The 72,089-nt window shown below is 38.8% G+C and overlaps 3 protein-coding genes across 6 annotated transcripts; 2 read left to right on the plus strand and 1 right to left on the minus strand.

Annotated features, from left to right (window-relative positions):
* Positions 1-5,329: 5,329 nt before the first annotated feature.
* RAG1 (recombination activating 1) lies at positions 5,330-8,440 on the plus strand. Its single transcript, XM_057373956.1, has one exon. The coding sequence runs from the start codon at positions 5,330-5,332 to the stop codon at positions 8,438-8,440; it is 3,111 nt and encodes a 1,036-aa protein (XP_057229939.1).
* An 8,067-nt stretch (positions 8,441-16,507) lies between these two features.
* On the minus strand, positions 16,508-18,115 carry RAG2 (recombination activating 2). Its single transcript, XM_057373969.1, has one exon. It carries the CDS (start codon positions 18,113-18,115, stop codon positions 16,508-16,510), a length of 1,608 nt encoding a protein of 535 aa, XP_057229952.1.
* Positions 18,116-18,400: 285 nt separating this feature from the next.
* IFTAP (intraflagellar transport associated protein) lies at positions 18,401-58,656 on the plus strand. Of its 4 annotated transcripts, none has more exons than XM_057373964.1 (8): positions 18,401-18,464; positions 27,417-27,517; positions 29,836-29,950; positions 41,318-41,475; positions 43,028-43,099; positions 44,051-44,105; positions 50,421-50,548; positions 57,054-58,656. In XM_057373964.1, the coding sequence occupies exons 2-8, from the start codon at positions 27,461-27,463 to the stop codon at positions 57,216-57,218; spliced, it is 750 nt and encodes a 249-aa protein (XP_057229947.1). In that variant the 5' UTR covers positions 18,401-18,464; positions 27,417-27,460; the 3' UTR covers positions 57,219-58,656. The 4 variants fall into 4 exon arrangements, with proteins under 4 accessions (XP_057229947.1, XP_057229948.1, XP_057229950.1 ...); XM_057373965.1 differs by lacking the exon at positions 18,401-18,464 and adding an exon at positions 28,427-28,544 and having other exon boundaries at positions 27,451-27,517; positions 29,795-29,950; positions 50,418-50,548; XM_057373967.1 differs by lacking the exon at positions 18,401-18,464 and adding an exon at positions 28,427-28,544 and having other exon boundaries at positions 27,451-27,517; positions 50,418-50,548.
* The last annotated feature ends 13,433 nt before the right edge of the window (positions 58,657-72,089 follow it).

Raw genomic sequence — 72,089 nt, forward strand, 5'->3', positions numbered from 1 at the left:
AGGGAACAGTGCCTGCCATTTCAAGATAAGAGAGGAAATCAGTATGTGACTGCAGAGAGTGATTTTGATTGATATCTGGTATTGCAGCTTGACCTGATTTTTTTTTTAAAAGGTCTCTCCARCTGCTAAGGAGTGAATAGTAAAAATAGGTGGGTTGTTAGGAAGTCCAGGCAAAACAACAGAGTACTTGAGCTCAGGCCCCAGCCATCTAATGGTTTTGGAGGTCTAGAAATGCCTCAGCCATGACATCCTTGTCCCACACTGCCTTGGCCTGGAATGACATCTGTGACTTCTGTTCTACTTTATCATGACACTCCCATTCAGATGTTTCTGATGGGGGATTTATTTCACATGAGGGTTTTGTGTGTGTCAGAATCTGAGCAAGGATATCAAGCTTTGTCTCTGAACCGTTTTGCTTTTGCCATGCCTTGCATGTTGCATAAATACTTTGTTTCCTCTCTCCACACATTTCTTCCTTTGGCATGAATCATTACACTGGTTTCTGGGTGCTGTTAGCCTCTTGTGTGGCACAAAGACTCAGGATTTACCACTTCTCCAAGACATCATCTTGGAAGAATGGCTTGAGTCAAAGTGGCTGAATAAAGACCRGGAGGTGCTGGTTCACAGCCAGCAGTGCCCAGGTGGCCAAGGAGGCCAATGGCACCCTGGCCTGTATCAGAGCTAGTGTGGCCAGCAGGAGCAGGGATGTGATTGTTTCTCTGTACTTGGCACTGATTTGGACCTTTCATTACAAGAAAGACATTGAAGTGCTGGGCAATGACACTCGTGAAGGGTCTAGAGAACAGGTTTTATGAGGGGCAGCTGAGGGAGCTGGGGGTGTTTAGCCTGGAGAAAAGGAGGCTTAAGGGGAGACTTTATCACTCTCTGCAGCTACCTTCCTTTCAAGGATGTTGTACCAAGGTGAAGTCAGTCTATTTCCCAAGTAACAAGAGACAGGACAAGAGGAAATGTCCTCAATTTGCACCAGGGGAGGTTTAGATTGGATATTAGGAAAAATGTCTTCACAAAAAGGGCTGAGGAGTATGGGAACAGGCTGGCCACAGAAGCTGTTGAGTCCCCTTCTCAAGGGGGTATTCAAAAGATGTGTTGATTTGACACTTAAGGAAAAGATTTAGTGATGAACTTGGCCATGTTAGGTTTGTGGTGACATTTGATAATCTCAAGAGCCTTTTCCAACCTAAAGGCTTCTGTGATTCTAATACTTGAAAGCATTGTAAGAACAGAGTAGATAAAAGAGTGKGAGTCTTCCCACCTATTTTAACTATAGCAAATACCAAGTATTAAAATTTTTGCTGATTTTTCCTCTGGCTGACATAGGATGCTGTCAGGTAAAGAGCTGCATTAACTGGAAGATCCTGAGCCACAATGTAAGAACAGTGGCCACCCTCAGCCACCTTCTCAGGGAAGAGCATGCAAGTCAGAAATGGATTTTGAGTTCTGCAGGAACACAAAGTCTCCTGAAAAGGGGAAATATCTTGGTGTTTATATAGTTTGGCTGCTATTKCAAATTCCTACTTCCTAATTCTGTGAACTTACATTTGAAAGGACTTGATGGATCGCTARAATTTTTGCACAATGTTACATGTGGAGGCTGAAAACTTTCAGGGTGCTGTTGTATGACAGCATCTTTCTACTTTGAGTCAGTTTTTGAGAAAGCTGCTCTRTGAAAACWAAACACTGGTTTTCTTCTTGGGCTTCCAGGAAAAAGACTCTACTGGTCACCAGGTCTGTGGCCACCGTACCTGGTGCAGTATCTACCACTTAACTCAATGAGTATATAACTTTYACATTGTTTATTTGTCCTGCCTGCCCAGGGCCTTCAAGACCCCAGAAACACATTACTAAAGAGGTAATATCCTTGCAAATTAAATAGTGGTATCAGAAGAAAGGACATTTTGTGGTCCCTGTTATGATTCACCCAAACCGCAGCAGCTYGGCTGGGGAAGCGAGACACTGGCCTTCAATGAAATAGCTTTGACGTGGAACACCACCGAGACCAAGACTAGGTTCTCCACTCAGAGAGTTAACAGCGAAGAAACCTGTTATGAAACTATAAAGAAGAAAGCTTAAATGCACACTTTATGTTCAAAAACAGTGCAGGTGCTCCGCAGAGAGAGTCTGCATACTTATCTCAGAGCCCAGGAGTCTCACACAAGATGACCTTGTTTATATGAATTTTGTGGTTAAGCCTCATAAATTGCCAGGTGCCACCTGGATTTGAGAGTTCTGTATTGTGTTCAGTTCAAATAAACCGTGGTTAGCACCAGTGTTGTACAGGGAGCTCAGAGGGAGAGGGATAAGTGAGATAAACAGCACTGCAGTGTCTTTAAAAAGCAGAGGGAACACAGACAGAGTGAGAGCATGCATGAGAGAGAGCAAACAAGCCTGACATTTGGAACAAACTGGGCAGACATAGCAGCTGCTCTACAAACTGACAGCGAGCTGAAGGTAGGCTAGCAGTATTAATGACAGCATCCCAGATGCTTGTAGGACATCCCAGTGTTGGTTCCTTGTCCTGGTTTAATGGGCAATGATTTTATTTTATATGTGCTTCCTCACTTCAGAGGTTGTTCTGTTGCTTTTGGTGAGACTTTCTATAAAGCAAGGTCTTCCTTGRCATGAACAAAAGTATTGCAATCTTGCTTGTGTTCAGAAATGTATGAAATACTATGATCTGGGGGGGAAATGGGATTTCTTTTCCCTTTTCAAGAGAAAAAGGGGTGATACTGAACAYAACTGTTTGGATTGATTAAATAACCACAGCTGGAGATTCGTGCCTGGAGTTCTCTCTAAGAATCTGAGCTGGGTAGGCAAGGAGAAAAAAGATTGTTGAGGCATGACCGCCAACTAGAATAACAGAACACAGGCACATTTTGCATGAGTAGCAGGAAATATTCTTAGCATTAAGAATATTTCTTGCTCTCCCAAGAGAGCTGCTGAAATCTCCTCTGCCTAGGGCCKAGGCAATTCCAAAGCATTTGATGAGTAGCCTGTTGGCAACAATTAACTACTGCAGAAGGTGAAKATCTGATAACCTGAGAGGGTTTCTTTGTCATTCATTTCTTCCAGGACATGTTCAATGAAAGAGAAAAGKGGGAAATGCTTGAACTTTTCTTTAGCACGGGTAAACCCTGTGTGATTCATTTGAGTTGGTGATTAACAGCAGGAGTCAGGTCACAGGTTTGGAGATGAGTATGGCAGTGCAGCAGCACTTATTCAAAGGGTTAGAAGAGCAGAGAAAGTATTAAATATTTTGCCCTAAATGTACCCAGTGCTGGCAGTTTCTTTACAATGACTTAGATATCRCCCTGAAGAGGCATTACTCAGGGTTTAAGAGATTCGGAAGGTGCTGCTGGTGATTGTGAAATTACACAAAATTGCATAGGATGTTATGTAGAAGAGAAGGATCTGTGGGCAGTATAGGGCAACTAGGTATCCAATTACTCTGCAGGTGATAGGAACACAGAACTATTCAGGGGAAATGGGTTACTGCTCAGAGCATAAATTTCACCSAGCCTGCCACAAGATGCAGACAGAAAAAAAGAAAAGAGAGACAGTAATAGTGCTCTGAATACATCTGTGCCCAGCTGCACCTCACAGATCTGTGAACAGCAGAATACAAGCACACATATTGCCAGGCTGGATCAGCAATGGACAGTGGGAGACTGCACTGCAGACAGGGATATTGAGGAGTAGAGGCAGCTGGACAGAGCAGTGTGGGCAGATGGGGGCAGTGGTATGGACAGCTTGTTCACAGTGGGATGAAATGAAGAGAAGCTGGGAAAAAAACAAACCTAAATTTTAGTTGCCAAGCCTAATGRATGATTTTCAAGTAAAACTCAGCTCTTCAGGGAAGAGCTAATCAGACTGGTATGTCATTCTGGACGCGGAACTTAATTAATGCATGCAATCCTTTCCCAACAGGCTCTAAAGGGCTGTACTGAAATGATGCTTTATTGAAAGGTTATAGATGAAATAATCTCAGAAACACCCTGAGCRTCATCACTTTGCACCATGATTTGGATGTATTTCCTAATGAATGACATCTGAAAAGACTCTGAACTGAGATTTCTAGCAAGTTATCTAGATTGCTAAGTGATGACATAATCAGTTAAAGAAACCACAGCCATGTCATTTCTAGTTCTAGTACATTGTCTTAAGGTCTAGTTTTCCTCATTTTYATTACTCCCACCAACCAGATTAGTAAAACCAAAAAAAGTCAGAAAACATCACTGAGTTTTCTCTATATTGTTAGTTTACCTTGTGCATTTCTCACAGCCAGGTAATAAAAAATAGGTTAGTCACTCTTGTTGTTTCTATACAATTTTATTTTCTGAGTCTGATGCAGTAACATAAAGTTCCAGTGTTTGAGGTGAAGTCTTGCATTTATTTTCATACACACCACATTTCCATGGAAACCACATGGATATTACTTCTGGCTGCACCTTTATGACAGCTAAAACTGAGGTCAAATTTAAACAGACATTTTTAGATTTCCAGTACCAGTAATCCTTACAGGGAGAGCTCTCAGCACGGTACTTAAACAGATGACTAGTGTACAATGCATAAATATTCTCTCTCAATCAAATCTGCAGCCTCTCTGCACTGCCATATCTCCTTTGGAGTTCAGAGAACTGTAGTGCTTTGCATGAACAGAGGATACACTCCTGCTTTAATGGAGCTACTCATATTTACTAAAGACATGCTAAAGTTCCTTACAAAACTGGGGCCTGAATAAARTCTACACTGGGATTGAGTGGTATGTGCTGCTCTGCCCATGTGGAATGCTGTGTATGAAACGCTTCTGAACAGATTCAGATCTAACAAGTAGCACGAGAGCAGTGGTTTTGCTGATTTAGATAATATAGCATGAAAACACAAAATTTTACCTTTCAGACACCAGTTGAGTTCAGTTTCACATTTTAAAAAATCACCACCTTTCAGAAYATAATGCTGTAGACTACAGTAGCTTTATTTATGGTAAACTCAGTCAAGCATAAGAAGGAAGAGGCAAATTTGGATGTTTACTACCAGATGACTAAAAACTTCATGTAAAGTGCACATGTGATCAAAYAGACATGTGATGCCTCAGGATCAAAGTCAAAATACCTTTGGGAACTTACCTGATATATTGAGTGGRCAGCCTTTTTTAGGCCTCTCAGTTGAGTAGGTGTCTTTGACGAGTTATGTGCTTTCAAAGTGATTAGAACTGTTCTATTCAAAATCATGGTATTATTACTAATTTTGGAAAAGAAGTTAACTTACATCTTTCTATTTCTCAGGTGATCTGGTTTCTGTGAGATTGCAGATGTCAGCAGCATCACAAATGGATCTGCCTGAAGAACTTCAGCATCCACATATAAAATTTTCAGAATGGAAATTCAAGCTCTTTAAATTGCGATCATTTGAAAAAGCAGCCTCTGATGACAGTCAGCACATAAACAAAGATCAGGCAGAAGAGGCTGCTTCTTCAAACAAAGAAGTCATCCTGCAAAATGATGAGGCTGTGCCAAGAGGAGRAAAGATTAAGATAGCAGGTGATAGGCAGGGACTTGAGGAAAATGCCCATGCCATGAAAACACAAGACAATAGAGCTCATCAGAACAATCTGAAGCAACTCTGCCGCATCTGTGGAGTTTCATTTAAAACTGATTGCTACAAAAGCACTTACCCAGTGCATGGGCCAGTGGATGATGAAACTCTGTGSCTTCTGAGAAAGAAAGAAAAAACAGCAACCTCTTGGCCAGATCTTATTGCTAAGGTTTTCAAGATTGATGTGCGAGGGGATGTYGATACTATCCACCCCACTCGATTCTGTCACAATTGTTGGAGTATTATACATAGAAAATTCAGTAATACTTTATGTGAAGTGTATTTTCCTAGGAACAGCACAATGGAGTGGCAACCCCACTCCCCAAACTGTGATGTGTGCCATATTACCAGGCAAGGAGTCAAGAGAAAAAGCCAGCCCCCAAGTGTGCAACGTGGCAAACGTGTCAAAACCACTGGGGAACGCGCTCGGTTAAACAGAGGTGTAAAGAACCAAGCACAGATAAACAACAAAAATTTGATGAAAGAGATTGTCAATTGCAATGATATACATCTCAGCACCAAGCTGCTTGCMATTGATTACCCAGTAGATTTCATTAAATCCATTTCTTGCCAGATTTGTGAGCATATTTTGGCAGATCCAGTGGAAACAACATGCAGACACTTGTTTTGCAGAACTTGCATCCTTAAGTGTATCAGGGTTATGGGCAGCTATTGCCCCTCCTGCTGGTATCCTTGCTTTCCTACTGATSTGGTAACCCCAGTGAAATCCTTTCTGAGTATCCTTGATAACCTGAGTATTAGATGCCCTGTAAAGGAATGTGGTGAAGAGATCTTGCATGGAAAATATGGCCAGCACCTCTCCAGCCACAAGGAGATCAAAGATAGAGAGCTCTACAGCTACGTAAACAAAGGTGGCCGACCAAGGCTTCACCTCCTGTCTTTGACAAGGAGAGCTCAGAAACATCGTCTGAGGGAACTGAAACGTCAAGTCAAGGCTTTTGCTGAGAAAGAAGAGGGCGGTGATATAAAGGCTGTGTGCATGACTTTGTTCCTGCTAGCTTTGAGAGCAAAAAATGAACACAAACAAGCAGATGAACTGGAAGCTATAATGCAAGGGAGGGGATCTGGACTTCATCCTGCTGTCTGTCTGGCAATCCGAGTCAACACATTTCTCAGCTGTAGTCAGTATCATAAAATGTATAGAACAGTAAAAGCTGTCACTGGGAGGCAGATCTTCCAGCCTCTGCATRCTCTTCGCAATGCTGAGAAAGCCCTCTTACCAGGTTACCACCCATTYGAGTGGAAACCTCCCCTGAAAAATGTATCCACTAACACAGAAGTGGGAATTATAGATGGACTATCAGGACTGCCACTCTCAATTGATGATTACCCAGTAGACACAATTGCAAAGAGATTTCGATATGATGCAGCCCTGGTTTGTGCCTTAAAGGACATGGAGGAGGAGATCTTGGAAGGCATGAAAGCAAAAAACCTGGATGATTATTTGAACGGCCCCTTCACTGTGGTAGTGAAAGAGTCCTGTGATGGAATGGGAGATGTCAGTGAGAAGCATGGAASTGGGCCTGCTGTCCCAGAGAAGGCTGTTCGCTTTTCTTTCACAGTCATGAACATCTCTATAGCACATGGCAATGAAAGCACAAGGATCTTTGAGGAAGTAAAGCCCAATTCAGAGTTGTGCTGTAAGCCCTTGTGCCTTATGCTGGCTGACGAATCAGATCATGAAACTCTGACGGCAATCCTGAGCCCCCTCATAGCAGAAAGAGAGGCTATGAAAAACAGTGAACTGCTGCTCGAAATGGGAGGCATCCTGAGAACRTTTAGATTCGTCTTTAGGGGTACAGGATATGATGAGAAACTCCTGCGAGAAGTRGAAGGGCTGGAGGCCTCAGGTTCCACTTATATTTGTACCCTGTGTGATGCAACCCGCTTGGAGGCGTCCCAGAATTTGGTCTTCCACTCCATAACCAGGAGCCATGCTGAAAACCTGGAGCGTTATGAAATATGGAGGTCCAACCCATACCACGAATCTGTTGATGAGCTCCGTGACAGAGTGAAGGGTGTTTCAGCAAAACCTTTTATTGAGACTGTTCCCWCCATAGATGCATTGCACTGTGACATCGGCAATGCAACAGAATTCTACAGGATTTTCCAGATGGAGATYGGTGAACTTTACAAGAATCCTGACGTGTCTAAAGAGGAGAGGAAGAGGTGGCAGTTGACCCTTGACAAGCACCTCAGGAAGAAGATGAACTTGAAGCCAATGCTGAAGATGAGTGGAAATTTTGCCAGAAAGCTCATGTCCAAAGAGACCGTAGAGGCAGTATGTGAATTAATAAAGTGTGAGGAAAGGCATGAAGCCTTAAAAGAACTAATGGACCTTTATCTGAAGATGAAGCCAGTGTGGCGCTCCTCATGCCCTGCCAAGGAGTGCCCAGAACTGCTGTGCCAGTACAGCTACAATTCACAGCGTTTTGCAGAGCTCTTATCTACAAAGTTCAAGTACAGATATGAAGGCAAGATTACGAATTATTTCCACAAAACACTTGCTCATGTTCCTGAAATCATTGAAAGAGATGGGTCTATTGGGGCCTGGGCAAGTGAAGGTAATGAATCTGGAAACAAACTGTTTAGGAGGTTCCGAAAAATGAATGCCAGGCAGTCCAAAGTCTATGAGATGGAGGATGTCTTGAAGCACCACTGGCTGTATACCTCTAAGTACCTCCAGAAGTTCATGAACGCTCATAAAACATTAAAAAAACAGAGCTTCRCCATTGATTCAGGGTGTAGTTTAGGTGACTCCTTGCCACTGGTAGACTTGGAAAACAATGATTCAGCAGAATTCTAAATGTAAAGCACCTTTGGTGCTGGATTTGKGATGATGTCTTCCTGCAAGGAAGCAGGTTCCTTTTCAGGCCGCAGAGGTACAGAGAAGTCTGAAATTTACACTCCCTGTTAAGGTGCCTGAGAGGAGTTGATTTAATAAACAYAGTGTGTGTTGGGAGTTTCCAAGAAGCAATGCACTGGTGTATTTACCAGTTGTTATATGAGATGAAAGCAGAAACAAATTGCAAAGAAGGGTCTTCGTTTTGTTATGGTCGTATTGTTTCTAAGGGATAAAATCAAAGTAAACAAGGTTTTATAGAAAGCTTTAGTTTGGAGGGGATGTGATTCCGGAGAATTATGACAGTTGCTGAAAAAGGGAGTATGATTATTTGTTTTGTTTGCATTTTTAGAACTATGCTGCTATTTACTTTTTAAGAGGGCTAGATTATTTTCTTGATGGTTCTTTGGGTTTTATAAGTAAAGATTTGTCAGTGAGACACTTGGATAATTGTTTTGGGATAAAATTCAGTTATCTTTGTATAAAATACTCACTAAAGATGCAAACTTTGATGTCACATGCTCTAGAAATAGGATTATTTAACATATATATTGTAGTTCTACTCAGGAGCAGATGATGGTATCACCAYGCTAATTTACTATATAAAGATATTGGAAAGGTAGCTGAAGTTTTTTAAAGATATTTTTATCATAGCCTGTTTACCCTGAAATGCAAACTTGAGCTCCTAAATCAGGATTTACAGTGCCTTGTGGTTATCTCATTACATAAAGTACATCCAAGCTCTGCTGTGAAGCTTGTTGCTTCATGAGCATTTTAGACTTCATTGGTAACTTCAGTATATAATAGAATCTGCATGAGTACAGTTTTATTGAATGAATCCCTGGGCTCACTGAAGTCACCTGTAAATCCTCATTAACACCAGTAGGTGCACAGTTTCACCAAGTGATTTTAGTCACAGCAGTCCCATTTCTCAGGAGATGGCTATTACCTTGATCAGATACATACAGTAGGGTATTTCTCTGGCTGCTGCTGCTGTACTCCAGCTGTATCTGATACCGAGCTTTTTCCCACCTGGGATATACCAGACTCACAGACTCATTTTCCAAATCTGTAAAAGAAGGATAGTATTTATTAACCTCAAACATAGTTGCTTACACTTATTGCTTACACAACTAGTTAAAAAGCAATAAACTGCTGAAATTCCTGAATACCATATTTTTCACTTTTACAGCAGTGTTTAGTTGGTATTTGTCTTTCTGACATAATATTTAGTATATTTGTAATTCATAAAATGATAAGACATTAATTCAGTGACATATTCATGAAACATACTCAAGTACCTGACATGCCTCCAAATCATTCAGCCTTTCAGATTTGCATCTGTGGCTAGGGTGTTACTGTGTTTGCAATAAAGTTTCTGAAACAAGACAATGCGGAAACAATCAAAGCACGGATCTAAAAGAATCTGCTTTTTTTTTTTTCCATTTTGATGTGGCAGAAGTTGGTTTCTGAGTGTAAGGGAACAATGAACTTGAAAGAATTAATGGTCTGAGGGTTTGTTTTATAGTATCGTGTTCGCGTTGTTTACTATATCTTTAAGGGTCTGGCATTTACCATTTAAGGACAATTAAAAAATAGAGTTAAGTATTAGTAATAAGTAATGATATTATTTCTATTCTAATTATGCCTTTCTTTTGGTTTCTATTAATTAAATCACTATTTTTAAAGTAGTCTGTAATTTAGGATTTTGCTTTAATGTGACTTTAAACATAATTTAACATTATGTCAAAATTTGCCTTTGGAAAAAATGTCTTTTTTTCTAAAGCAGTCATAAGGACTACAGCATCTTCTGTATGTTGTATCATGTATATCTGCACTGACTTAGTGTTAATTTCTAGAATAATTTTTTGAAAACAAGTATTTCCTATATAGCATAAAAATTAGTTTTATATAAGTATCATTCTTTATGAAGAAATGTAGACTGCAAAAACAGCTGTTTCCCAGGAAGTGTGAACATCAGTATAAAGAACACTCTTAGCAGTTACAGTTTTGCAGATACAGTTTTCATATTTGGTATATATTTGGTATATATTTCATTTTACAAATAGTTGCACACTTACCTTTTTTTCTCTGCATATATATTTGGAACAGCTGTTTTACATTATGTTGTATCCTTGACTTTGCTTGAATAAAATAGGGGTTTGTTTAACAGTCTTGAGTCATCTCATGGTGTTTTYCACTCAATTTAAGGGGCATATATAGTTTTCGTTGCCTTTTGCACAGGAGTGAATTTTGCCTCCAAGTAATCTAGTCATCCATAATGATGCATACGTGTCATGGAGTGAGGGACCAGAATTTGTTAATTTTGCACATGCAATTTCAGTGGCTCTGCTAATATTGTCATATTCTGAATTCAATTTGACTGCTGATATGAAAGCAAGTGATTTGTCTCACCATCTTCAAATGGATTGAGTAAGTTTTATCCTTGTACATGTGATTTCTCAAGACAAGCCTTATATCCTGGGGTAACTCATCAAAGTGAACAAAACCTGAGTGAGGACAGAGAAATGCAGTGGCATGTGGCAGTATTCTTTTGTGAAGTATTTTAAGCCATAAAGACACATTTCACACTCTACCAGTTCTGGGCAGGATAGCTGACACAGAGAAGTACTACCCTATTTTTTTCTTTTGTTTTCTCAGACTCAAATCTGCTTTAATCTTCTATTTCCCCATTGTTGACATCTTCTGTAAATCAGTTGAGAATTTTGAGCTCATTAGAACAAACAACACTGAAGAGGTAGGTACCTGCAAGTGAAGCTTTTGTAAACAGAGCTGAAATAACAATGCTGCATACACAGAGCCATGCACTGCAAGGCAAACATATCTTGACTGCAGACAGGTGAATCATTTGGTTATGCAGCCTATTGTTAAGCTTTCTGACTCTGAAAAGGCTTTAGAAATATGGAGACACTTTTATTCATGGTAATCTTTCAAACCTTCACATTCTCTTTTTTACATCAATAATTGGTACAAATCCTTCAGTAATTCACAGTAAATAATTATCACAGTAAATTATTATTTTTTTCTGAAATTGTATTGACTGTAGTTTTTATACAATCGCATTATGTATCTTGTTTTGGTTTTGTTTTGTTTTATTCAAGGGCTTTATATTGTGAATTGCCATGTTGTAAATGATGTGAGCTATGTTAGAAGCCACGATTCTGCTATCACTTTCTTTTTTTTTTTCCTCACATGGATAATTCTATTGTCTTTAAACAAATCAGCTTTTACTTTTAGTCAGGTAGTTCAGAAACAAACTGTAGATATTTACAGGGTTCTGATTTCTGACTACACTGAGTTATTTGCTTTGTTTCATTTCATGGCTTCATAATTTTACTTTTTCTTACTCTATGACAGTTTTGCATTTCATTAAACCAGTTTAAAATAAAAGTCTTATAAATATTTAAGTTTCTGACTTTTTATTTCATACAGTTTTTCAACAATGCCCATAATTTCGTGGTGGCAGTCTTAGTTTTCATTCAAATTGTGGATGCTTTTCACTCTTAGGCTGTTCTAATACCCAGAGGCAGCTGTGATTCCAGCCCTGTTCTGGAAGTCACTAAATTAACACAAATGAAGATTACCCTGTGAATCTCAGCAGTCCTTTCAGCACTCTTCCTCACAGGCAACTGTTTGACAGAACACTAAACTGATACAAAACCAGTTTTATTCAGTCTGTAAATGTCTTTTGATCCATTTACAAATACCATCCCAGATTTTCTGTAAAATCAGCCTCGCACTTTTAATCATCATGCTAATTCATTAAGTGTCTTTACTGGTTTCTGTGCAACCTTTGCATCAAACTTTGGCTCCTMACCAGCGGTTGAGCTGTAAAGGTTAGTTCCAATCTACCATTCAGTCTATTATTAGCAGCTTAGTTTTATTCTACTCCAGAAAAATCGTTATTTTTTCTGTACAATGATCTCTCCAGGCTAAAAGATTTATGTAAGCCAACTGCTTTGAATGGAATTAATGACATGCAAATTAAGCTACCTGATTTCTCAGACATCTAATATGTGGAATTTACATCACCAACCTGCCTTTTTCATCTGAACTGGAGTAAAAAAAACATGTTGGATGGAAAAAATCCATACAAACAAAAAAACTAAGCCTCAGAAAGTKTTCTGGTAAATTAGGATGATTTAACTCCTTTACTCCTAAAATGGTAACAACTGACTGAATTTTACTTTCCATGTACTCCTGTGGGGATCAGATGAAGAATAATGAGGCCTGTCACTGCTCTTCTTCAGAGTAGTGTTTTAGGGGCCTGAATATGGTGTAATTGTCAAGCAGTTGACCAGCTGCAATTCCTAAGTGTTTCCTTAAGTGTTTAAGGAGCTTCTCTACCTTTTGCATCAAGCTTAATGTTGTCCACAATATAAAAAGACACATTAGAGAGGATTTAATTAGCAGCATCGGGAGAGAGGTCAAGAGATTCCTTTTTAGTGCTCTTCCTCTGGAGATGGGCATTCTGAGCAAATGAACAAGGAAATTCACAACTACCACCTCCACAAAGGAGGTCCTGCACATCTGTGGGGCTGCCAGTGCTCTGTTTTTTCCCATATATGTTTATGTATTGAGAAATTGGAGAGTTTGTAAGGTTATTGTCTTGCYTTTTCCAAAGAAACAAAGAGCTCCAGTGCCATAGTTTTCGAAGTAGAGACAACAAATTGGAGTTTGATTTTCAGAGTCTCAAGCCTTTCCCAAAAGTCAGCCTTGTTTGAAATGGAATATGGTAGGAAATCAAATATGAAGGGGGCTATAGCGACCAATCATGAAAAAGAAGTAATCCAATCCTTTAGTTTTTAATGCATACAGTCCAGCAGTAAATAACAAATTCCTTTTCAGTCTGAATTCCACATTTTCCTTCTGCTTTGGGCTCCCAGTTGCATTATTTCCACTCTTTTAAATGGTCTATTGGTGCCATGAGTCACTCTGAACTATAGTACACGCTTTAGTGCTACCAGTAAACTTTGTGCCTTGCCTTTCCTGTAAATTAATCACCTGCTTCAAGGTCCAAGCATCTTTCAGTAGCAGCAAAATCCATACATTATTCTCCTAGAAGCTGATAATAACAATACAGTGTTACTAAAATGTGTCTGGGAACCATGATGATGCTTATTGTGCTTACAAAACACACAGGTCAATTGGATGCAGATACAATATTTACTTCTGCRCTCAAATCTACTTCATTTTATCTGTTAATTCTAACCTGCCTGAGCAAGAACCATCTTGTATTGATTAGCTGGTTTTGAAGACAATGAATGCTTTTGAAGTACATGACTCAGGACATTAAGTACTTTCTGCAGTCCTGAATGCTATGTCAAGTGTCTTCTTTACAGGATGAAGTTCATATATCTCCMTATGTTCAAGTCCTTTCAAAAATTTTCTATTTTACTTACTACTTCTTTTTCCTGCAGGAGCCACAGTCTCTGAAATGTGATTTAATGCTGCTTGTACAGCCTTTCACTATGAAGCTGGGACATGGTTTAACCAAGCAATTTTTCCCTCCTACTCAAATAAACCATACATTTAAAAAAGCGCAGGTCAGATATACAATACACGAATGTATGAGGTATGACATAAAGTCTGRCTGTGAATTGCTTTTTTCATAGCCACAGTGTTAAAGAACAACAGCTCAGGTAAGAACTGSAAGAGGCTGCAATGTGTGCCTGTACTTGCCTCATGCTGATCCTCTGTTCTCAGCTCCCAGGGGCTGCAGGAGTCARTTCTGGAAATTCAGAGTTGCTCCCAGTTCACTGCAACCACACCACCAGAGMCTGAGTCACAGGGCTTTATCTCAGGCTGAATGTCACTTCTGCTAGGCCAGTGTCAAGCTTWCCCTTTACAAAATGGTTCCATCCTTTTATTTGTTTGCACCAGCCGAAAAATTTGTCATACAGTGTGCTGCCCGAGGAACTTGATATAATGACAGTAACTGAGAGAGGTAACAGGGAAAATCTCAGTGTGGCTATTGCCARGGAGCCCAATAATTGTGGGGAGCCCAATAACTGTGGAGAGTCCTTGGCTGKTGCAAAATGGCAAAGTGGCAAGGAGTGGAGTTTTGTTGTGTGAGTATGCTGTCCCTTTTTGTTGGTATTGGGATGATGTGGCTTTTGCGTTGGTGTGTATTTAYTTTGTTGATGTAAAAAAATGCATGATGATCATGTATTTTAATGACAAGTCAGCTCACTAAGACTTGTGACSAACATACAAAAGGGGATGTTGACTATTGAATTTCATCAGTTTGAAGGGACTTCACATGAGCATGATATTAACTTACTAATTGGAGAAACATATAGCACTATACAGTCAGCTGAGATTATGTAAAGTAATAGGACAAAGGAAATGGGAGGCTGGCATCGAAATCTATGAACTTATAGCTGTATCAGGATGTAGAAATGATAACCTTCCCATACAGAAGCCCAATCCAAACTGGAAGCCCTCTCAGCACACAAAAAGGCTGCAAATTGAAACTTTGCAAGGTTTCCCTTTTCTTTGCTGCTGACTTGGGGTGGTAAGGTTATGAGAGGAGTGCTGTGCAGGCAGGTCTGTGTTGACAGGGACACTGTGCTTCACATGCTACTTTGTAAAGGAGTGGCTGCTCAGGGTCTGCTCATAGTGATCAAATGGCTGACAGCTGGTCCTGATTTTCTTTTTTATTCAGGGATCCAGCATGAAAGTTGGACTGTGAATATTGAGCTATTATTGTTGGCTCACAAATGTTGAGCTGCTGGTATTGATTTTCTGAAAAGATGTTTGGAGCAGTAATAAAGATAAAAAATAAAGTCAAGAATGATGAGGCTTTACAAATAGCCAATAAAAGAATSCACAAAAAAACTTAGTAAACTCTTGGGCTATTCAACCTTGACAATGTCCTTTTCAATCTGAATCCAATCTTCTCCTCATGTTCTGAGCAGCCAACTGCATTTGTTTCTACCCTCACAATGCTCCACTGGCTCAGTGAATCACTCTGAGCTACAGTTTGCACTTCTAAGTTTTCACACTCTACACAGTCACCCTGGGAAAGCTGAGAAAGAAATGGGTAGTGCAGGACCTGAAGTAAATGATAAAAGTCCTGTTCATCAGAAGGAATKTCTTCTGAAGTCAATGGGAGTTCACAGCATGGGGTGGCTGTGAAGCTAGACCCCTTATCAGGCTTCATATGGACCTCCCAAGCATGCATGCTGTCCTTTTGTAAACTTTGGGATTTACAGTGTTTGATTTACCCATGAGTACATGAAAAGATGCAGTCATTTTTGTTATAAACTTTATTACCTTACTAAATTTTTAAAAATACAAACACAAAGCAGTTGATGATCACAGTAGTTTTAAAAACGCAATTTAATTTTTACTGTGAGATGATATTCCACAACTGTAGCCAAAATCGACATATAATCACTCAATAACTCTCAAAATAAAAAAAAAATTAATTATCCAGAATTAAATGCTCCATATGTAAGCTTTCCATAATGAAAATCCCTGAAGAAAAGTGACCCTCAGTGTCTGAATATTTCTGACGCAAGGGACTTACACCACTACTTTTGTTTAAAACCAGAGTAATTAGTCTCATTTTATTTCATTACACCAACATAAAACTGCAGTAATGCAGCTATAAATTAGGTCAAATAYTTCTAGCACTGACTAAGATAAAAAATTAAAATGGGCAAGACAATGTTCTTTATGGACAGATGGTAACAGCACTGACTACATGGAATAATGTCTTATCCTACCAGCAGTTCCATTAAACTTTCTGGGGAGTAAGTTATAGCATAAAACAGTTTACCAATATCTGTCTGTGTGTTTGCACAGTGCCCTCTATGATRGGGTCCCTGTCTGGATATTACAAAAATAGAATAGATCAATCTGCTTKGAAATGCAACAAAAACAGTGAGATAATTGATAGAAGAATCTCTGCGAGCTGCAATAGCCCACTTTGCTTAGCCAGCATTGCCTTTGACTGTGATTTCATTTCCTCCCAGGTAGGGAATACAAATCATMAGTGTAAATCTATTCAAACAGTCTCCGAAGAAAAGACTTTTTCGTTGRCGTTAATAGCTTCATGGTTTTCTTTCTGCGCAATGGTTTCATGGGTTGCTTTTTCAGGGTTGGTTGCTTTTGGGGAGTTTGTAGCCCTTTATGAAGGTCAACATGCTTGTTGCAGAAGTACTTGACATTTGCTTCTGAGAGAYGCAGAAGCATGGTCTCCGAGAGATCCATACACTGCGCATGGACCCAGTGGCCAGCCCCGCTGGAACACAGGATCATTGCAGGCTTGTTGAGTTCTGTTGAATAGAAAGGGACCCAGGTGTTAATGTCAACATTGCAACTGGCACAGCACGTGATCCAATAGCCTGTTTCTGATTCATCTTCTTCATCATCTTCATTGTAAGTGTCAGCATCATCAATGTCAAAGCTATTGGCTTCAGCAYTAAAACAAAACTCCTCTGAGTCTTCAAATGGAGTGGAGTCTCCAGGGTCTTCACTTGACGTCTGACTGCAAATTTGTGTTATCAATTCTTCTTCCTTGTCCTCTTCTGCTCCTTTGCATTTTAAAATGTAGAAATAGTTTGCATCTGGGATTAATTGYTTGTTGGCCCCTGGAATGCCCAGCAATACAGACCCTTTACCCATATCACAGCCAAACCACATTCTGCAGTGTTTAATATCTGGCGTCCACTCTGGGCTCGCACTTTCAACAATCTCTATCTTACTGTCTTCCAGAACTATGGTGTTACACACCAAYCGTTTCTGGTTGTCAGAGTGGTAGCCACCAACAAGGACAAATTCAGTGTCACTGATCTGGGTCACTATAGCACTTGACACTGATATCCCTCCTGGCAGGATGGTGCAGGTCACAGATGGGCTGCCCAGGGGCAGATCGATTTTTAGCTTGTACAAGYTGGGGGACCGTGTGTTATTTTGAAGTGAATGGCCTCCCAAGATGTAGATTGTATCATCTCTGGCAATTGAAACGTGGAAAGAAAGCCCATCTTGAAGCTCYGGGAGTATGTATGATGTACAGCACCCAAACTCAAAATCAATGAGAAACACAGACGGCAAACAGTCAACCACACTGTTCCATTTTTCRGTAGTTCTTTGTGCAAGAGGAGTATACGATCTCCCTCCAAATAGAACACTCATGCTTTTTCCCCGACTATGAACGACATTAATTGTATGCCCATATCTAGCTTCGGGGACATCTCCACACAGTTCTTTCTCAATGCATTGGAATGTCATTTTCTTGCTAGTTTTGCTTACCAGACTCATAAARTAAATCTTATCAGAAAGGTCATTGTTAGGTGTTTTACCACCATGGATGATATACTGGTACTCATCAGAACTAGCATCACTTCTGAGTGTGCAAAGAGCAGGATAACGGAGAGGGGGAAGGTAACATGAATCTTTAGAGAAGAGGGCTGGTTTCATTTTGAGCTCGTTCTGCTTTATATCGAGGAGGAAAACACCAGTGGGGCAGGATCTCTTTGGCCATCCTTTCTGACCAAAAAAGAAAACATGCCCATCAAAATTCAGGAGAGAGAAGCCTGGTTGAAGCAAGGCAGAGTTACTGACGGTGGACACCATCTGTAGCGACATTTCGCTTGTTGACTGRGCCATGCTGCAGCTGAGAAAATAAAAAAAACAAAACAACCAGATCAAAAATGCATTAGAGGCTAAACCAACCATTCAACAGGACTCGAATAAATCACAGCAGTTCCGCGGTGTTTCGCGGATTTTGTGCACACAGGGCTGCGGGCACACGGACCCCGCACCAGGCGCGGTGCCTCCCCGGGGCGGGCGCGGCCGCTCCCATGGGAACGCGGCCCCGCGGGCTGCTGGGGCCGGTAGTTCCCGCTGGGTTCCCGGGCTCGGTAGTTCCCGCTGGGCTCCCCGGCCCGGCCCGGCCGCCGCTGGCTCGTCCCGGCGCTGGGGAATCGGCACCGGCAGGCTCAGAGAGCCGTCGGCGGTGAGTGGGGCCGCGGGGCCGGTCTGCTGGCGGCGGGATTCGGGAGCGGGCCGGGGATGCCACAAGCCGGGGTTTCCTGCCYGTTTGTCGCCCTGAGGCGGCCGCGGATGCCGGGCTGGAGCTGGAGCCTCCAGGATGGCGCAGGCCCAGGGCCCCGGGGTGCGGGAGCCGTGTCCGCCCCTCATCCCGCCCCTCATCCCGCCCGGGGCTGCAGGAGGCCGGGGGTTCCGGCCGGGAACGCGCCCCAAAGCCCCGGTCAGCGGGCTGGAGGAGCGGCGTGCACGCAAACATCGCATTGCACGTTTTGTTTAAGGAAAAGGACAGCATTTGTTGATCTCATTTACAAGCAGGCGGTGCCCGCTGTCTCCAGCCGTGCAGGGCTGGCTGGTGTGCCAGGGTGAATCCCACCCCGGTGCTGAACAGCCCACTCGGGGCTCTGGGGGGATTGCGAGTCTTGACTGTGCTCGAATCCTTTGWCTTTCATCTCTGCTCTGTGCTCATGCTTTCATGAGTAGGTTTCAAGTGGTATCTTTTACTTTGGTAAGCCTGCTTGTTTGAAGACCAAAAAGAGTTTATGTAATCAGCCTGGATATTAACTGTGGAAGAGCTTTGGAGAGCACAGACACCAGGGAGTGTCGCTGCTGGSCAAACAGCGACAAAAAGAATAGATASRAAACACACAAAAGTGGGTGAAAAAAACAGAGRGAAAGAAGGACTTTATTGTGGGACAAGCCTCTTTTATCCACTTTAGCAACCAGAGTATACATTTRTGTCAAACATACATTGGTTRAGAGACAGCTGTTTAATTAGTAATCAGAACATAATTGGTGAGTTTGYAAAAGYTACAGTATTAGTAATGYTTATAATTTCCAGMCACCTGCGTTATCAATTCTACATTCCAATCTCCGTTTCTCAACAGTAGCCAAGATGCGGCATTCCTCCTCCATGTGGGCTGTTAACACTCCCTTTCTTTTCCCAGGCCTCAGTCATACACAATAATTGGCTGAGATTCAGAATCAGGGCTTGTGGGGCCACTTTTTTCCCCCACAAGGGAGGGAAATAACTGGCTGATTCATTGGCGCTGACCTTTGGTGACAGCAGATTTGTGCCCTTTATTAATAATGTCTAAGTTGTTTGTCCCAGCCTTTGCCAAATCCCTAGAATTTAAAGGTGTAAACTAAAGAGTACAAAAGAAACTCTAAATCCCTCTCCATTTTAAAATTTAATTCCTTGTTTTGAAATCATTAGGATTCATATTTTCCCTGTTCCTGCTTTTCATTTTGCTAAAACAACAAAAACAAGACACTCGGGGTTTCTTTTTTAAGGAAGGATTGGTGGCTTCTAGTTATATGACATCAAAACCTGGGGGAATCTGAACAACATTGTGTACAGGAAGAGTCGCTGTAAAAACATGGGAACTGATGACACAGACTACATAAATTGCCATGTTGTACCATATTGCTACACTGCCTGCAGACTGGTGTGCAAACTGCTGTGCTAAAAYAGGGATCTGCCATGAAATGTTTTTCAAAGGTGAGATGTTTTCAGGCCAGAGCACAGAGTAGGCATAGCCATTACTGAGTCTGTTTGAGAAACAGTCCATGGAATGGCTGTCTTATGTTGTGGAATCATCCAGAGATCATGGTTGAGTTCTGTTCACTGTGTAGTCTAATGCCTCTGCCCTGAAGGTGGTAGGTTTTTTCTACATTTAGAATAATTTTCAGAAGTACTGCACTGTAGGTGAAGTTCAGTTATAAGTTAATTAAATTAGTGAACCTTTTTCTGAGCGTGTCAGTGTACACAGCAGGTTTTGTCCTTATTATGCATGAAGAAAGACTTATAAAGTTATTTACCTTCAGGTGATATGCTAAACAGGAATCTGCTGCTTGTTTCTTACAAGCATTCAAAAATGGCATCATCAGAGGAGCTTGCACTRAGTTGGGCTTGCTGAATTAGATGTCATTTGTCTCTTTTTTCATAGGTTACTTTGCTTCTTTGGTTTTATGGGATCTTTRGAAAAGTAAAATGTCTTCCATACTGAAGATGCCATAAGAAAATTTCTGTTCTGTATGCAAAAATAAGTGTTCTTTATTTTGTAGCACTACTGTTCTACATTTGACTTATATTATTTGGTTTATATTTGAAATCTAATGAGCATATTAAAAGTGGCCAACAATTTAATTGACATATTAGTGTGCATCTTATATTTTTACATGTACTTAAAGAATCTCCAAATATGACAATTATTAGTTCCACAATGTTACAAACTATTTCCCAAATATTGAGCAATGCTCATTTCTGAGGAGTTTACTATCTGAAGAGACTATAGATACAGAGTGAAAATTATTTGAKTGATAGACCCAGAAAATATACTTGTTAAGCACACTTAAACACACTTCTTCATAATCTCGTAATATTTCTTGAACTTTACATGAGCAAGCAGTTCAGTAAATAATGGAGGGACTATTTATCTGAGACTTTTTGACAGAAGTAGCTCCTTCTTAGAATTGCTTTGGCTTTCTATGTGTTGTCATGCTAATTACAGTGTGTTAATAGAGTGTCATTGCTCTTTTGCTGTGCTGACCTCCACCTCTAACCTCCCAATACCACTAATTCCTTTGGGGCATGGCTCATCTAACCCTGAACAGCTTCAGGGAACCCAGAAGGTAAAGATCTAACCTTATGAGCAACGAGTTTAAAATGCTTTTTTTTGTGGCTTTATGCTCAAAACTGTCATTGTGGAGTTGGATTAGCATTACAGATAGTGCAGAGGGAAACRAATGCCTTTGTTGTGGTGCAGCACRAGATACYRGGGAAGAGACACTACAAGGAGTAAAGACAAATAGAAAGAGAAGGGTGAATTTACATTAACAATTAGCAGTTATGATGACTTGAGTCATAGTTAATCATATTTGGTATTTTTCTAAAAGGTTAAACTGTAAGGGTGATACAAATAAATGAGAGTCTCAGCATTACTTTTATAAGCCCCTTATTTAGGAAGCCGTAGAGACCTGAGCTAGAAGCTAAGCTAACAGAAAGAAGAAAACTAATACTATTCTGAATTTATTTTAAAATCAGTATTTTGAGCAAGTGGTTGTTCCAGGTAAGAGTTGTTTATATGGCAAGAAGAGATTATAAGGAATTCACATTTAGATAGATATGTTGGGAGATGTATTTATAGAAGGCTCARATGAAAAGAGGTGTTTTGTAAAAGCACTAGCTAATATAATTTAAAATTATAATGTGCTTACAATGGCAATAGATGGACATAGTTACAATTTTAGATATCATTTCAGACACTATATTAAGTGTTCACAGAGAAGTACAGGAGGAATGTCTATTAGAAACAAGGGGTAGCAGTCACCCAAACAGCAAGTGACATTTTATATACYTTTGGATATTCTTCCTTGTCTTCTAACTTCTATGGAAAGAAGTCTCCCATTGGTTTTGTGTCCTAGGTCCTAATAAGTACAGGTTTTATAAAATTTCACTAGATGACAATGTTTAGGCTCTGAGTCATTCCCAAACTGTGGTTATTACTTGTTGTCCTCTTTGACCCTATGCGGAAATGGTTTGTTTACCTATGTGCATTGCCTGGTACTCAATTAGGCAACAAAAACATTCTGATCAGGAGAACAATGACTAATCAGTGCTGCGGTTTAGTTTGACATCTCATATTTTTCAACATTGAAAGTATTATTTGTAAGAATTTCACAGTAATTTGAATGCTACGAAATAATGAATGATGAATGAGTTGATCTTATGAACTGTAGCAAACACGAAGAACCTTTCTTCTTTTATAGAAAAATAAGATCTTTGAGTGGCACTGATTGAGAGCATACTGAGAGAATGGATTGCAGGATAACATGGAGCCTTAGTTGGTAAACACCCATTGCTGACCATTAAATTAATGAGTTTGCATTTACTTTGGCATCAGCACAGGTATTCTATGATAGAATTAAATTAATTTTACAGTATTGTATTTTTTTTTTCTCTGACAGATCTGTTTTTTCATTCCAAAATAGAAAAGAATACCACTAAAAAGCAAGTGCTGTTTCCAAATTCTCCACAATCAAAATCATATCCAGACACACAGAGAGGCCTTGAAGTCCTCCATAAAGAAACCTAAGGAAGGAAGTTTTTTATATAGTATTTCTCAAAAAAATTCCTAAGTGCATCAACCAAGCATGCTTTAGGAGAACAGTAATTTAGACGTACCTGGCTGATAGCGGTTTTTTGTGTCYTCCGTRATCTTTCTGTGTATTTGGGATTCARATGTGAGCAATTTGAGGAATCTTCTGTGACAGCACAGGGGGCTCGTGGCATGGAGAGACAGCCTGATGGAGGGGAATCTAGCTGCTTAATTTGCAGATGTGCTCYTGAGAACTCCATCTACTGTGGCTAACTGGCTGTGGCTGGTTTTTTTTTCCTTTCCTCTCTTGTCTTCAGGTGGCACAACAAGAAACCCACCAGCCTCTAGAAGCTTTAACTCTTTGCAGTAGAACAAGTTCAGAGTGACAGCAGATGCCTCTTAGGGTGTAAATATCTGCAGCATACACTTCTTTATGGTTTAATCTTTTTACACTGTTAAGCCCATCTATCTTGTGAACATCTTCAGAATTTTTCAGTGGTATTTTAAAATGTAATTTAAAATAAATTTTGAGTTAAAAGAAAGTATAATTTCAATAGGTAGTAAAAGAAAACAACTCTTGCTGATTGGTATACTACTTTCCCCAGGAATGCTCTGCTGCAAGTGGGCAATGACATTGAAACAGAGTAAAGGAAATGACAAATGCGTGCAGTTCACTGAGTGAGGGCTGACTTAAAGTCCAATTCAAAGTCCACTGAAGTAATTGGAAGTGTCTTATTTTTCTGCTCCAGTGGCCTTCTGATCAGACCTTAAAAGGCTAATAAAACTTTGCACYCTTCTGTGGCATTTTTCATCAGTTTTGCAGTGCTTTTCTCCGACRAAAAAATAATGAGACTCTGGGAAGTCCTCTGGGAACATATGCTTTCAACAGCTAGCAGTGCTGGGGCACAGAGGATAAGCYACTTGCATAACACAGCACAACAAATAAACAGCAAAACCTGGAAAACAATTCACTCTTCATAGCTCCCTGCTTTTGTTTTCCTGGCCCCACTTCACCCACTCCTGAGTTACAACATCTGCTGCACAGTATTTTAGAAATATCTCAACTCCCATTTGAAACGACTGGGAAAATAGAAATAGAAGGAACTTGAAATGGAATTTGATTAGTATAGCAAAGCAAACATACCAAATGTTTGTGAAAATTGTCYTGAGATGTTGAATTACTGTAATGCRGATTGSATGKGGTGATGTTTCTCATCTGAAATACAACAGTGCTAAGGCACTGTGCCCTGTATCATCCATATGGACCTTTTACTTCTCTATTGGAACAAAGATAAAAGGAGACTGTAGTGCAGAGTTGAATGCTGAAGAATTTCCCCCAAATTTAAGGTCATTCAGATCACATTTATTTGTATTTTCAGTAGGGTCTAGATGATACTTGACAGCTTCTTATCTGTGTTTGACATATTCTGGCCCATGTTTGGGTCTCTGATCAAAGATCTACTGGCAAAAAAATACAAAATCCAGTCCCCCAGTAGTGTCACTTTAATATTTCACRTTCATTTTACTTTCTTTCTACCAGCTGACATGCCTTATCTTTAGAAATTCTTTTTCCAATTACTGTGGGTGAGGAGATGGAGAAATTAAGGTTTGTTGGCAACCGCATGTCCTTTTTAGATGAGGACATGGTCTGTCCAAGCTGATCTCTGTAACTGTCAATGACAAAGTGCTTTGGAGAAGCTGCATCAAATAGCTTCAGAATAATGTATCTACATGGTAGGGAAGTTATGTTCCRAATTGTCCAGGTCATAGAAAGAAGTTCCTGGAATCCTATCCTGAATTTAACTGGCAGAGAACCCATGTGAAAAGGATTAAATAGACTTTTCCTTCACATTTTCTATTTAAATAACATYGACATAGGTAGTATGTTTTTAGCAGATTGATCACTGTTATAAAAATCCTTTATTTCATTTGATTTTCTTCCACAATTAATTTCTTAAAATCATAGGTTGTTTTTATCTTTTTCAKCCCAAATCATTCCAAATTGCATTGAGATATTTCCAGGCTTTTGAGTGTATTTTCTGCCTGTAGAGCAGTCATCTCTGAGCTGAAATGTAGCTGGCTTCCTGTGGGTTGCAGTAATGCACTCCAGCTCAGCAGGGRAAGGGAAGGCTGCCTTACTCATTTGTGTAGGGTTTGCCAGCCAGAATGCAAATATGCTGGATATTTAGCCAGGACCTACAGGCTGAAACCTGTAAAAAAAGGCACAGGGAGTCCAGCATCCTACAGTCTTCAATTTTCTGTCTCATCTAAAACTGACAGTAAACAGTATTTAACATGTGAGGGAGAGGGCTTTATTTGGAGGTCTTATCTGAAATATCTGATTGAATCCAGCTGTGCTTTGACTGTTAGATCCCAGACAATTGCATTCCAGGGGGCAGTGGCTACCGCAGTTTGGACGAAATGTTACCCTTGCCACAGGCCTCTAGGTGGTCTTTAAAGGGAGCARTGCTCTTGAAGCCATTGGAAATTCATTTTAAAAAATTCTGCTCAGGTGTGGGACTGGCATAATAGCAGTGAAATCCACCAGGATCAATATGCTTGCTTGCAATTAAAGTCCTTGGATATATCCTTTAAAAGCTCGTACGAGCTGGGCATAAGAGGCACATGTTTTTGTCCATCTAAAGGTCAGCTCTCAGGCTCAGTAATGCACTCAGGCAAGCATATGCAGCTCCCATCCACTCAAATTGCTGATGCATTTAGTGTGTGCCCTTAAGGCCTCCTGCTGAAGGCAATGGCAAACATCCAGTTGATTTTAATAGGATTAGCTGTTGTAGATCACACTGAATTGCAAGATGTTGGAAGGAGCCTSATCTGAAAGTTTTTGTCCTTTGTAACTGTTAGTTTGTTCCCGCAGCTGGGTTGACCTGCACCTGCTTGTGGCCAGAACTTGGTGCCTTTGGGTTCCTTCCTGGAGCTCTGCCTCCCCACAGGTGGTGGTAGCAGGGAGGAGGAAGGAGAAAAGTAGGGCAGGACAGTAGAGCAGGGAGGGCTTTCTTCTGCAGTTGTAGGTTTGTTTGCCGATGTCTAGAGAAGGAGGCAGCAGTTTTCTGCCTTAAGGAAAATGGGTAACCTCCCTCTGCTGTCCGACTTGGAATGTTTTATGTCTTTCTCAAGCAGGAATTCCCAGAATCATTCCTTTCCCTTGGCCTGCTTTTAAAACGCCATCCTGGGATGTTTGTTAAGGCAGCAACCATGATCCATAGCTAACAACAAGCRCTTGTTAAGGACAGGCTTGAGTTCCTGCCTCTTTGCACTGTGGGGGCTGATAATCTGCACTGTGGGCTCCAGCTCAGCGTGGTGGGTGTAGGAGTGCCCTGCTGACATCAGCTTTTGCAGAGTGGAGGAAGCTCAACTTTCTGGGCCATTTGTGAGGGTGTTTCTGATGGGGCTGTGCTTTCATGGTTGCATAAGCAACTATGACAGGCTGCTAAAAGGACAATCCTGCATCCTCCCATTGCTCCCACTGCATGTTCCACTGTCCCGTTGTACAGGCACTCACCACCATATGGCTGTAAAGCAGATCAGGAAATGTGTCTTTAAAACAGAATTTATGCATTTGCTCTGTTAACTTTCAAGTTTTGCCTTGGTAGTTTATTTTGTCTGCCCAAGAGATGGACTGGAGTGGTAAACCAGAAGGTGAAGAGGAAAGGAAGGTGGTGGTGGCCTTTTTAGGAGTAGTSAAAACCTAGATAGACTTAAATTGATTCTGAGTGCACTTGTCTGATAAAATATTTTTTTTGCAATGGTGCTACCTCATTCTTCCTTGCTGCAACAATGTTGTTAAAAGTGTAGTTACTGTGATAGCACTATAGGGAAAAGAGATCRGGCATTGCACCATAATAACAGAGTATAAGATTTAAAGATAATGTATTTAAATTCAGTCTGATTTGTGCAGATATAGATTATAAAATCTTGATAAAAGGTACACCTAGTGGATATTTTTCATGAACCTATGGGTGAACTACGAAAAACCATTTATAAATCYGCCTTTTTTTAAACTGAGAATAACTTCCAGGAGATCAAATTCATAGCGTGAGAACCTTGAACCTATGCGGGAAATGCTGGTGAAGTATTTTTTTCCCCAGAAAAATTAAATTACATGGGATTTTATTGAGTTTGTAGAGAGGATTAGCTTATTGCTCTTTCCATTTAAAAATTCATAATCTTGATTTTTTTTTCATTGCCTCTATTATATTTTAAAGAAATATAAAGCACTCAAAAATGCAGCATAAACCAGGAAGTCTATATTCCACTACATTTTGTGTTGTTTGATAGAACTAATCACTGTATAATTGAAATCATGCTAATACTCACTTGACCTGCCTCTGTGATTCAATGCAGAGATTTCTGATTTGTCTTAAATTGCTTGGAAGAAGACTGCATTTTGAGAAATAAAATTGATTTTGCATAATCTGCTGATGATCAGCAAGGCTTAATTGAATGATCGCCTCAAGAAACCTCATTAAAGTAATTTGGATGGATGAGCAGGAGTGAAATGCAAAAGGAAGAAAGCATAGTTGATGCTTATGCAWAGTTGCTTGAATGCATCACCTACTGATATTTGACTCTGAAACTATCCAAGGAGGATAGGATCAGATACCCTTGCTTTACTTTCCTTGAGACCTCCAAGTTAGTTTGATTCCTTTGGGAAAAAAAAAAGTTTTTGATTTTAGTAGCAGCTATTCTTTAGCAGAACAGTGCAGTAATTTAATTCCTAGAAATGAAATGTCAATGTATCCACTTTATAAATTGTGGAGGATTCCAATCCATTRTTGTGTATTTTTTCTTTTTTTTTTCAGGACAGTTTAAAGAAGTCATTGCCTTGWGGCTGTGAAKTGAGTGAATGCTGAAGCCTTTTACTTATGTAGAACCTAATCTRCTGGTTAGCTCCTTAGTAAAGGTGAGTCTTCTAGTCAGCCTGGTCTCAGCTGTTCACCTCACGAAACTTCTCTGCAATTTACACAGTATGGTGCTCATGTAAGAGAGACTGGTATAAAACGGGGGGAAGTGGGATGAAAATGAAAAATGCCAAAACCTGGATGGGTTGAGATCAAWTTTTGAACACACCTCTTGTACCATCCATCCTAACCACATGTTCAGTTCCAGGGATAGTACATATTCCCCAAATACCATCCTCTGCACTTGCTTTCATTTAGGACCATCTACAGCACCCTGCAGTTCTTCAAAATAATTGAAATGGGGGACAGGTAGTTCTAGCTGCCAGTCTCTCCTCTGTTCTTTGAGAGAATGGCTATTTTCCTGACAGAACCTAGGCTTTCATTAAGACCAAGCTGTTTCTTTCTCCGTGAGGAGATTCTGTAGACCTCAATAACAGCTGCACAAGGGAAAATCTGAAGTGAASTTTCCTAAATTCTATGGGAGGTGGGAGTTATACAGCAGAGATATGATTGCAATTGAGATATGATTTTGGTACCACCTGGTCTGGGTGCTTAATTTCAGGCTGATGATCTGGTGTCTGTAGAGCATGGCATTCCCTGAGAAAGCTGTCATGCATCTGGTTAAGCCTATCACTATTCCCCCAAATTGCATATTCATTTASAGTTAAGTAATCTAAGATTTAGTGTCAAACGTCCACTAATCTGTCTTTAAATAATTTAAATTCGTTATGACTCAGTTTTTTAAATCTGTTACTGGGAATAATATTTGTTTGCTCTTCCTTTTGGGAATATTGTTAAGTTTATTTTGTTAGTGTTTTTAAGGATTTGAAGATCCTAGACATTGGGCTACAAAGAAAAACAAAAAGTTATTATTAGTATTTTCTTGGTTAGATACGTGTTTTCTTTTACAGTTGCCTTACAAATTACAGCACTATGTCAAATAATAATTTTAATAATGACAATGAGGAATAGAAGGCACTGCTTACCTCTCAAAGCACTGGAATACACATAAACAACTCTGAGAGTCTGGTGAGTTATATTCTGCTTGGTCAGTCCACARAGAGATTAATAATGGTTGTTTTTTTGTAAAACATTAGAAAACTTAAACTTTAAGTYATGTGGATGTGCATGTTTTTTGATATCTTCAGAACATTAGTCTTCCTTGGAAGCAGGCAATCCAACAAAATTAGAGTTTTATGTTAGAAGTCATGCTTTATTTTCTTTCTGGTCTCTGAACAATTCTTTTTTGCTTTTACTTAACTTCAAAATCAGGTTGGCAGCCTTTCCTTAGTGTAGTTGATTTGAAGTTTTGCTGAAGAATTAAGCTTTCATCCCTGAAATCCACTTCTTAGTGTTGTGGTAAATCAAGAGGGGAAACACAAGAACAGTTGCAAATCAAGCACTTAGCAGATAATGYATTCTTGCATCTTGATCGGGTTTATGTGTGCAAACTGATTCTATTAGTGTGGACCTATGTGTATAAAAAATAAGTAATGGGTAACTGTTCAGCATCATGCAGCTGTTAACAGGCRTTTACACAGCTTTGGTAAGGAAGGGGCAAGGTTAACTTTAGCAGACTTCTCTGGGGTCTGTTTTGGGTCCCCTGGTTCCTGTAGAGCTGGGTTAAGTGATGAAGGTGGGCTGGAAAGCTGTTGCTGTGTGACTGGAGAGTGGAACTTTTTTCCTTCAGCTCTCAGCATTTATTCCCTTCTCCACTCACATTCCTATGTGGCTGTCAAGTTCCACCACTCACTCCCTGTCCTCTGTGCTGCATTGGTGTAGACAGACACACGTGTCATTGTGATTTAACATGTGGTCCAAAATCTGGGTGAGTGGCTTTGATGGTACACTGAGCAGTGCACCTGGAGATGATGGAGTCAGTCCAAGTTTTGAATGTACAGGTGTGTCCTGGTTGTCAAACACWACATGCTGACGAGTGGTGTCGCAGTGGTTCCTTCAAAAAAGGCTGTAGTTGAAAGACTGAACAACTTAAAGGAATGAGCAGCACTAAGAGAAGCTGATATTTCTGTGGCCCATACTACCCAAAGTCATAAATTTCAAGATAAATGATCGCAATTTCTCCCTTTATACTAAAAATTTCTATGGCCACATGAATTTTGGGAGAAATGTTGAGTAAAGTTCCACTGACAAGATCAGAACCTCACAAGGGGAGAAGAAAAATTTTGCGTTCTAGTGCTCACATGTGTGAACTAGGGACTCTTCTGTTGATTTGTTTTCTGCCTGCACATGTATATATTGCTTTTTAATTTCTATTGCAGAAGCAGCCTACTAAAGTAGATACACCTATTCAACTCTCCAGGTGTGGATGATCATGGGAGAACAACTGTTAAAGGACAGCATCCTTGATCAGTTTGTTAATAGCCATGAGCAGTCATATGAAGAGTTTCTAAATACATTCACATATCTCTTGAAAGGTATGTAACTTCCCAAATCTCCCCTTAGATACCACAGGCGGGAGGGAAGGTAAAAAGAGAAGCAATAGTATTTAGTGTATTTCTGCTACTCACCTGCTTTGTGAGTTTAGCCAATCCTGTTTCTCCACTCAGCAGTGGGAACCCTAAAGACAACCTTCTACAGATTGGTTCCCAGGCTGCTAGATCTCTACAGGTAGTTAGCCATTTATGCTTGCTTCAGGGAGGTGGGGGAACATGCTCTGTTCAGAAGGGTAGATGTTTCCTAAGTGCATCTAGTATAGTCTTGCATGAGACATTTCCATACAAGAAGAGCCTAAGGAAAGTGTTTAATAGTGTGAGATGGCCTGAGATTAGGTGTGTGCAGTGTGGGTACTCTCACAAGTTTACTAACACTAGCCTGCTGTGCTGTGCCTATGTGTGTGCATTCTATAATGTGGTTGCCTTCTACAGAGACAGCTACCTGCAGGGATGTGGATATTGTCTAAATGGATTTCAGCGAGGCTTTCAACACTGTTTTTCATGGCATCCTCATAGGCAAACTCAGGAAGTGTGGGCTGGATGAGTGGACAATGAGGTGGATTAACAGTTGGCTGAGTGACAGATTCAAGTGTTGTGATCAGCAGCACAGGGTCTGGTTGGAGCCCTGTCACAGGTGGTGTCCCCCAGGGTTCAATACTGTGYTCAGCCTTGTTTAACTAATTCATCAGTGAGTTGCAGGCAGGGGCAGATGCCTCCTCAGCAAGTTCCCTGCTGACACAAAGCTGGGAGCAGTGGCCAACAGCCCAGAGGGCTGTGCAGCCCTTCAGAAGGGCCTTGACAGGCTGGAGAGATGGGCAGAGAGGGACCTTCTGAAATTCAACAAAGGCAAATGCAGGGCCCTGCAATTGGGGAGGAATAACCCCACACAGCAGGACAGGCTGATCTGCTGGGAAGCAGCTTTGTGGAGAAGGATCTGGGGGTCCTGGTGGACAACAAGCTGTCCGTGACCAGCAGTGGACAAGAAGGCCAGTGGTTTCCTGGGGTGCATTAGGAAGAGAATTGCCAGAGGAGGTGATCCTTTCCCTCTGCTCAGCCTTGGTGAGGCACATCTGCAGGGCTGTGTCCAGATCTGGGCTCCTCAGGACAAGGGAGACTTGGAGCTCTTAAAGCAGGTCCAGCAGACAGCTGTAGAGATTATTAAGGAACTGGAACATTTCTCATATGAGGAAAGCCTGAGACAGTTCAGCCTGTTCAGCCTTAAGAAGAGATGAATGAGAGGGGACCTTATCAATGTCTGTAAGTGTGTGACAGGAGGGTGTCAGAGGATGGAACCAGGCTCTYCTTGGGCGTGCCAAGCAATAGGACAAGAAGCAATGGACAAAGACTGATTTTGATGCACAGAAGTTCCACCTGAACATGAGGAAGAACTTGACTGTGCAGATTGCCCAGTCTACACCAGAGAGGGTGTAGAGTCTCCATCACTGGAGATACTCAAGATATGCAAGATTCTCTGAACACATTCCTGTGCCACATGCTCTGGGATGACCCTGTTTGAGCAGGGAGGTAGGACCAGGTGACCCACTGTGATCCCTTCCAACCTGACCCATCCTGTGCCAAGCTAGCAGGTAACTTGGAKGAAGGTACAGCAGGACATCAGATTAGATGATTAGGCTGAAAAGATCTTACGTTCTGCATGTGACATAAAAAGTGGAGCTTAACCTTGATGTGAGCATTGCTGAATTACAGAATTCCAATTCTGTAGCTCAGGCTCATTTTTTTAGGCACGTTTAATCAGGTGCCATAACAAGTTCAAGCTACACATTACTCACAATTCTCTTTACCACTGCTTTGCACTAAAAGTGATGTCCTCATATTATTGCAGAAGCACTGTATTTTTAAACTACAGAATGTGGCATGCTCCATTTACTGGCACTTAGAAGTCTGTCCTGTCCTTGTCCTTCAGACAGAACTAAGTGTCAGTCATAAGCATTGAGCAGAAAAGCAGTGAGGGAGTTGAAGCTGCTGCCACAGAAATCTTGTGGTAACTTTCTGTCTCTCCTCCCTATAAAATATAGAAGAGAAAGGAGACACTGGGGGATAAGAGGATTGAAAATCTGTTTCTGGTCTTATGTATGATTGATACACTGGGGATAGCTCCTATCGTAGAACCATGCTGCATATCATGATGCTACTTGCAAAAAGCCTCAGCGCGTATTTCAGTCACTTTCACTGTCACTGTAGCAGTTGCTACTAAAATCATATAAAAGGTAGAGCTTTACCTAAATCAAATACTTAAAAATGCAGGTTCCTATGGTGGGATGAACTGAACAGCTCAACTTGTTTTCTTCCYACTTTTGTTTTCCGTTAGAAGTACYCAAGATGCTGGTTTGCATTTTAAACTAATGACCTGCAAAAATTCTACTTAAAGCCTAAGACATACATTGTCATTCTGATAGATTTCTATCTGTCATAATATTGGAAACAGAAAACACACAGAATTAATTGGATCCCATTGATTTCACAGACTAAGATGTTTATAGAAGGTGATTTTCACTTGAGCATACTAGGTGTGTAGTTGGCATTGCAAGGATACTTTCACCTTAAGTTTCTCTGTTATTCTTGATGGCATCTCATAAGAATCTGATGCCCTAATGATTTTTTAATTTTTCTTCATATGTTAAGTTTACACACAGTAAAGCTGTAAAGATTGYAGCTTGAGTAGAAAGACCCAAGTGTCCTTGACTGTTCTGGCCTAGCTAAAAAAAACTATTTGAGACTATAAATAGCCTGGAGTGGTGTCCTGTGAACACATTAGGATCTTCTGCTGAGAGTACAGTTTCATTCTTATAAATATGGGAAATAATATTAATGGATTTTTACATTCCTGACTTCAATTTGATTTTTTAAGAATTGCTAATATCCTAATCAAGAAAATCACATTTTAGAATGTTGCCTTTTTATTGTATCTGAATATGTGATATTAACTTTGAATACTTCTATTCTTTGTGCTATTTGAAAAGTTATTCTCTTAGTTCAAGCAAGATCTAGAGTCAAAATAAGTTCTTCTAAATTCTTTGTAATTGATGTCAGGTGTGTGTTCAGTTTAACTAGTACAGAGATAAGTTATAATTTAGCTGGACCATAAAATTGCATCTTTGATRTGGGATTTTAATCTTTTGGATTCTAGTATTCCTAAAAATCCCAGTGGTTCTGCTTTTTAAAATGTTCTTGGTGCAGTGAGAAAATAAGGGTKCATAGACTAATTGACAGGTAAATTTTGCAGAAAGACTTTTACATCATGTCTACAGATCTGATGGAAAATGGATAAACATRCATAAATATATTTTTAAAACTCCGACCTCAGCATTTAAAACATACTGCTCCAACAGAACATGATGTATATATCTTGAATAAATAATATTTTTAAATTATGGGAGTACTTCATAAGTACAAAATTTTTAAAACCTTTTTTATTGATTCTCTAATGGATAGACATTTGAGGGCTRGGTTAAGATTCTAGTTAAGTCTCTTGGTTTTCCTATTTAGAGCATCCAAAGTGTGTTTTTGTCATGAGGATAATAATAAGATGAATATATATAGATGAAGGGGCTGGTGAACTCATGAGAATGTAATGTAGCAATTAGAGCAAGAGTCCAGAAAGATGAAATTTTTCATACTTGCTTTAGAGCTTTGCAGTTGATGAAGCCTCAGAAGAGCTGAATTTACAAAGGAGTGAATGATACAGATTCTGTAGATGTGGTCAATGAGTGGTACGTTCAGAACTCCACACTTCCTAGAAAAACCTTGGACAAAATCTCGTGGAAATGCAAAAATGCAACCAACCCCCCTTTTGAAAAAATTGCCACAGAGGACAAAAGTCTCTTTCAAATCCTGGGTAGAGTGTTTGAAATCTGGTGCTATGATGCTCAAAATTAGAGGGTAGCATCTGCTCATTTTTTTTTTAATTCAGAGGGAGAATGGGAAATTCACTGGAATATAAAATATCTCATTTGACCTTGTACAAAATATACAGAAACAAACTCCTCCAAATAGTTCAAGCTTCAATTTTTTCATCTAGATTTTAAATTACTCCTCTYCCACTTCTAAAAATAAGGGATTCTGGATCATTCTGGATCATTATTCATGGCAGCTGCATAGGAAGATGCTGCCATGAATAAAATTGTTATCCAAATCCAAGTTAAGATTTGTATTTTTTTTTATTGGTCTAGGCTAGAATTAGATGAATTCATTCCTGCTGGTAATTTGGCTCTATTTCATACACCTCCCACTGCCTGGCAGTGCGTTGAAGTCCAGGGACCTTGATTAGACCCATCTTCATAGCCTTGGTGTTGTTGTTTTGATGCTTCTGTGCTGAGCAAACTGTCARGTGGAGGAAGTTTGGAAGTGACTGATCACTTGTGTGCTTACAGGTGGCAGGCAAGAGCCATMTTCTGTGTTGTGATCAGATTAACTTAATTCCCCAGTGAAAGCTGGGCAGTGTTTTCAGTTCACAGTCCATTTGGCTGTAGCTGTCTGCTTCCTTTTTTCAATAACCACATTTAGGAAAAACAACAGCTTTAAACTTCCTGTGTAAGTGTCAGTGGAGGCACTTTACAAACGTGAGTCTTCACAGCAGAAAGTRTAGCAGAGAACTGTATAAGAAGTGACAGTAAATGCACTTTTATTTTAAAAATGGACCAGTAGGACAATGCTAACCCCAAGAGAAATTTCAGCCTATGAGTAGATTTGCCAATAAAAGCAACTAGACAGTTCAATAAAACTAATTAAATTAATCYGTCATCCCCAGGGAACTTAAACAGGGCATGAAATAAGGAAACAGCGTCAATTCAGGGCTTTTTATTGATGTGTTGTGCTGGATCATTTGATAGAATTGGTTGGGAGACAAAATTTGCAATTTTCTATTGATCATAAATTCAGYAGCTATCTCTCTGTAGCCTTTATTCAATGTGGTATACAATCAAATATCAGACAGAGCCCCTAAATGTGGAAAAAAATCCCAGACATAGAGATGCAAACTTAATAGATTATTTTTGAAATAATAATAACTGATCTGTTTTATGGTTATTTGTTGTCCTGGTATTTGCTTTGTGAGATACTTCTCCATTTTATAGACAGAAAAAACAGGCCTAAAGAAGGAAAATTACTCCTGTGCATTTGCACAGTAGCTCACTGGCAGCACCAGGTAAAAACAGAGGCACTCAGACTTCTGGAAACTTGGACACCCCTTGAACAATGGTGCTTCTCTGACAGCAATTATTTGTTCTTTTCTGTGATGCCTTTATAACTAAACAATTTCTAAAGATTATTTCAGATTTTTAAAAAAGTATTTTCATTCTCTTGCATAACTTAGATTTTTCTAGAGCTTAGGGAAATATTCAGTAATTTTGCTTTTCATACTTTGATACATGTTCTATCCTATAGTGGCATATTGGCAGTGATTGAATTTTAGTACTACAAAAAGCAGTAGCACAGAGTGAATTTTTGCTGTACCTCATCACCTTGTCTAAAAAGACATYGAAGTGCRCTAAATGCAGYTGTTGGCTTAGTTTCATGTACTGCAGTATTTCAGTGAGGTGAGGAAGCCCTCTTTCCACATGTGGAAATGACACGAGCTGTGTGTAAGTGACTCAACAGGACAATCAGAAACAGAAGTCGAGTGACCTCACTTCCATTTTAGTGCTGAATTCTTTGTAGAATTGTRTGCTTTTCAGTGTTCAGTATAAAATGAAATAGAAATGTCTCATTTCAAAAAAGTAGGTATTTGTCTTAAAAAATACAGGCCTTTTAAGGATGCATTAATGTTTTGATTATTATGTCCAAATTCAAGCATTTTCAAAACTCTTGGGCTTTTTGACATTGTATTATGTTCCCACCTGCTGTCATCTTTTTATGTTACTTGTTAAGAAAGGAGTACTTTGTGTAGGGCTTTCAGATGTTTTTAATTATATACCATTTGCATGTTTCTTACAGCACTTATCTATTTGCCTATTAGTGCTGAATTATTCAGGATGCAGGTACACAGAAAGTTTTCATAATTGATTCTGCCCTGATTTATTAGTACATGACACGTTCTTTTAAAATGCTCCCAACATATGTATTTAACATAATTTCCTTGTGCTGAGGAGAACTTTAAGGATATTTATTATTTCTTTGACTGTAAAAAAATAAAGTATTTTAAGAGATAAACTCAAATGCATCCTGTTTTTCTTAAGATTCAAAGTATGGTTCAGTAYAATCCAAACTCATAAATCTGAAGTTCTTTTACATCTTTTGAAAGAAACAGGATTTTGCTTTTACAAGCTACTGAAATGATGTAGTGCACATTTGCCTTGTTATTTAATAAACAGCATCGGTATTCAAATGGAAAGGTATCCAGCAGCAACACTGCTGAGCTGTGAAAGAATCATATGTATTTTTAAATGATCAGATGGGGTGAATGAGGAATAAACAAGAAATATTGCCCCTTTTCTAACACTGAGTTATCAAAAGCACAACAGAGATATCGATATTGATACAGGTAAATGCTACATAAAACTAGAACAAATAGGTTTCATTAAGTAGAAAGGGAGAGATACTAATTCAGTAAAAAGCAGTTAAACTTTTGAAAATTAAGAGCTCAGTTTTAGAGAAGTATTGCTGTACATTAAGCTAGAGCAGGTGTGTGAGAGTGGCTGAAATGTACTTGAGAGTAGCAGTCATTCATCTTTCTCCTGAGGGAGCACACAAAAAAAAGTCCTTTCCTGCCTTATTTTTAAACATGCTACAGTAAGAATCCAAAAATGGCAGTCAAAAGTAACAATTGAGACTTAAGAATTTAACCCTTTTAGGTCAGAAATAGTCCCACTGAAATTACTTGTCCCATTCCATGGAACATGTGCTTATCTAGTTGAGGACACGATTTAGTGAAATTTCGTTAAGAAATGGGTGTAACTGATAAAAAAATCAAGCTATATTACTGATTATAGTTATACTGACCTTTTCTGAAAGGGGAAAAAAAGGTTAAACAATGCTTTTTGCTGATTATTTGTCCTTTAATCAGGATAAGATCAAAGACATTAGGAGAGAAGGCTGCACCAGCTGATTTTTTGTGTCACAAATATTAATTTGGACACTGAGGTAAGTATTTTAGGCAAGTTATTTTCTCTGTTGTAGAGGAGTTCTGCTTGCTCAGTGTTACTCTGAGTTCGCTGCCATGGAAATAAGTGAGGATTTTGATGGAGTAAGATTGCAGTGAGACTTACAGGAATTCAGATAGTTATGGGATAGACAATTCAGGTGCTGAGTGTGGAGACTCTTAAAATGGAACTACATGACAAAGTTTAGGTGCCTGAAATACTTCTGAATTGCTCTAACTTTGGACAGGCAATATAGGACTCTAAAACTGAAATCCTCCACGTGCATAGTCTRTGGGATAATTGGACTTTTTGTGTTTGAAAGTTGGGCAAACTGCATTGATTTACAGTGATCTATACATATGAATACATGGAAACGTATSTGGTGAACATAAACCAGAATGGCTCTTTTTAGGCTAAGTAACTTTAAAATACTGTGTTCTGTTCCTAGCAGGACAACGTACAATTATAGTAAAACTGATTATAGTAAAACTTGACCTTTTCTGAAAGGGAAAAAAAAAGTTCCTATTTTGTGCTGATTRTTTTTCCTTTAATCAGGTTGGTTGGATTACTGCAGAAAATGTGGGATCTGCTGTGATTGAGTTACCAAAAATTAATAGAAGGCTTCTCAGCAGATTTTCAGCCTTGAAATTTCTTGTTTTCCTCTGACAGCTTGTCATTGATGGTAAATGGACTCAGCACTGTGCAGTGGTTTGCAGAGTTGCAAGTAGGTAAATGCAGGTAGTTCTAGAGTATGTTACTACCTTGTGAATACGTCAAAGTGGTATTTTATGGAAACATTTCAGTGACAGGCTWTTTTCTTGTTTTAAAATGTTTGCTGATGATGTAKTTGAAGAAGGGAGAAAGTGAATGAACATGRCATTTCTACTTGCAACCTCTGTTCRAAACAGTTGTTACGGTACKSTGAGTAAAATTGTTTTTTTGTTCAGGAGTCCTGCAGAAAGTCACTGTAATATTTGAATTCTAGGTTTTCCATCAAAGCATAACTTGGAAGATATTTAAGGTATTCACAGGCCTTCTGCTGGCCCTGTGTCCAGGCTATGAGGACAAAAAAGTGAATTGGAACTTAAAATAGTAGGTTTGCTATATGTTTTTTTTCTTCTTGTTGTTCTTTTATAGTAAAAGGGGCCTGTTTCTTATTCTCAGTTTTTATTTTTGAAACTAATTTATTCAGTTGAAAAAAGGTGGGAAGTATCTGGTAATTTGAATTGTTTTGTCCAGTGTATTATCCCAGGCCAGGTTTTCTATGGTGTGTTATTGATTGCTGTGTGTGGTGTGTCTTTGAAATGCTTCAAACCATGAGAATTTTATCTTTCTTTTGGGGTTATTATGTCATCTAAGAGATTTCACTGACAGTAAGTTTTTCCTGATAATACAGGTAGCTCTCTTCTCTGGTTTTGTGATAAGCAACTCCATTATTCTTTGAAATATGTGGCTGATCGCTAGAYATTCTCAAAAAATTCCCTTCCAGATTGGAAGACAAAGAGAATTTTAGGCAATATAGAGGATAGATAGCAGGAGAGAAAAAAATTTATCAAGTTGGATATACTTTCTGATTGAAACATGTTTCTGAAGTCTGCACCATATTCTTAGTGACACAAAATTATGATGGATACTACTCTTGAGAGACTCAGATGTACTTTTCTAGCGACCTAAGTTGGCATGTTATTTCATTTTTAAGATACTGACAGTGAAAAGACTAAAAAGTGAGACAAAATCTGTCTGCAGAATAAATAYGTGAATCCTTCCATCATTTCAGCTTTCTTCCTCTGCTCCATKTTGTTGTGTTTGTATCCCTCATTTTGGATTTTTATCACATATTGTGAAGGCCGGTGTTCTACAACAGGATCTTGGCAGGTTGAGAGCTGTGACTGTGAATAATGAGTCAATTATCACTTAGTCAGGGAAAGTGCAGAGTGATCCTGTTGCTGGCTTGAATGTGATCTTTCCCTTCTCTTTCTCTTTCAAAAGTAAGGAGAGAAATGGTTGAAATTCAGAACACTGTCAAAGAATTACAGCTGTGATACTTRTCGGCAGATTGTAGTTCCTTTAACTTTAAAACAAYTTATGTGTGTTGTTTTTTAATAATRTTTTTTAAGTTCATTACASTTACTGCTTCAAGRGAGMCAATTAYATGATGCATGCATTGGGAGACTATAGGTGTTARTAGTTACTTTGAGCTGAAGTTGGCTGGTCCTGAGGGACTGTGCTCAAGGCTGACAACATAATGTTAAAATCAGCTATCCCCCTTTAATTTATATGGCATGGCCTCATTATGCACATGGTTGCATAGTTGATGTTCTATCCACAGAATTGCCTTAAATAATTGCTTTGGGTTGCTTAGACATTTTTCTTCAAAATTTTTCTTTGCATGCAGTCATGAATCTGGTATCACATTGAAGTGGTGAACGTTTTCATCAAATGTAATGTTTAATATTCTCTAACCCAATAACTCTGCAATGGTCTTAGCTAGAAAAATGTTTCTGTCAAAGGTTTATGACTGATCTCTTAGGAAAAGGGATAGTGCTTCTAAGCTGTAGTCTGGGGTTGGTAAATGGCACATAAATACTCTGAAAGCACTTGCTTTCTTACTATCTTATTTAATCTGTCTAGCTTTTAAGCAGTGACAATAGCTCAGGTGTCCAGAAAATATATAACCTAATAACGCAAGTTTGTCAGCTCATATGTACCAACTAATTATAACTGCCCAACTATGTGTCGTAGGTCTTTTGATGCTAAAAGTGATACTGTTTTCTTTGGAGAATTCAGAACCTATATTTTTGAGAAGGATGATCTGATTTATATCCCAGAGGAATGATCACAGTGGTATACAAGATAAGCATGGGCCAGTGCGGGAATATCATGTTTATTCAGACTCTGTTGGCTGCATGAATTGTGCTTCTGGTCATTCCAGTGATGATTTCTATTGTCTCTCAGTTGGTCTGGCTAAGAAAAGTGTATGGTTTCCAGAATAGTTTTATGACTTCTCTTACATGAATGCTCATGATGTGCACAGGGAGGATGTCCTCAGGCCCTGTTGTACACCATAGGTCTGCAGATGTTTGGCTGCATAATTTGCCAATACCCATTTACCCCAAAATACATCAATATTCTSTCTTTAAGATAAAACTTGCCCATTCTTAGTATAAAACAGGACACTCACCCTGTTTTATTACTACAGTAAAAAAAGATAACATTTTTTTGAGCTGACCATCTASTTCTTCCTGTAAAGTAGGGTCACAATAAAATTACCCGCAAATAGTGGGTGACCATTTTACCAATCAGGAACTTAAAAGATGGTTTCATGTCTAATACCGCTTCATTTCCATGGCTTAAAAAGTATGTTGGAAAAAATTATGACTGATACGTACTGCTGTATCCAAATACTGTTCTAGGAAAGTACTTGTTAAAARAGCAGGGAGAAGCAAGATGTTACAGAGACCTGGGATTTAGAAATTATTCARAGGATCCATCTGTCATCTGAGCCTTAAAACCTGTTTGCTAGATTTCTCTGGTGTGGTGTGGTTTGCTTTCTATGAACCCTGATGCTTGTAAGTGGGGACCTCAGGTTATACCCACACTACCAGCCCTTTATGTGTGTCGTAGTAACTGCAAGCACAGAGCTGTCCCAGGGGATTAATAATTCTTTGCTGTATGGCTCAATGTAGTAACCCCAAAGGCATCATTAAAACTCTCCACAAGAATTACTTAAATGCTTATAATACATAATTATGTTTTAGAAATGCAGTGCGGTGTTTCTTATTGTTGCAAAGTAAATTTTACAAACACCAAAAAGCTTCATTAAATGAGCATTTATTTTTCATTAAGAACATGTGGTGTGCAGTTCATTTTAATTGATTGTCCTATAGCTGCTCCATATTTGATAATGGAGYTATTTAAGTAAAAATTAATGTTTTTTTATTTTGGCCTTGATTACTGTATTTTTTGCTAGGTTGAACGAAGAAATCCCAACTATTCAGCATAGGTTTGAAAATCCATACTTGCATGCACATAGTTGCCTATTATCAGCTTCTAAATCCACACTGTACTATTCAGATTTGAGCTGATGGTCATCTGGCTGTGTCCTAATTCTGCTTTGTGCCCCATGGATCTGGCTGGTAGGATAGTCAGAAGCACCTGCAGTTTTCCTAACCTTGCTCTTGCTGTCTAAGGAGTTGTTAAATGTCTTGGATAGTGCATTACGTTATCTGATCTGGTGTGATTCTCCTTGCAGAGAAAGAGGAGAAGAAAATTCAGGAAAGTGAAGTGGACTCCTTAAGTAAAACGTTTCCTACTTCTGAATTACCAAACAGAAACAAACAGGATGGCTCACCCAAAAGAAGGAATGAAATGTGGATGTCATTTCCACCACAGAAGCCAAATGAGAATGAGGTAATGCGTTAACATTTGTCCATGTGGACAAGCACCACATTCAAACAGATGAAAATATGGACAGATACATTGTCCAAATGTTAAAGGCTAGTGGTATTTATCCTATTTGAGGCAAATATTTAAAATGCTACCTAAGTGTTAARTGCTTAGAGAGGCACCTGCAGGGATCATGTTTGGCAGTGGCATTTGCCCTGCTGAAGAGCTGCCATAATCTGACTRACAAATAAGGCACCCTGCAATGAGCTGTGTAATGCTTTCACTGGAGACTGCAGTTAGTGGTAGAGGTTGGCAAAAAGAAAAAAAATATCCTGAGTGTATGGATACCAACATGGACAAATTTATTTTATTTTTTGTAGATTTTAGGAAGTACAGAGCTTTGTATTGCAGAAGGTAGGTTACTGCCTGAAGYAAGCAGTAGGCAGGTCAGGGGCATTTTTGATCTTCTGAAACACAGGAGATTAGGAATTTCATATGCAGGTACAAAAAACAACAGACATCATCTTGAGGGAGTGAGATGGAAATCTGAGTCAACTTGTTAAGAACTTACGCCTTCCTGCCTGAATAACAAATAATTAAGTTATGATCTAGTCTGTACTCAAAATTTCCCTTCAYTAAACTTTCATTAAAAAGAAGTAGCAGGTACTTTTGTGAAATACACAGTTACACACTGCAGTGCCTTCAAATGATAGGCCTGCCAGGCCTCAAAGCACGAGCTCCATTTTCCTTCCTACTAGGACATGTCTTTGAGGTAGAATCAAGCAAGGCTTTAAAAACAATTACATTCTGTCAGTTGTTTGTGTAATAATAATGACAATAATATTTTGGCATTTTTTCATAAAAAGCTTTGTTTTCTCATTGGTGTAATTTGTCTTGGTGTCTCTTTAGCCACATTGAATTGTCTTTCTGCCACATAAAGCAATATACAACTTCCATTATCCTTGATGTAATTGGAACATCCATAATTCTTTATGTATGTCTTTGTTTCTAAAGAAGAAAAAGCTTCAGACATGGCACATTTTTGTCACATTATCAGTTTAAGAAACAAATAGAGTAATAGTAGAATGCATCAGAAAAACTCTAGTGTAGTGGCAGGAAGAGGTCATAATGCACTAAGTTGAACTCTGTAACCTTTAAGCCTGCCCTGAGAAAGGAAAGAGGGAAAAAAACTGTTATTGAAAACAGTGCCGCTGTTCTAAATGCTGCTTTTAAGGCATGCTATGATTACTTGTGGTGTTGTTCCAATTGATTCMGTCTGGTCCTGTGTAGGTTTTCAGAGAATTCCCTGCATCTGTTCTATTTTCAGGAACATTCCATTCACTTCTTAWAAGTTTTTATATACAGTGTATATGAAGCTGTTTGAACACAATCCTGAGTAATGTGTTCTAGGAGACCCTGCTTGAGCAGGGAGAGTGGACAAGGTGACTTGCARTGGTYMCTTCCAACCTTACCCATTCTGTGATTCTGTGAACTGTATGTATAAATMAGTAGGAGCTTTGATTGTGATTTTGATTCTGTTTCATGCATTTAAGTATTTCTGCCCGTCTGTTTACAGACAGTGATGAGTGAGAGCTGGACAGCTGGTGTCTCTGATGGAAATAATCCCAGCTTGTCTGAAAGAGTGAAGGTGGGKTTTTCTTTTGATTTTCTTCAAAGTTGGGATTATGAGCAGAACATGACTGATTTTTGCTGTATTAACTACAAATTACTTGCAATTTGTTGAGGTATTTCTGTGATGATGTTTCCCATCTTTGGGGAAGAAGAATGAGAGCAGTCCAAAATTTTTTCTAATGTTAGTTAGCATGTACTTTTAAGTGTAAATGTTACGTAAGTCTTGATGTTTTCAAACCAGGTTGGAAAAAAATTATCTAAGCTTCTTTAATTGCTTCATGGAAACACAGAAGACAACCCAGGGCATGTAAATCTTCCATGGTAACACTATTTGCAGATAGGCTGGGAGAAACCTTTCACTCTCACCCTGTGCATCTATTCAGAGTGATACCTGAAATGAGAAATGTCTTTGGGTGCATTTTACGTAGTTTAGATTGTTCAAGGGACATTAGTCTAAGAAAACAGTAGATCAAAGCCCCAGATGAAATACTAGAAATGTAATAATTCCTAGTTTTTTAACTTCCTAATCAATTAATCATTAGTGTAAAAACAGAAGAATCAAGCTCTAGTTTGCGTACAGCATGTTCTGTCTTCATGCCATAATGAAATGAGCTTGCAGAATTGCACAGTAGTTTATCATGTATCATTTTCCTATGAAAATATTTTACTTCTCCATCTTCACACTAAGTTCCTGAAAAAGTTATTGTACAGCTTGAGCTTCCTTCCCATCACTTAAGTAGATGTGCAGCAATTTTGGCAGTAATTCTTTGCCTGTACCTAGAAGTATTTCCTTTGGGTTACACATTTTAAAGAAAAATCTTTAAAAATGCTTTCTTGGAAAAATGCAGAGGAAAATGAAGAAGATGAAGCAGACCATTTAGTGCATTTTTGCTTTGTTCTAGATAGTACTATAAGGAATGGAATTTATATAGTCTAATCAGTTTTCCAATTTGGGTTTTTATGGCAGATGGACAAGTACTTAAASTTGGAAGATGTAGACACAGATGAAGAGACATGCACTGGTACGTTTCCCCCTTTCATATTCACCGTCATTTTTTGTCTTTGAGTGCAAGTGTGTGAACATTGATTACAGAGCTGTTTCTCCYCTATCAGAGATGATCTTCCTCTGTTCTTGTATTGCTAGAAAATCCCCCACATTGCCCCAATTCCCCCAAATGAAGTACTAATTTTCTCACTCTAAGAAGTAGTGAAATAATAAATTAAAAGGAATATTTACTGTATTGTGTCCTGGTGACCAGTTATTTTCCTTCAAGCTTTTCTAGAAGTGCAGAGCACTTCTTGTTAACAACATCTCTCCCTTTTTCTACATTTCTATTCTGTATTGAAATTACATTGATTTCTTTGATTACTTGATACAAAAGTTTTTTCACCAAGTAACATGGGTGCTAAGAGACAGTTCTGTAAAGTGGAAATATTTAATGAAAATGCTGTCCCTATCTATTAAAACAATTTTATCTTGGGCTTAAAGTAGATGAGAGTAATTTTAAATTCACTGTGAACTTCTTTAAGAATTCCTATTATGAGCATTTTGAGTTATGTTGAACTGTTCTGTCCATCTATAATAATTTTAACTCTCCCCCTTCCAAAAAGTAAATGGAATACTAATGTCTATAGTTATTTGTCTGTCATAGGTCATTGTGTGGTCTTTATAGCAACCAGAATTGACGACCTTTTATCATTTAAATTCATTTAAATTCATTTTCCTCATCTGTACCTGTGACTGTACAAGGAAATCAAGCCACATAGCTTGAGGTCACAGACAGAAGCTTTGATGATTTGTTTCTTAGTTATTGCCACTTGATTGGTGTCTCTACTCTAACAGTAAAGATTTGATTAGTCTTTCCTTTCTGTATATCCCAAATTCCGGTGAAGTCCGGGGCTTAGAGACTTCCAGTATCTCGCAAGAAAACAATAAACCAASAAAAGTCAGGTTTACAGTAAATATTCTTTCTCCAGCCTAGGCAATTTCAGAAAAGAGGTAGTAAAAGAGCAGTCTCAGATCAGGTACAGATATCATAGATTTATTTTGATTGCAGTGTTCATATGTGCCCATTTTTTCCTTTGTAGGGCATTGTTCTATATTTATGTCTTAAATTCCGGTAATATCTATTAAAAAACCCCTGGAGCTTACTGATGGAAGCATAATCCCACATTTCACTTGTATCACAGTGAAATGAGAAATGCCTATATCTAGCTCATGAACGTATTGTTAGATATCTCTAGTTCCAAACAGGCCACAAGTTGGTTGATGACAATTAAACACAATGCTAAAATATCAAGTAAAACAGAGAGGGAAAAGAGCTCTGCTTAAACTTGAGGATAACTGGCTGCATTTAGCACTGTGACAGGCCTTGCCTCTCTCCAGYGTTCAGGTAATTTCTGTGTGTTTGTGTGTGTCCAAGAGTAAATGTTAATCRCATACATGGGGAAAGCCCTGGTAAAACACACTTGATTTGAGGCAGACTCGCCTCAGTGCCGAATAAGGCTGTATCAACAATGCTTGCTAATAAAATTAAGCTTTTAGGTTGTATTTTATAACACTGAAACACAGCCTAGCCAGAAAGTAATTGTTCCTTCTAAGTGCAGTAAGAAAAGTGAACAACATCCAGATTTAGATCTGGGAAACCCACAGCCTGGGTCTTTCTCAGGGYTTCTGTGGTGAAGATAGTTGTTGAGTCAGGCTAAAAAATTTCCCCTTGGCTCCTAATTGCAGAAATTAGCACTGTTTGATAGTTGTCTTACATGTCTAAGTCCCCTTTATGGCTTCATCATAAGAGAGATAAAACCTTAGTCCTGTAGAAACCATAGCAACACAATACAATTTAAAATATAGAATTATGTCACTTCTATTGTTTGTAATGATAAAGTAATCTGGAATAATATCACTAGTGAATACCTTAATAAAGGATTAATCCTGAAGAAGTCCAGTTAGTTCTAATTGAGGCAACTTTTGGCATGAATTAGAAAGACATTCTGTTGTTGACCTTTTTAAATGCTGCAACCTTTTGTCAGAACCAGTGATTGATATAAGACTTCATATTGTTAAAACAAGCTGAAAAATATCATAGCTTACTTTACCCAGCAAAAAATATCATACCTTGCTGGTATAATTGCAACAAGCCTTTATCTCTCCTTGTTATTGGCAGCAGTTCAGTATCTCTGTGCTTCACTTACCTTTAAAGGGCAGATCAGTTAGCTGACTTAGCACCTGTACATTAATACAATATCCACACTTAAGGGCACCTGGCTCAAAGCTGACAGTATGAAAAGCATGATAGAAAATAGGTGTTAAAAAATCCCATCTAACCAGTGCTGTTTGGCAGATGTCCTGGAAGAGCCATTCTAGTGTTTTTGTTTGTTTGGTTTGGTTTGGTTTTTATTTTGTTTTGTTCATTTGTTTTTGTTGTTTTGTTGGTTTTTTTTTGTTGCTGTTTTATTTGTGGGGTTTTTTTCTTTTTTTTTTCTTGTTTTTATTTTCCAATTTATCTTGCAAAGTTCAATGTCTTTTAATGTATTAATAAATGTGACTGCTTCTTACAAGTTAGAAAAGCAACCTACAGATTTGGCCAGTATGCAAATTCATTGTGGCTGTTTTTGTTTGACAGCACTGGGCTGAAAGCTTGAAACAAGAGCAATGCTTTCCATTGTAAGACTTTGGCACAGTAAACCATGATTGGCAGAGTAAAATTGCTGCCCTAAACCATAGCTTTAATGCATCGTGTAGAGACAGCATAGCTGTGGTGTACAGCCTAATCACTCTTTCTCCCTGAATTTAATCTCTAACTGTAAGTAGCTTAAGGCAACAATAGAGATGATCAGGTTTTCTCCAGGGATAGATGGGGCTTGCCTAGTGCCTGTGTTTTGGCAACAGAATTCCTTTCCAGGGCTGGTTACAAATTTCTTGCTGCAGGCTTGAGGGATAGCRGTATAATAATACGTAATATTTCAATAAAGTCTAAAATATGTAAAAAGAATGTCTGGAGATCTTGAGTGTGCTATTGTTTAAATACAAGGGAAAATTAAAACAGGACTAACTGAATGTGTGGGAGAGGCTGCATAGGCAAGGATATAACARTCTCACCCTAATCCAGTTCGGAGCACTGAGGTACTGCAAACTTGTCTTTTCAAGGTTCCAGTTGTCTGTAACCCCGCAGAGRCTGAGGAGAACCCAATTGACTCAGTTACTTTGAAGCTGAGGCCAAGCATAACTGCTGATTATTTAAATAATTCTTCAGGCAAATTATATCAACATTTGTTACTTTTCATAATCTGTGCCTTCCCATTTATATTTTGAACCTGTGCTTACATCCAGAAAAATCAGGTTAAGGAAGAGGATTCACACTTAAATGAGGTGGATTTTTTAAAGTATGGGGCTCCCCCCAGCTGGTGAATCCCTTTCTTGTTTTTCTTCTCCAGTCTTTGCAATCCATTTAACATGCCTTGAGATGATTTCACACTAGGCAGCTCTTTGGGACTAACAGCCTGAAGCATGAGAATTAGAGGAGACTGCAAAATTTAGCTTTTAAGCTTTTTCGTTATCACTCTCTTCTCAGCTCCCCATCAACAGCATTTTTGTAAAATGTAGTGTCTGAAAGTGGGAAAACCTGTGTCAGTGTATATATAGCTGTCAGTGTATATATAGCTGGGCATCGTTTGGCTACAGTAAAGTTACAGACAAAACTTTGAACTTCTTTGCTCTTAAAAGTTAAAAGCAGACTTGTGCCAGAAGACTTTCTTCTATACTCATAATTGATGTCAATGGTACACAATATGCAAAAAACTCCAACTCAGCTGTGTTGACAGATTTTGTAATCACTTTCTGGGATGTGGTAGTGAGGGACTAAAGAGAATTGTTCAGTTTTCAAATTGCTGTCATTAAAGTATGCAGGAYTTGAGTATAATCATCAGCCATATCATCCAGGGAGTTGATTCTTCATGGTATGAGGGTTGCATTTCAAAATGTCTTCTCAGTTTTTTTGGTATCGCTGCCTRTTCAGTTATCTCTATATATGGTGCCGTTGGCAGTATCCAAGGCTTTCCTGTTGCTAATTAATCACCTCCACAGAGAACATAATTAGCAGCTTAATTAGGATCATCATCCAGTAGTGCTGTAGCAGCAGCCTAAACAAGCTGTGAGGTACTGGCTAGAACTTACAATAGCCTGGAGTTCCTTTGGGTGCTCCCACTGAGAAGGARGACTGTCAAAACTCTCTAATTTTGCTCTCTGAAGGGGTTTCTTTATTAAACATTATCAGGGAAAGCAGCRTTTACCAATTAGACTTTCATATGTTGTCACACAGCCAGGATACAGAGAGACAAAGCTCATTTCTGGCATGTCTACTGGCAAACAAAGGTTGATTACATTCTTATGGGGTGATTGAAGGGAATTTGAAACATTGTTTGCATTACTAACAAGCCTTAAAAAGTGGAATTGACATTCTGAGTATGACAAGCACTTCTTGCTAAAAGCAAAAATAAATTTCCTTCTGTTGTCCTAATTCTTAAGAGTTATGTTTCTGGACCATTGCCAGGCTGTTGCATAACAGTGCTTCCTCCACATCTTCTCTCTSCAGATTGGTCTGTTGAGGGGGAGAAGCTCTTAGTACAGAAATAATCAGTGTTTGTACCAGTAGGTGATAAAAACCTCTTGATGTCCAGACATTCCTTACTTTGGTAAGGGTATAGGTTCAGGTTGCAAGTTTGAAATAATGGTGAAAGATGCTGTTGTCTTTAAAAGAGCATTCACATCTTCCTCCTATCCTACAAATGCTTTTGACCCAAATTATGAAAAAAAACAGCTGGAGAGCATGTGAAGACATAGCCTAGATACCTGTGCTGTCCTTTTCAGAAAGCTCTCTCCTGTAACTGATGCAAAATCAACCATCTCCAGATGGCTGGAGATGGACTTAAGCAACCAAGAGAATGAGGKTGAAAACAGCCCCTCTTATATGTTATGAGTCATGAACCAAGCAACAAAACTCCAGAAGTAAAGTGCCCAAGGGAGGTAATTCAACTCTTTTTAAAAGAACATTCTACTTTGCAATTCGAAACCCTGCTGGCTTGTAACTAGTACACTATTCCCAGAAGAAAACTAAATTAAGAATTTGGTCATGGATTTTTTACAAAGACCAAGCTAGGAAATCTTTATTTTCAAATGTAGATTCACAGGAGAATGAGAGGTCCATGACTCCTTTACTGTGGTAAAATCATGCAGGTAGAGATAAATAGCCACTTCATCCTTTTCRCCCTGGATCTATGCACTCTCTTGTTGCTTCCATTAACTAACATTTAAGCAATGCTTTGAAAATTTATTCTGAGATTACAAGAGAAATGTAAATGTAGTATAAAACTGTAAAGAAACTTGTGTATCAGCTGAAAAAATAGTAGGTCGATTTACATAATCCTTTGACTAAATTGCAAGACATATGGTCCCCTTAAGTTCTTTCATAAAAACATTACTGAGACAAGATGGACACATCTGTGCTGTAGCAGAGCTGAGATTGATTCATGTTAGAAGATATATCTAAACCTAAGGCATATCCTTCTGATCTGTCACAGAATGCAAACCTACTGGTCCTGGTATGAATGTTTTGCTCAAGTTCATAAAGGAAAAGTGATTCAGAAAATCTGTGCATTTGTGAACTGTGGAACAAATCCTGCCCGTATGGAATGGTTACATGTCACTCCATCGCAGATATGGGGAAGTCCTCCCGAGTACCTCTTTTTGGAAAGCTYAGGGAGAAACAAACGTCTATGAAATACCCTTACAAAAGAGAGTCATCTGGCACTGTAATGGGGAATATTAGTACTTCCACCAGGTATTTTTACTTGATGTTTTCAGTCATATTAAGATGCTTTGCAATGATTCTTTATGCCCAATGTACAGGTGGTGAAGCTCTAGCAAAAGATAAATGAATGAGCCTGCTCAGCTCATCAGTGTCAGACAAGGTATTTCATAACTTCTACTGCAGACATCTCTGCTGAGCGCTTTCCATCTATGTTCAGAAAGAAAGGAATGTAATTCCAGGTGCTCTCTGAGTTTAAGAGCATCTACATCCAAATTTTAATTCAGCACTCTTAAAAAAGAAGAGCTGCTTGTCTGTGTTCAGCCCAGTTTGATTTTTCCTTAATACAGTGTTACTATCTAGTTAAATCAGGACTCCATGGATGTGTTTTAATGATAGCTTATGCAACAATAAGTACATCACATTTGGCTAACAGGCTACTGCCCATGTCTGAGCACTTCAGGATTTTAACAGGATTTTGCTAATATGTRCATCAAGTGGAAGGTTAATGTTGACTCTTTCATTCAGCAGGGTCATTAGTTCTCCCAGGAGAAGTGGAAGAGACAGTGACTTKCTGTACACCCTTCTTGGATAAGCCTACTCAGCCGAAATTCAGAACCTTGTCAGTTCCCCAGCCATCAGATGGCAAAGCACAAGAGGTATGAGATCAGATGCATTCATTCAAACTTTGGGGGTTTGGGGTATTTTTTTTCCTATTGACTTCTAATGTTMTTTCTGCAAGAACAGAGGGATATAGATGGAGTATGTAGAACTGCTGTGAGTTAACAAGCCACATTATAAATTTTTAAATGAATAATGAATTCTTAAATAYGTTAAGAATTGAAATAAACACTCTATTTTATCTTACACACTGCTACTATATAATCCAACATTTTCAAAATGTGTACTGCAATACTTCAAATGGTATGTGGGCTTTTTAATATTTAATATGTGTAACTCACAGAATATTCAAGTATGCTCTTGCACTTTTCAGCCTTTTAACAATCCTTTCTTAGGTAGAATGATGGACCATTTAATTTTCCAGTGATCTTACGATCTTATGGCATACACATTTGCTTAATATGGGAGCCATTTTCTGTAGCAGGGAGGTAGTGAATGATCCCTTTAACAKTACACTTAAAAGAAAAAAGGGCTTTTAGATTATAGTGTGGTCAGAATAAAGATCTGGTCCCTTGGAACTGAGTAGTAGCAAGATGCTGCTGAGAAACTGCACTGTCAAGGCCTGGTGGAGAGGTTTGCTTTATGGACTCTGAGCCTTTTAATCAGACACAGTCAATGCAAGCTCTAATTTAGAATTGCTGTCTTCCTTCAGAATTTCAGTTCTTTTCAAACTGCAACAGAAGGTGTGGATTGCTCACAGGCTTATTTTAAGCCATTAAGCTTCCTATCCAAATAGTCATCGTGAGCATTAACTTTTGGGGATGTTTCTATKGCAGAGAATTCTTCACTGCTCTTTTCCCCTGCCTGATCATTGCAATAGAAGCTGAAGATAGCTTCCAGCTAAAGTGGGCCAGTTTTGGCAGTTTCATATGCTTATCGATGTTCCCATGAGGCTTAAATCAAGTTTATAAATGACGCGTGACCAATGAAGGTTTGGTGTTATAGCACTGCATATGGTGCCTCCTTTCCTGGGCTCAATTGTGTTTAGTTCMTTGTAATAAACTTTACTAGAAGGAGCAAGTCTGCTTTGGGAAAAAGTAGATGTTCTAAAATGACCTTTCAAGCTTTAATACCCACCATTCTGTGAATAAAAATACTCACTCTTTTCCCGAAGGATTGACATAATTCAGGGTTTTTGCCTTTAGATATAGCCATTGGACACAAAATAAAACTCAAAAAACTAGAATGAGGTTTTATAGCCTTCTCATTTCATAACTTCTGTATAAAACCAAAGAAGAAGGAGGGTTGTAGCAGCCTGCAGTGTTCATAAAGGACTGCATATGATTCTTTAAACTATAGTTCATGAAAAATAGATAAAGATCTGACTGCATGCAAAATTCATTTCCATTTGAGAGAAAGTTGGGTTATGAAAGAAACTGAGTATTATTACATTGGCTATGAGTTGCTGCATTTTTCAAGAAGAAAGACAATTTTCACAACCATTTGGTTTGTGCCAGGCTACTTAAAATGAAGGCAGTCTTCCCCCTAAATTATAAACATATTTTTGCCTTCATTTAGATAATATAACTGTGGCCTGATTTTTAGAACTGTCAAGACTGAACAGGTCCATTTTAAAATCCCTCAGTGCTTCAAATTGTCATTGCTTGGAAAATTAAGTCTTGCATTGCTTATGGCAAGACTAGTTTAGAAAAAGATTTTCCCTGGAGACATCTCTGCTTTAAAATGAGACTGTTCTCTGTCCATCAAAACAAATCTGTTAGGGAAGGGCAACAGAATGTGTCTGCCTAATTGGTTTTCTTAGAAAATGGAAGGCCATTCTGTATGAAAAATAGCAGGATGAGAAATGTCTATGCTATGGAAGCACTTGTGAGGCACTTGTGAGGGTAAATTGTGTATCACTCAACATATTGCTAGGGAAGTTTGAAAAAAGCAGCTCTGCTAAGACCCAGTTTATAATTTGGATAATTGTTAAAGAACAACTTGTCACCCTGAAAATGTTTTTCTGTCAAAAGGTGTTACGAAGTGGCTTAGTGAGTGACACAGCAAATTATTTGTGTTGTTCACCGGTTCTGCTTCATCTTTCTTTCCTCACTTTAGACATAAACATATTCCAGGATTTCAGTATCGACAGTGTGACATGACCTGCCACAGGCCACTGCAAATTGAACCAGCATTCATTGTATGTTTGAAGTACATTATTATAGAACATTTCCCTCCTGTATCCAGAAATTTATTTTCACCTGTATTTCTACTTAGTATATTCTTTCATAAAAGATATCATTGTAATTTTGTGTCTTAATGCCTGCTTCCTCACATCTTTATTTGTTCTTATTTCYCTCTCTGCATACACGAGTGCAGCTGAGGCATCATTTCCATCCATTCACTATAAACATGGATTCAAAGTGGGATTTATCTCACCTAACTTCTGCTTTAAATGTAGTTTAATTTAGTCTTCCAAGAGGAAGAGAAGCCACTCCAGAAAGTGATTCATCCCACTTGTAGTGGGCATTTGTTGTAAAATGTAGTATATCTCCATCCATAGGCTCTGGCTGGGCCATTTTTGGCTAATTGCCAGCCTYAGTCTAGAAACCTAATTTTTGAATGGCTGGGATTAGGAAAGAAGATTTCTACCCTTCTGTTCTCCTTTATTTGTCTGTAGTTTGAGCATTCAAAAAAAGTATTTAGCGTGTCTGTCATTTTATCTTAATCTGTGGCATGGCAGCATGTRTCACCTAAAATACAACTTCCATCGAGTTCCTTTGGTTTAAAGTTCTACTGATAGGCCTCAGCTGAGGTTTGTTTCTGCTACGTGCTGTGCATAAATGCAACAAGAACACAGAAGAACTTAGACAGGATTGACTAAATGAAAGAAGATGGAAGAGTTATATCTTCTCAGAGGCCAGTAAAGACACAGAGATTGAATGACTTGTCCAGAATGATGAAGCAGAAGTGGAAAATTGGTCAGGTTTATTGACTTCCAGTCCAGTGCCCTAAACTTCTTTTTCTCCCAAGAATATATGCACAGTATATATTAAGCTTCTATGAGATCATAGCATATATGCCTTCATCCCACATTTTTTTTATTTATTGTTAGTGAACTAGTAATATTTCCCTTGAGCATGGAATGAAATAATTGGTGAGTGTATGTGCATGCTTTACATAATTTGAACAAGTGAATCATAGAGTATCATAATTACACAGAAATACAAGTTTTAGAAGGACAGAGACAAGCTGTTCAGCTAAGTGTAACTCCAYACAGATTAATAAAAGAACTGAGTTGCAAATTATTAATAGATTTCTGAAAATGTCAACTTTAAGGTATTTTATTTACAATATTACTTTGTAAAAACATCTGTAGCAAAATACTGCAGTTATTAATAGAAATATTGCATTCTTTCCCTCCTTTAATTTGGACATGCAGGAACTGTAAATGAAAGTGATTTTTTCTTCACAGAGTAAATCACAGAAGCAATCTTAAGCAAACTGGCACTTTTCTAATAGAGCAGGATTCTATTCCCAGAGAGGWCTCAAAAAGATTTCAATTAGATGTTAAATTAGACACCTGAAATTCACATATTTCTCTCAGCTCCTTAGGCAAAAATAACAAGATAATAATTTGATCAGCTCAGAGGATTCAGTGTTCTATTGTAAAATGCCTTCCTTTTGACATAGAACAAAATTGCAGTTTGCACTATATAAATTTTAGATTGCTTGTCTTCATGGAACTTAGAAGTCAGTGGCTTCTTGGAAGAAGGAAAAAAGGAATCCCTAATGCTTTGAGTACTCATCTGAGAGAAGAAGCACACTGATAAATATGCAGTGTGAATAAACTTTTCAAATATGCAATGAGTAGGTAACAGAAAAATTGTTAACAGGGTGAAGTTGGGTATGTTTTATTTTGGCACCTTACTTCAGTTAGCATTTTGGGGTCAAGTTTTGTAAACAAAAGTTTTTCCAGTATTTTGCTGTATCTGCATAAAATGTTCCTGGAGTGATGTGAAGGCCAAGACAAGGTCACAGTGGATGTGTGTTGACAGAGAAAAATAGATTTRCTTTTGTAGAACCCCTATAAAGGCTTACTGTAGTTTGAACTCAGTTATAGATGTGGTTCATGGTTTAACCCTGGGCAGACATCAAGCCCTGCAGCTGCTTGCTTGCTCCCCACAGTGGGACTGGGAGAGAATCAGAAGGGTAAACTGGAAAACTCACGGGTCAAGATAAAGGCAGTTTAAAAGGGAAAGCAGAAAGCAGGAGCAGTGCACACAAGCAAAGCAAAGCAAGGAATGAATTCACKGCCTCCCACGGGCAGACAGGTGCTCAGCCATCCCCAGGAGAGCAGACCCCACCATGGCTAAGGGTGACCTGGGAAGACAAATGACATCACTCCAAACCCCCCTTTCTCCTTTGTCCCCCACTTTATATACTGATGATATATAATGTCATATGCCTGGAATATCCCTTTGGTCATTTGGGGTCACCTGTCCCAGCTCTATCTCCTCCCACCCTCCCATGCACCCTCAGCCTCTTCCCCAGTGTGSCTGTACAAAAAGCAGAAAGGGCCTTGGCTCTGTGTGAACCCTGCTCAGCAATAACAAAAACATGTATTATCAACCCTGTGTTCAGCACAAATCCAAAATACAGCTCCTTATCTGCCACTGTGAAGGGAATTAACTCTACCCCAGTCCAAACCAGCACAATGTTGTAAAAAATACTGTTACAACCAAAATAACTGAAAAATATTTGTGCCTTGCATTGTATTTTAGAAGTGTTTTGGAAKTCTGCAAATGAAAGACAGGTATTACAACCCTGGTTGCTGCTACCATTTGTTACCCAGTTGCTGGTTATCTTACTGACAAGGAATTCTAGGAGGCTCTGCCTGTGGAAAAATTGAAAATGAGCATGAATATGCTGGGGAAGTTGAGGAGTTGGCTTTATCTCTGTTGGGAATGAGGGCTTGTGTGCAGGCTTTGTGTCCTGTTAACATTTTTCAAATGTGCTATTTATAAAAGTTAATGATGGTTTACTTGGGATAGTCCGTGGGCTATAAATATAGCAAGAGAATCTTTGTGTGCAGAATGAATAGTGTTTTCTAGACCAATTCTATCTACAAAGTTTTTCYCATTTATAAATGCCCATGGTCTACAGGTCTGCATCCAGGATTAYCTGGATCCTCGAACATCTAATTAAGCCAATGTAAGCCAGATCCCTAGAAAACTGAGCAATACAGATGATTAATTAAATGATACAATCCCAGAAAAAAATATTTCCTGATTATTCATGCACATTACAGTTTATTAATAAAGGATGTAGATACTGCCCTGATGCTCTCTGCCATGTTTATCGAGTGCTCAGCTGCCAGAGAGGAATGCAGCTACCACTTCTCTGACTTATTAGATGTCATTAACTGTGTCAATGCTACTTCTTACAAAATGTCACATCGAATTGTGCTGGATACTGGCCTTCTAAACTAAGAAGTGATCATAAGATGCTGAGTGCTCTACCTGCTTTTCAGCAAATATGTGTATTCCTAATTTCAAATACATCGGTAGTCATGGGCTTCATGGAGGACTTGTCAGAAGCTAGAAAAAATTAGCATGTCTTTAAATRTTTTGCTGACATAGTGCTGAAGTATTTAAGTCTTTGAAACACATTTCTAGACATATAATATTAACTTCATAGKATAGGGAGCATTCCTAGACAGTTTTAGTAGTGAGGATGTGTCTCCTGTGTTGCCCTGTGTTGCCCTGGAATTCATTTTATGTAACTGCTTACCATAAACCTTTCATGTCGTGGCCCCCTGCAGTTTCTTATCAGCATGGAGCCTGCCACTGTTATTTGTTTCCATTATTTTATTTTATAGGCAGAGTGTTTATTCTAAGATATTTCAACCAGAAGCAATACAGAAATGCTATACAATATGTCAACAAAGCACATTTTGGCAGACACAGTAAGATTCTTATGCTCATCATGCAAGAAATGCAAACCAGCCAATTCCATCTCTGAGATGGGGAAAAAAATTATTGGAGTCTGAAAATTGATTATGTGTCATTGCTCATTGCAGGCCTTTCCTTCACTGAAAMTGTATTCTAGGAAGCATGATTAGTATCAGTATGCTGAAGCTTTATGTAATACTAACCCAAATTTTGAGGMTATGGAATCTGTCTTTGAAATTTAACATAGCTGCATATAACATGTCCATATCCCCACAGCCTTGCTGCTACAAGTGGCAGGAATATAATAGATGTGTGCAAGGGAGGTTTTTAGATTCCTTGCCTCTAGCAAAATTAGTTAATGATATTCATTCAGATACAGTACAGTACAAATGTGGGACATTAAATGGCTTAAATTAGGTCAAATTGAATAATTGAATTTATTCTTTTACTTAAAAAGAGCTTAATCAGCTGTGAGTGTTAGAGTCAGAAAAAATAGTTTAATTAAATATTAATTAGAAGTTTATATTTTGAGCTCCCTTATTATCACTTGCAGCAATATTATTTATGTATCTGTTTTTCCTCATTACAGCTACTGGGAGATGATGTTCAACCRTTTTCAATTGATGAAGAATTTGATTATGATAATGTGGCACTGACCCCTAAATTCTCTGAAGCTGAGCTGARGGCTCTTATAGAGTTGTCTGAAGAGAAGAAAACGGATACAAATATCAAATCAGCAGGAGCTGAAGACTGAGTCAAAGGTGCTCTGTACAGAGCTGTTGGAATGACTTTTTTTTGGGGTGAATATAGCTCCTCATTRTACCCTTATTTATTGTTCTTGTCTGCATGGCCAGTAAACCACGAGATCTGTTGTTTATTCTGCCGAGGTGCCTTGGAGCCTGTGTTGGCTCAGGATAGGTGAGCTGGAGTGACTTCTCCATAGGACCAAAACCAGCTGGTGGATTTCAGAATWGCATCCTGGCTACTCTTGGTTATTTCTGGTACTGACTTGGTTCCTATGTAGTATAAAGCTGGTCCTAAAGCTGCATTTTATCTTCTTCTTTCAGTAATGCAATTAAGAGCTTTTTTTGCAGCTGACAAATCAGTCTATGAATGCGTTCCTTTAAATGTATAGCATTACATGAGTGAATAAATCTGGGAATATTTCTTTTTTTTTCTGTCTTTTGAGTTACTTCAGTTCTGTGAAAAAAAAAAGTTCCTGTTTCTAACAAACTTTTTGTGTTGATCAAAACTGACATGGTACAACTCCTAAAATTAAAACAGTAACTGCTCAAAAAAATCTATCCCTTTCCACACAGAGGAAAAAATAGCAATCTCATCCATTAAAGAAATTGGCATCGGAAGGCTGTCAGATTTTACATTTTTTCACAGGAGATGATTCCAAATACCAGCTTGTAGCTTACATTCTGCGTCACAAAATACAGCAAACTGGAGTTGAGTAAAGGTCAGCTATATGGGTGGGAGAGAAGAGCGTGCATCTCTGGCACAAGGTAGTATGTTGTGTTTCTCCGAGGAGTTCCGAATCCTTTTTTTTTTTTCAGCTAACTGCAGAAGCTTTGCTGTTGAGGCTTGGTTTAACCTCACAAAGCTGTGTTGTTTTGTTGGTTGTTTTCTGGTATAGCTGCATTCACTAAAATTTACTGACCAACATTTTATCCTTGGCCTATCTCCATTATTTCTGAAGTGGGTGATTAGCGTGGTAAATATGACAAGAGTGCCTGAGCAGACTGACAAGACACCAAACCATTGATTTGTTTAAAGGCTGTGGATGAATTCTCTATGGCTGGTCGGCTACTTCATTGTTGGCAATTTACAAAAGCAAAGAAAGGTGTTCTGATGTTCCAAAGGAGATTTTCTGGATCAGTAATTTTGTAGACCATAATCATTCTCCACTGAAATCTAAATAGCGTTGGTTTTGAGGAATGKTATTTACCTCGATTAGGGGATATAATTTAAGAGTGAGATTTTTTTTAAAAAAAGGACTCTCACAAAAGATATTTAAGGAGACTGATACAAAATTAAAAATATGCTGTATCGAAAAACTGGTTTGTACAGAATCTTTCTGGTAGAGGTTAATGAAATTTTTTTTTTAACATGTACACTCAAAAATATGCCTGTGCTGTAGTTAAAATGTTTTTTTTTTTTTAATGTAATTGGCTGTGTAGCAGATTCTTCTGGGGTTTTTATAACTTTTTTAATTGTGGATTTGTTTGAATTCAATGTAGTATTTTGTTGGACCCAAGATATTTTAAATTAAGTGCTTTAACTCCAACTGGAATTTTCCAGTGAAACCTTCAGTAAAACATTTCTGAACAGATACAGTTATTRATTCATCTTCTTCTGAAAGACACAGATAATGTGTATAAATTGGAAGGATAAGAAGTTCTGGAAGAGCTCCATAGCAAATCTGGGAGAAAGAAATTGAGAAGTGCTGTACAATGATGGCAAGGTCAGCCTTTGAAAAAAGAARGGAGACAAGCTCATTAACATATGTATGTATAGCAAAGATAAAGTAAGGAAACCTTCTGTCTGAGAGACCTCTCTGTACAGAGTTTGCTGTCCTGCAGAGAAAGAATCAGCCATCAAGGTGAACTTCTGTGGCTTTGTGGAATAGTGAATTAGGTGTTTCTTGTATGCTATTCTTTTTAGAAAGGCATGAGTCACAAACTGTAGATCAGTCCTGTGGGAATCCTATTGCCAGTAGAGTCAATGAGGAAGCTTGTCTAGGGGTTTATAATATTCTTCAGGCCAAATSAGCTCTGGAATCTCTTAAGTGTATTTTCTATTCATTTCATTATCAATTTTTCACTGTACATTAGGGATACATCCTGCAGTTCAGTTCTTTCTCTTATAAGCAGATGATTCTTACCAAATGTTCAGAGTACCTATTATGCTCCATAAGTGTCGTTCAGTATAGTCATTATATGGTTTCCTTTGATATAAAGAAACACTTTGCTGCAGAATACCCAACAAAATTGGAACTCTTTAGTGACATTCATATTACACAGAGAAATGGGAATAATTCACTTACATTTACACCGCTCATGAGTTAGATTTTTGCTTTTTGTTAACRGACATGAATATCACAGTGAAGATTAGGCAATATAGGCTAATTTTCTGAACATGACATTTTATTGGCTTGCCCCTGTGGTTGTTTTTAGCTTGTACCTTTTATTTGATTACTCTTTACACAGGAGGCATATTTTCCTCTTAGTCATTACCAGGTTGTCATTTTTAAGAACATATTTTATGTCCTTTAAATTTTATACTTTCTCATGGAGTTAGTTACCTGGAATTGTTTCAGTGTTTGTGAGGTGGTTTGAAGTCTGAATAATATATATCTTTTCCTCTTGTAGCTTGTATTCACTTTAATATTTAATGTTTTCAGCAGGGGTTGGCAAGGGACATTCATCTTTTCTATTTATGGCCCTTTCTAAACATTTTTCCTTTTTTCCAAAATAATTAAAGGCAAACATGGAATGGGAAAGTTGGAGTGCTACTTGGGACTGGCTTAAAGGSTGCTGCAGTAGGGAAAAGTTTTCTCCCTACTACACTGACAAGGATTTTGAACTGCAAAATCTCTGACATTGGGTGAACCCATTGGAATTGAAGGCTGTGTGATGCATCTCCCTAATCCCTTTGTATTCATGACTTCATTGATGTCTAAAGTGCATCCTTATCAGTCAGTGAGCTTATCAGTATTAAATTTGTTGCTAACTTTGGTGTTGCCAGAAAGATACAGTTTCTCTCCACAGTTTTGATCCATCCTCAGTTATAGGGGGAAACTCTTTAAGTTATATGGGAAGTGAAATAATCCTTCCACTAGGGCAGGAAGYTGAAGCCTGCCTGAGGTGAAGGATTGGCTATTGTTAATGCTCAGGGCTACTTCTCATGACTGTAAAAGGAATAGTAATTATTTGTTGAGATAATGGTTTTGGAAGAATGAGATAAAGACTGAAGAAATGAAAAGAGATGCAGGCAAATCTGACTCAGGCGTTATGGGTATAAATAYGTTTCTATTAATGCACAGAGGTATCCTGGTATACACTTGTATGCACACAATGCCACTGAAAGAAAATAATTTTAGTATGGAGAGTACCCACCGGATAATTCAGAACCTTATGAAGAAGATGTCATGGAAACAAATCCCTGCTCTTATGGAAAAGACCCTTTGATCCTCTGGCCTTGATTTTCTGCTKCTGTAAACTGGCAGAACTCCACTGAGGCCATTTGTATTCATACAGAGCAGACAGGAGCCTGGTATTTACAGTCTTAGCTGAAAGAATATGGAGCCAAATCAATTCCTGATTTAACCTCACCGAATATATAGTTATGTATATGACCCATTATCATTATGGGAAAAGATTTAAATGAAGAGCCAATGCAAATGAAACGTAAAAACCGTGTCTTCTAACTGCTCAGATACTACACAGGTAATTTTGGAGTTTCTGTAGTCATGTGTGCTTGGAACATTGCCTTTTGCTTTAACAAAAATATCACATGTATTTTYAAGTCCTATGCAAATCATGAAACTTGATTACATGCATAACTACTGAAGATTATGATCTCCTTTAAAGTGTTTTTTTTTGCCTCTACATCTTGGTAAGATTGGAAATGCACTTTGCTTTATCTTGGAATTGTTTTTAAAATTTCTGACATCCTTTGTAAAAACAGACACTTTCTTATGAAGGTAGACTCTCAGTTAATGATGCTACTCTAAATGCAGAAATAAAAAGAGGACCAAATTCCTGGTTGCTCAGCAACTTCTTTTACATCGTAGTGTAGGTAAACAGACATTTRGTATAAAAGTGTCTGCTTGGATATCAGGTTGATTTGTATCCTGCTGTCGTCCTTCTTGAGTTTTACTCAGGAATCTAAGCAGTAGCTTGGTCTCACCAGTGCATGAATACTGACCAAAGGAGCTGAGCCAGTGGTCATGTGCTAGGGCTTCAAGCACACTTCAGTATAGATTAGCCAAGTGTGGCTGTTCATCTCTGTTCAGCAGAGATTTGTGTTACATCAGTAGTGAGTGTGCTACTCCAAAGGCGTGCMGTTGGAAAGTGGTGGCTGACAAGGGTTGGGGCAGAGATTTCTTGGACCCTGTTCACTTGCTGGGCTGTGCTGAAGCTCAGCCCYTTCCCAGGGCTGCCCTTCCCAGGCTGCAGCTCAGCCCCTGCGTTTCCAAACCCCYGAGTGAGGTGAGGAAACCCCTGCTCAGGGTTCTGCTGGCCTCAGGAAGTGGCTCCCTGCACCTCAGAGCCAAGGGCTGGGGCCAGCACAGGGCATTCCCACCGTGGAGCCCTTTCTTGTGGCCAGCTGGCAGTTGGCACAGGTGGCCCTGAGGTGCCACATCTGCCCTGGGCTCCTCTCTCTGGGACCCAGCTGCCTTCACCAGTCCTGGGCACATGCAGCTCTCCCAGGTGCTAAATGTCTGCGCATCCCTTGGGAAAACAAGGCAGACAGTTTTCTCTGCAGTGGCATTAAGTTGCAGAACATGTCAGAAGATGATGAGTTTGGTAAATTTGTGATTGCTGGCTGATGGAGGTGGCCACTTGTGTTTTGCTGGTAAGATATGGCAAAACAACATCACAGGTGTATGGGCTGTGAAATACCACAAGTTAGAGTGGAGATGATTTTAGTGCTTTTCTGTGACAAGTATGCATGAAGAAAAGCAAGTGTTAAAACGTGCTGTCATTTTTATAGACAGGCTACTTTATTTGCAATTGCAGTGCCCCACAGTTAAAATAGAAATCAATTTTAATGCCTTATGAAAATGCAGAAATATTTGTCTCATTTACAGCACTTCCAAAAAGGACAGATAATAAAATTCCCCTGATTAACGATCTGTAATTTTATGTAGTCTTGTTCAGTACATCTCTCCGCATTAACTTGCCAAAAGAATAGGGAAAAAGAGATCTGAACCATTCCTAAATCTAACTTCACAGAGTATCAGATTGTTGAAACTTTCTCTGTGTAAATTGAAAGCCCTCTCTTATCTGAATATTCCCAAACTTTGAGGAAGTAAATGCTTAACTTTAAAAATTTCTAACCAAACATTTCTCTAGCAACTACATAGTACTGGACTAAGACAAAACATGATCTGGACTAAGAAACCCAAAGCAGTAAGGGACCTGCCTATATAAAAATAACCGATGAAATATGACAGTTGGCATTACTGAACTCTATAGGAAGATAATGGATTAAATTTTTGGAATTAAATGAAAAATTTTATTTTTCAAGAGAGTGAAACCAATGCCAGAATATTCTGTTGATTTCATGCAGTTCTTGAAAGCCTTTGAATGGCCAGCTGAAAAATCTGTGTAATCATTTTCTAATTCATGTTGATTTACAATACAGTTATCTTTTGAGCCATTAAAATGAGATTAAAATTTGTATGAGATTCTTCAGTATATTTTGTGATAGTCCTAACACCATAAATTAAGGCTTTAGCCTCATTCTATCATATGTTGTGAGTTTGTTCTTTCATGGCTGTTGTGGTTGAGGATTCTGGTGGCAGTTTCTGGAGAGCAGGTGTGTGCTTACAACAAGTAAGCACTAAGTTTAATAAGTTTTCTTGAATACATCTGCTTTTATGTCCATATGTATAAAAACTTGTAAAGTGCAGTATGATGTGCATAATTCTTAGAAAGAGGCAAGCGTCATTTATGATGTTGCTTATGCTCCTCAGAATARCTTAGCGAGGAGGACAAATTCTACTGATTACCTGAAGTGTTGACTCTACCATTTAGATTTGCTGCAGATTGCATATTTGGTTTTTGAGAGAGAAATGCTGGAATGCGTTTTCCAGCCTCTTTTCCTTATTTTTTTATTTTGTCTTTCCTATGTCAGTTTTGTAACTAGCTTTCCAGAAGCTGACACCACATTAATCTGATGAGCTACTTCCCTGCTGGATAAAATTATAAAGTAAAAAAGACGGAAAGGTGATGTGTGGGCCAGGAAACATCAAAGCATAGTTAGCATTTCATGCTCAAGCTTAGCATTTGCAAAACTGTCAAAACAAACAATCAGGAAAATACAAATAACGGTCAGCCTATTTATTGAATGAAAATTTAATTCCAAATGGCCTTTGTTTAAATCAGCTGCTTACACTTTGGCTCCTCTGCTCACCAAGGATTCAAAACCCAGACTGTCAAAAATACTGACAGCTTTCATTAGCTGAACAACATTTCCCACAACAAAATTGTGATCTGTTTAAGGGTGTTTGTTTTGGGTTGCGACACGTTGCCTGTATTCCACAGGTTTATTTCCTATTTGTGAACATTAGTAATGTAAACTGTACAAAACCCCAGTGGGTTTCTTCTCTTTCTACTGAGAGCAGGAAGATGAGAGCTAGTAGGAACAGAAGTTGGCTCAGCGGTCAAATGTTGCTTTTGCTTGGAATTTGATGCTTTGTATTTTGCTTTAGATTCCTCTGCCATGTTTGTGTGAGAAGCTTGGTCATCAAAAGAGCAGCTGAAGCACCCYTTCCCTCTGCTCCTCCACACCCTCATGTATGAACCTGCTGGCAAACAATCTAACCAAATTCAGCTGGCTACTGTTTCAAGGGTAATAGTGTTTGTTACTGTGTGTTTTACAAGGTGGTCTCAACTGATAGTGTTTACTGACAGGATTAGGCTCTGCTCACAAATGTGCAAATGAGTGTTTATCTGACACTACTTGTAATCCTGTATTACACAAAATCTAGTTTTTGAAATGTCTATTCTTTTGATACTTTTCACTCACTGCCCCAGAATCAACAGATCAAAGATATTCTTCAAAGATGATACTAAAAAACCATGAGTTTGAGTGCTCTGAACAGAAGTGATAAAATTAGGAATGAAATAAAATTTTAAAATGTTAAATTTAGGAAAAACAGCTTGCTGAAATTCAGATTCACTAGACTCTGTGAGTACCACAATGAGAAGTTGGTGAAGCTGATTTTATAAGGCRAATTAAAAGAAATTTGGAAATAAATATTGGAGAATATGCTATAAGAACAGAGTAGTGCAGTAGCAAACAGCTGGATTTGATTAATATTTTTCCTCTAAGATTAAGGTACATGACAATGAATAGTWGAGGTTTGAAGAATTTTACTTGATAAGGCTGTTATTGTCTTGAGTTCCAATTCCTGTAATGGAAGAGAGGACGGTTCAGTTTAGTGCTGCAGGTTCAGTCTGATTGTTTTAGTTCTGAAGCATCTCTACCAACTCTTGATTTGTACGCAGGCTGGCAGCCCATTTGTGAAGCATCACTGCCAGCATTTGCAAAAATGAGCAATGATATATTATTTAAATATTCTGTTGGTTTTTTTATTTTCATTGCATTACAATTGCACAGTAAGATAGGAGATTTTTTTTTTTTTTTTTTTTTCCCCTGGTCTTAAAAAGGCAACTTAGATTAGAATTTGGAGGTGRACTGTTGGATCAGAACCCCATCAGGGCTTTGAGAAGAACCATGTCTATATGTAGATTTTGGCTCATGACTGCATGGCTGAGCATGAGCTCTTTGTCTAAGTAAATGACATCATATTTGATTTTACTTTGGMGTAAGTGAGGTTAATTTTTTCCCCAGAATCCAAAAGATCTGTCAGATCTGTATTTGCAGGGCATATTTCTTGCACTGTTTTCTCTCCTTGCCTTTATTGGTCTCAGCTACTACAATACAACAATCARTATAATAGAGGGTACAGAGAAAAAGCAATGGCATTGCTACATTTTTCAACAGGAAAAGGGAATTGTCGCGGAACTGAGAGCCGAAGAAGCTGTTGAWACCCTTTGGCTGACCATCTGTTAATTTGATCCCATGCATAGTGGGGTGAGCTGGTATTTTTTATGAAGCATTTTTTCTACCCAAATCAGGGAAGTGCTGCTGGTTGTAATAATTCAGAGCAAAACTTGGTTCAGTCAACTTCAAAATAGTCTGTCTTTTGGTCACTACAAATTCCTCTTGATTTTCTTATCCCACTATAGCTCTTTCACAGTCAACACAACAAACACCTGGACACTCCCTGTCTTTTGTAGTTGGCTCTTGTATAATCCTACCAATTCTCTGGGACACTTCCAGGGAACTACAGCTTACCAAGAGACTCCCCAGAGGACAATGTAATTTTTATTTCTTTTCTGTTCCAAAACAAGTTTCCATGTAATCCTSCCTCACCCTGCCCTCCCCAAAGGAATGACTAGGGGAGAATATCAGCATCTAGATTGATTACTGSTTGCTGGTGTAACAGTGTTCAATTTTGCTTTTCAGTTCACCTTCCCCAACCTTTCTTTTCCAGATGGAATTTTTTCTCTTGTGCCAAGCACCAGAAACAAAAATGTGTGTTTCTTCAAACCACCTCTATATTATTAAGATTCAGATAGATATTTGCTGATGTATTCAGTGGGAGTGGAAACTGATTCCTACCTCAAAGTCTCTCTGTTATAAATGTTAATTGTTTTAAGCACTCCGGAGTTTTCTGTGACCTCTAGGCAATATTTTTTTTAAGTGATTGTTGATACAATCTCTCAGAAGAAGGGGAGAAAAGAAGCACTTTACTGGCCTAGTTTCAGGTAAGCTCTAAAAGTTCAAGTGGACCAATTACACATAAATGTGCAACAACTTTTGTAAAGCTTCATTTGAATCTCAAAGGGAAAAAATGATAGAAAATCAATTAACTTTCYACATGAAAAAATAGCTCATATTACAAAGCTTTCCTTGCATAGTTTTCTGATTATGTTTGGAAGCAAATTGCCTTGATTATACCTTTGACGAGAAGGAAAGTCTTTTAATTAATTTAATACATGCTACAGCAGTGCTAAATTGTATCATGCAACAATTAAGTGGGTMTACACCGATATTTTTGCCCTGTTGAAAATGGATATTGCTCACTTAGTGAGTCATGCTCTTGCTGGGTTGACGCAATTATCCATTCATTGCAGAGCATGTGACATAAAAGTTATTCGGTTCTTTTATATAGCAGAGAGGCTGAATGGAGTAAACAAAAAGCCCATTTCAGTGAAGAGTCRGTGAAATTTCAGAGCCTATACCTGCACTGGGGGCTGAGTCAGACCCTCAAGCCTAAGACAGCCCCTACTTTGGGAATACTGAGGCTTCAGATGTATTTGCTATTGGTCTTTGAGTGAAAGGAGTAATGGAAGTGGTTGTCTGTTAGTCATGTACTGACATGATCCTCAAATTCATGTGCAGCTATGAACTATTGATAGCAAATTTGTAGTAGCATCTACAGTGGTTTCTGCACTGGCTGTTTCTGAAACCAATTTTTGCCTCAAGCTGAAAACAATTACATTTGTTGTATTTGCTGAGAATAGGATTTTTAAATGACAATTTTAATTCGAATGTTCTAAAAAAGACAAGAAACAACACATTTGTTTGGGTTTTTTTTTTTTGTTTGTTTTTTGGTTTTTTTTAGCAAATCGTGAGATTCTTATAATGATGTTACATTATATTGTCAAAAGAAAATAGCTTTAGGAGTCTTTCTGATATGCCTGCTTGATATCAGACATGTTATTGTCTTACTAGTACAACTGRGCCACATCACTTTCCCTGATGTATCTTGCCTGCTGGGAATGTATTTGCTTGTATCCTGCTTTTCCTGCTGAGGTGGGCTAGGTCTTTTCTGGAGAGCTGTAGAATCAAATATCCTAGAGCTGAGTAGTAAAGGAAAGACTCCATCAACTGAGAATCTCTCATTAATTCACTCATAACTGTCTAAACTCAGATAAAATATTGTCACACATTTTTCTAACATCTCAAGGCCATAACAATGAAAAATATAAAGCTGTACAAGTGAGGAACAGTGCTGTCACTGCATGCTCTCTGTTCTTTCTGGTTTGTTAGAGAAAGGCCTGCTTGAAGGATTTGTTTGTAAAAGRAAGGTAATGCCCATGGTTATGGAAAGACTGGAGATGGGATAGGAAGCTTTCTAGCAGCAGTGTGAAGGAGAATCTATACTAGAAATAATTTCAGAGGTGAAAAATCATGGCTGTGAGCACTCTACCACAGGACTGGTAAGTTCTGAGTTAGTATATTCTGCATTACTTAGAGATTTAATTTAATTAGAGGTCTTAGCTTTCACAATTAACATTTTGAATTGTGACAAAGTTTGGCTGGAAAACAACAATATGCAAGGAGTGCTGTCAGATGCACCCTCYAGTCATGTGTACCAATAAAAATACTTAGTGTTGACGAGAATGGCAAAGCCAGTAACCAGAATGGCTGCATGAACTGCCTGGCATTAGGCAGAGAGGTGCAAATTGTGCCAGTTAATTCAGGAAAGATTCACYTCCTCGAGGATACATTTCAAATTGACTTATGGCTCACTGAGGGTGTCAGTAGGGTGAAAGGGCCAGCTCAGTACCTGCCCCTTCTTGGCTCCAGTAGATTTGCTGCCCGTCTTTTGGACCTGCTGGGTACTGGAGCTTCAGTGACCTGGACCGTGATGGTGAGGCATAACTGTGTGTAGTCAGTAAATGTATCCACAGTGCTGATATGAACATGTATTTGTTCTTTGCATCTGTGGCATGAATGGTTCTGTGTAGCTCTTCACCCTTCCATGAACTGAGATCATGAAACAAAAAAATTTTGTTTCTTTTTTAGTATTTAAATTTGTCTTTTCTACCATCAAAGATACCATACATTTATCTACTTCTTTAGTTCTTCCAAGTGAAAAATACTGAAAATATAGTATGCCTTCACTCCACTGTAGTTTGATTGCACTAAGGTTCTATGTTTAATGTTTAACCTTTTTCATCAAGAGCAAAAAAACCACATTCTACCCTTGTTGAAAGGCAAAGATGTATTGTTTGTGAACTGTTAGTGCTGAGATCAGTGTCATAGGAGTCAAGACCTAACCCCTCTGAAAAAGACCAAGGTTGTTTCAAAGGTGATAGAAAATKTCACTGATCCTTAAAGGCAATTATGCCATCATTTATGATTAATCATTCCCACTGTACTAGAATGTGATTTTCATTGGATTGCTCTAGGAAAGATGCTGCTTGACAGTATAAGCAAAAATGTTAAAGAAGTATAGTATTTTTAGAAAAAAAACACTCCTGAACTATTTCATTTCTTTAATTTTCCACTTAAACCTGGGATCATTAATTCCTAATGCAGTTSCTGTACTCCACAAGATCAACAGACCAAGAGGAGACTCCTAAATGTGCTCCTTGCTGGCTGAATCTCTAAAGAGACTGGAGGCTGATGAGCAATGSTCCAGACATACTTTCCCAGTGCCTAAATCCAGAGCAAAAAAAAAATAAAGGGCGCGGGGAGAAATTACTTACTTATCCTGATTTTTTTCCCTCAAATTTTCTCTAAAATACCATTAAAAAAAGAGGGTAACTGTATTGACTCAATAAGAGCAGTTCTTGGTGCATAGCACATGGTGGCARTGTTGTACTGCTCCCGAGCAGCTCTCATGCAGTACTTACCCAACCCATATTCATTTTCTGAGCAATAAATAGATAGATGCAGCAGAGTGCTGCTTTACCCAGGGAATATTATACTTGTACATGGTAGCACTGATTGTGTTTTCTGGTAAAATAAAGAGTAAGGTATAGGAAAAATAATTTTTCTTCCTTTCTTTTTACCACTTCTGTATTATTTGCGTGCATTCCAAGCMCAGAGATAAGGTTTAAGTTTTGCAGAAATAATGTAGCCGGTATTGGAAAAATGTATGACTATTTAGTTTCGTTCCATAAACCAAGTACACTGGCCTTAGAGGAGCACTTAGGATAATAAAACCCTCTACCCATCTCCACACAGAGAAATTGGAAATCAAAGGCTTTTCCCTTCCAGAATAGAGCTTTACTATTTAAACAASATCGCCATGAATTCTCTCTTTCAAAAAGATCTCTAGCCAAAATATAAGCTTCCCTAAATGTCTTCAAAGGAATGGAAGGAAAGTTTTCCTTAGCAGGAAAAATTCCAGGCACATGTAAGGTTGAGTTTCCAGGTTCAGTGGCCGTGGATGGTTCTTAGCACAAAACCCCTGAGAGTCGGTGTGGTGGCTGAACTCTTCAGTGATCACTGCACAGAGCAGCCAAGRATTCATGAACCTCTGGCTTTCTTCTCTGTTCAGCCTGACAGGAGRGCCCTTCAGAGGCAGACTGAGTAGGAGAGTACTTGCATTACAAAGGCAACACTGCTGAGTATCCCAGCTCTCTGGGGCTGTTGTCTTTCATATTTGTCCTGCTTTTGGTGTGCTGTTGCAGCTCCCCCAGCTCAGTTCCCAAGCCATGGACTTCCCTGGTGTTTCCTCTGCTTTTAATGATCTCTGTGCCCTGGCAGACAAACCCTTCTCTGTTCCTGTCATGGCTCATCTATTTTCATTCCACCAACACAAAATGCTAATGTTTTTTCAGCTTTTTAGGTCTAGACATGTTATCAGCCACTGCCTGGTTATTCTAATTCTCCTTAAAGAGTCTGGATTCAACCCAGATCTTGGCAGTAGGTGTAGTGCCGTCAGCAGTTATCTCCAAACTACCTCCACACTGCTACCTTGCTCCCTGAGTGGGGGAGGCCGAGGGGAAAAGCAAARCTGCAAGAGGTCAAGATGCCTTCTTATAGAGCAAAAAGAAAAATACAAGTTATTTCAACTAACAAGCAATATGCTTTGTTCCCTTCTGCTAGTTCTATGAGACACAAATGTAAACTGAAATAAAAGAAAAGCAAATGTCAGAGTGTGGGAGCAGGCACTCCAAGTAAGCCACACTCAATCAACTGCTTGGGAGACAAGTGCATTCAAACTGGTTGGTATAAGTTGATTTTTGTGAGCAACACATGTTCACCAAGGCCAGCAAAAATGAAATACTAGCAATTCAACAAGTGTTTGTATCATGATGCTGATAAGGTTACTGCAAGCAAAAGCCATCTAGAACCACTGAAAATATGTTGAAGTAATTGATGCCACTTAGCAGAGAAATTAAGTGGGATTTTTTTTTTATATTAAGACCTTTTTTGGGTGTACATTTCCAGGATGAAGATCAAAAGCCCTACAATTCCATATCTCTTTGTTGATTCACATGAGGGATAACTTAAGTGGAAAAACTGGAATGGAAATTGGCCAAGTACTGCTGATTGGGAGTTTGGTATGTCTTGCTTCTCCCTGCATCCAAAATCCAAGATGGAAACCTTCAGAAATAAATGGAGGGAGAAAACTTATGTGCCATGAAATTATTTTTCAGATGTGTAACATAGTCCACATATTATGCTCATTATTTCTAGCGTCAATATTTTTTTTAAATATAAATAAATAAGAAGTGGCCATGGTAATGAATTTTCTCAAAACTTGTTGGCCTTAAGTGATTGAGCTGGAGCTGTACAGATCCCACTTCAATCTGTGCATGTGAGCCACACCTGCTGCCCGTGCCACTGACTCCCTGGGCCAGACTGACAGAGTTACTAATCTTCCAATGCTATTCTCCATCCTCTCTGTGTTGCTCGTGAGTTTCTTGCAACTTGCCACATTCCCTGCCTCAGAAATTCTATATCTCCCACACCCAGTATTTATTTCATTTCTCCCTATTCAGCCTCTGCCAAGTCCCTGCTTGCCCAACACCTGTCAAYAGTGTGTTGGGATTGTACTACTTTGTGTGGTTTTCTGTGCTCTTTGCTTTACACACTGCTGGAGATTAATAATGCAGTGAAATTTCGTCAGGAACCCTGACCCAGCTGCCTACAGTCACAAAGCAAAGAAATGCACCACCCTGTTTCCCTCAGCAATTTGGTTTACCTTTATCTTTCTGTTTTGGTTTTATATCTTAGTTTGAAAATGACAGAAGCAAACTCTATTAAGAAAATGATAAATCCTGTTTGTAAAAATTATCATCTTGGAAGTGAGAAGAGAGAAATGGCTAAGCTAAACATTTGAAATTTAGAAAAAAGGATATTAAGATCTTAAAAAAAACCTTGCTGGTTTTTGCTTGTTTTCTCACACATAAGTAAAATAGTAGTTTGCTAATCTCAAACAAGTGCTAAAAGCCCAAACATTTGCCAGTTGCTCTAAAAGCTTTTTCCACTTTGTATTAATGGCATGATGATCTTCTGCAGCATCTTCTGCCAGTCTTTTTTAAAAGCCAGTAGGAGTATCATTTTTGCAGTCGGGGCCTTAAGTGTCTGGAAGTGTCATCAAGGCTTCATTGGTGTGCAGATTTATTTCCATGTAACAGCCAGAAGTATTTCAGCAAAGATGCTGAGGAGAAATGCAGTAGCATTAGATAGTAAAGTAGCATAGATAGTAAAGGCAGGCGCTGTAGAGTACTGACCGAGGCAAAAAAACAGAGTAGTTGAGACAGGACCATAGAAATACAATTGTCCAGCCTTCCCAGTAACTAAAACGAGTGTGTCCTCATAGAAACTGACACAGGCTAGAAAATAATGGAGACAATGGCTCTGCTATCCTGATTATCTGACTTTATTTTTCTCTACWACCCTGCAATCACTGGACAATCTGTAGCAAACACTATTTGAGATCACATTGGTTTTGGGAAACTTTCTTTTCATGTTTTATTTACCTCTCAGTGGAAGCTCCTTGTTACGGTGGTCTGGGCATTTGCAGAAGTGTAGAAGTGCTCCTGCAAAATGCTTAAAGTATATTCCAACT

The sequence above is a fragment of the Malurus melanocephalus genome, unplaced genomic scaffold (assembly GCF_030028575.1).
Source record: "Malurus melanocephalus ecotype Western Australia unplaced genomic scaffold, MMel_1.1 scaffold_211, whole genome shotgun sequence".
Taxonomy (NCBI): Eukaryota; Metazoa; Chordata; class Aves; order Passeriformes; family Maluridae; genus Malurus; species Malurus melanocephalus.